We start from the raw sequence: 55,745 nt of genomic DNA, 5'->3' as shown, positions 1-55,745 counted from the left end.
AGTATACATTTGGTCTAGAAATCCCTGCAAAAGAACAGATAACAGTAGTTTATTTAAAGGATTTTGGTGCTCATTTTCTCTGGGAAGCCTAGTGATTAGTCATTAAGGCAAAAAAACTTAAAAGATTTTTTTTACAGAATTGGTTGCTCAAATTTTGAAATTAGAGAAAAATAGTTATCTCTATAATATTTGCAGGACCATCTGACTAGTGCTTATTCAACATTAAAGGAAAAAAATACAAGGAACAGGAAAAGCAATAAATTAGACATGTAGATACACAACTCCTGATAAAAACATTTCACAGAGTCAATAACAAACACCAGAAATCTTAAATCAGGGGAGCTGTTATAGGTACCATTGAATATGACCTTAAAAAGGTTCAGAAAGGTTCTTTGATGATATGTAATAATAATAATTTATTTTTCTTATCAGAATGAGATGTTTTTGAGGGAGGATAGTGGCACTATGCAAAAAATGTTATGAGATTTTTAGGGGGAACAAAATGAATTCTGCACTCCACAGTCTATATATAAACATTATTTTGAATGTCTTCTCATTGCATAACTTCCAAGTGGCCACATGCGAAGTAATGCAAATATTAATAAATAGAACCCTAACTGTATTATAAAACCTTTTGTTTTGTAATTTATGTCTGGCATTCCCCAATGTAGTTATTTCTGTTTCATATTTCATTGAATTAACGTCTTCCTTTAATTAATTAGGTTCTCTAAGATTGTTAAGTCCAACCAATGATTGAAAACCAACTTGTCAACTAGACTGAGGCACTAAGTGCCATGTTACTCTTTCCTCTAACATTTCCAGGGATGATGTCTCCACCACGTTCCTTAGCAGCCCATTCCAATCCCTAATCAGCCTTCCTAATGTCCAACCTAAACCTGCCCTGGCACAGCTTTAGACTGTGTCTTCTTGTCCTATTGCATGTTGCCTAGTAAGTGAATGTACTTTTTGATGGGCTCATGGAATCATTGAGTTTGTCAGTGACCTCTAGAAGTCTCTAGTCGCACCTTGTTTCCTCAGTACCAGGTGAACTCGAGCAGGTTTGTCCAGGACTATGCCTAGTTAGGCTTGAACTATCTCCAAGGGCAGAGACTCCACAACTTCTCCAGGTAACTTGTTCCAGTGTTGGATCACCTTCAGAAGACAAATATTTTTCATCTTGTTGAAATGGGACTTTTTATGTTTTTCAGTCTGTTGCCCACTGATTCTTGGCATGTTCTCTTGTGCTCTCCTTATATGTCAGATGCTCCAAGCCCTTAATCAATTTCACTATATTTGTTCCATTATGTCCATGTCTTCCTTGTACTAGGGAAGCTGAAACTGAATCCACAGCTGGGAAGATGAGAATGATTGATTGACTCCCCTTACCTGCTGGTGATGCTTTTCCTAACAGAGGCTATTGGTCTTCCAAATTACTTAATGTGTGCTTAGGTAGTAAATGTATGCCCTGGCACTGAAATTCATGGGACTAATTAAAATGGGCACATGGTGGCTGGCATTGTCAGTGCTTTGACCCTTGAACAAGAAATTGGCAAAGCAACAGTAATATGTACTGAGGGGAAGGAAATTTTTAGTGAGTCTCCTGTGGCAGTGCTGCTGGATATTCCTATTGTTTTGGGGCACCCTGCTTCCACTTGTGGCTGACGTTTCAGGTGAGTTACCACGGTTTGGTCAGCAGAGATGTTTAGATGGAAAGGCATGGCTGCTTCCAGCAAGGCCAGGTTTTGCTACTGTGAAGGGCAATGCAGCTGGGGAACCTGGCAGGACAAGAGGGCTTAGGCAAAGCAGCATGTGTAAGGCGGCTGAGCTGATAAGGCCACACTGCACACGGTGGGGCCCTCATGGGCTGGGCACACATGGCTGTGCTGGGAGGGCTGAGAGGGTAAGATGTGTGTCATGACCAGATTTACCTGGGTTTACCCGTATATGCTGGTGGAGTTTAGGTGAGAGCTTAGCTGGTTGTTAGGAACGAGGCTAACAGGAAGATTCAGGGCCAGGGCGCTGGCCCTGTGAGAGGGAGGGACCCCGGGGAGAGAGAAGGCGGCCAAGCCGGGTCCTTCAGGTTTAAGGGATGGGGCGAGCTAGACTGGGGGCTGGCTGCGGCCGGAGGGGGACTGCGCAACTCGTCGCTTCTCTCCAGCGGCAGCCGAAAGTGGCGGGGGCGCCTAGGGTGCGGCCGGGGCGGGGAGAGGGGGAGAGAGCGCGGAGGGGCGACTCCTCCCCCGCCACACCCGGTGCGGCAGGAAGAGGAACAGCCGCGCCCAGCTCTCGCTAGCCTCGGCCCGGCGCAGCGCCATGGCGGCGGAGGACGTGGACGGGCTGGCCGTGTCTCGGCCCCACTATGGCTGTGAGTACCGGGACCCCGGGGGTCTGGGAATCCGCGTGGTCGCCAAGCGACGCCCAGCCCGAGCTGTCCGTGCCTTCCAGCGTCCAGCGCTGGGAGGGGAGGCTGGGTCACCGCAGGCATGGGGGGAGCCGCGGGGTCCGGGCTCGGGACTGCCCCGCGGGCGCGGTGCGCCCCGCCGGCTCTCCTCGCGGGCCCCGGCGAGCTGCGCCTCCCGCGAGATGAGCGCCGTGCCGCGCCGGAGCTCGTCGAAGCTCGACGGTCCTCCTGCGTGCTGGAGAGAAGGCAGTGGATGAGCAGCGACGGGTCGTCCCACGGCTGTGCCGCCGTCGTCTGCCGCGGGCGAGCCCTGCGCCTCGCCCAAGATGTCCGCCGCGGGCGGGGCGGGGGCGGCCCTGCCTTCCGCCTTCCCGCCGATTTCGGCGACCACACCCGATTTACCGGGCGGAGCGCCGCTCCCATCGGACACCTTCACTGCCTTGTCGTGGGCTTGCTGTGGAGAGGGAGGATCTTGGCGTCCGACAGGCGCTCTCGCCTGTGCTATGATACCGCGTCAAAAATGATCAACGGCGGAGGAAAACGTAGTGCTGTGGAGGGGCGATGTTGCAAGCGGCAGTCGGTCCGACCTGGTCTTTTAACACTTCCAGGGATGGGGTTGCCAGAGCTTCTCTGAGCAGCCCGTGCCAGTGCCTCACTATCTTCTTGATTCAAGAATTTCTCCCTATCATCTGGTCTAAATATCTCCACTTCTAGTTTAAAACTGTTCCCCCTTGTCCCATCAGTATCACCCTCTTCCTTTTATAAGCCCCCTTTTAAGTGCTGAAAGGCCACGGTGAAGTATCCCTGGAGCCTTCTCTTCTCCAGGCTGAACAACCCCTGCTGTCTCAGCCTGCCGTTGTGGGAGAGGTGTTCCAGCCAACGGAGCATCTTTGTTGCCCTCCTCTGGACGTGCTCTAGCACGTTTTGTGCTGAGGACGCCAGACCTGGATGCAGTGCTCCTGCTGGGGTCTCAAAACGGCACTGTAGATTGTTGTTGAAGTTGTTTTAGGTATAAGCTAACCTTTGCTTAATAACAGTATGAGACGTGTCCTATTTGTCAAATTGGTTCATAAAACCTAAAAAAGCTGCGGGTTTTTCTTCTTTTTTTGACATGAGATGTAAGTATGGGAAGAGACGACTTTTTCACTGAGTCTTCGAACACACAAAATCTAGACAATTTAGGCATATTACCACATTGTAGGTCTTCCACGTGATCTGAAAATGGCATGCAGGTTGGGAATCTGAATTATTCCCTTCCATATAGGGAGTGTGAGTAGCATTTCCACCTTGTTTTAGAGGTGGACTATAAAGATATAGAAGGGATTATATGATGTGAATATGTATTTGTGTCCTTCCTTAATCTTTTGCTAGAGGACAAAAATTGGAGGACAGGTGAGGGGACAAGTGGTCACTGATGTGCTTTTGAGGAAGACAAAGGCAAAGCTAGAAGAAAATAAGAAAATAAAGTGTTGTTTCTAAGAAATTGTAAGAGGGATGCAGTCAATTTGAGAAATCAGGAAGAAGGAATCTGGCAAATTTATGTGACAAGGATAAGGAAATGGAGAATTTTCTCTTGCTAGTAAAGAAAAGTCATCCTTAGTTTTCTGAATTAAAAAAAAAAAACAAAAAACTGTGATGAGTTTCTGTGGCAGAGGTTGGATCTGATTTTTGATGTGCATATTCCATTACATTCAATCTTCAACCATCTGAGGGCTGTTTTGCTTCTTTTCAGCTGTCTTGGATAATGAGAGGTTAACAGCGGAGGAAATGGATGAAAGGCGACGCCAGAATGTAGCCTATGAATACCTTTGTCATCTGGAGGAAGCAAAGAGGTGAGAATAATTAATTTTGAAACTGCTGGTGCTTTAAAAGGAGATGTGACCTTTGGTACAGGGAATAATTTGGATGCATCTTACCTCTTTTCTCTGTTTCTTAGTGGCTATATAGCTTCATTAGAAAAAAAACAACCAATCAATAAAATCAAAGAAACTCCCTTCCTCCCTGAAAAAAAACAGCTGACCTCTGATATGTGTTTCTAAGGTTCTCAAAGACTTCATGGCAAGGACTCTGTAGCTGTTTGTTCTGTTATTCCTAGCACTGGATGGGTTCATGGGTTCTCCTGATGCTATGATGATTTTTTCCCTTTTCTTTTTATATACCACTTATATATTCTCAATACCCTTAACATGCATACTTGTAATTCTTTAAGTCTAATATCTTAGCATGGTCCTGGTATTCTATTAAGCCAGAAGACCAAACATCCTGAAGGCCTTGCACTTGGAGGCTAAAAAACTTTATGGTATCTTGAAAAACCAAGACCCCGTCTAAAACACGTCCTGTAAACTAAAATTAAGTCCATCTGGGGGAAAATACTTGAAGATAAGAAAATGTCACACTGTTCATTTAAACCTCTCAGTGGAACATCATTTTTAAATATACTAATTTACAAAGTCCATAAAATTGTATACGTGATCTACTGTGTCTGTACATTTTGGCGTATACCACTTTGGTGAATTATTGCACCGTAAAAATCCTTATTAGATATCGAGATAAAAAGCCCTTTATCCCTTAACCCCGTCTTAATTCTAAACCCAGGGAAAGGCATCACTTCCCGTTGTCTAACTTCTATATGTCTGGTGCAATATTGCCTCCCAGCTTAGCAGCGCACATGAAAAACACGTCCCTTCCTCTTAACTGAAACCTTTTACAAATTAAAATTGTAGCAGTGTATATTCCTTGCACACTGAGAACTCAATTCTTGCGTATTTCTCCGTGCATCCATCTATTTAATAGATCTGTACTACTTTTCCCTGGGTTTCTCGGACTACTTTCTGGGCACTCAGTGTCTTTCTGGAAGTACACTGCCAAAAGAGAGAAAACTTTTCCAACAGGGCCTTAGTGGGCATGCTTAGAAAGAGCACAATGATTATTTTGTATTCTGCAACAGATTTGATAGTATCATACATTATTGCATGGTATCTGCTTTTTCATGATGTTCTGCTATAGTAGAGTTTTGCTGAGTTGTGACCTTGAAGTTGTGCTGCTGACATTTTTTTTCTCATCTTTTATTTATATAGTCTGTTGTGTTTTCCCGAGTGTTACCCTTCACTCAATCCTGCTGAATTAGATTTTTCCTGCTTTTTGTTTAAAATATTGAAATAACTTTTATCTTATTCTTGTCTTCTAGCATGTGTGTAATCTCCACATTTAATAAGCATACAAACATACTGTGTATCTTCATTCAGACAATTTATTCAAAGTATGATCAGAACACAGTATATGCTGTGAAGGAAAAAGGACTGGTGTTAAAAATGAATGCATGAAGTCCTATTTTGCTATTTTAAAAATACTTTGCAACCATTAAATCCTATATGCTGTATGTGAAGAAGAGGAATGCAACATACATAAACACATGTTCGACATAGCTGAGAGCGTCATGGCTCAATGAACACTTAAGTCTCCCTTTGTCCTTCAAAAGATGATGTGGGTTAAGGGCCAGAAAATTTTCCCTGGCTGGGTGATGAATTTTGTATAAATCTGTGTCATTCTTCCTGAGCAAGGCAGCCATATTCAGCTGTAGTGACTTTACTGAGGAGGAAGTACTGAGTTTGTACAAGTTCACTGTTGGCAGAATATAAAGGATTTAATTCCAGGACTTTAATCTTATCAAGAATTTATGGTATATTTTTGAAGGGACGGGGAGCACACAGTTTATGCTGGTAGTCCTTTAGGTGCTTGATGAGAGTTATCACTACTGTAAGTTCACAGAGACTGCTTAGTTACTAGTAGATAATAATTTTCCTTCCATACAGACTTGAATGAAGTTTGAAGTAGTAAGTAAGATCTGACTGTTTCAAAATAACTCCTTCCCTTTGAATCCAAAGTCTAGCAGCAAATGCGGGGCAAACAGGGAGAGATGAGTTGCACTGTAGAAGCTGTCCAAGCCTGAAGGAGGCCCGGATCCTTCACTTGTGTGCTCTGTAAAAAAAAGACCAAAAACCAGCCTCAGGCAAAATACATTTTACAGTAACAGCTTTAATATTTTCATCTAGGTCTTGCTTAATCATAGGTACTTACTCTTTAAATAGATCAGCTTTGACTCTGAGCTTCTTAGTGATCTTGTCTCTGCTTCTGAGCGTTGTCTTGTTGTTGATGAGGTTGAGCAGCTGGGCATTTGATTTTTGCCACATCTTGTCAGAAAAAAGAAGTTTTCACTCTTGTCTTAGGGTGAGCATTGAGATGTTTCAAATAATGCCTAGTGGTAGCCAGTACGTTTTGTAAAGAATGAAGAAACATCTGTGCTGCTCAAAATGCAGGTGGTGGTGTACAGCTTTCCTTGTATCTACCTTGGCAGTTGGATCACTTGTTTTTCAAGTGGAAGGTCTACTTGGAGAGCCTCAACCTATTCAACCCATAACCCATGTTTGCTTAGTGGCATACAGGCTATTCATGTATATGTGAGTGGGAGTTCCTGATTCGTATAGAGAAGGCTGTATCACTTAACATAAGAGTTAAAGATTAAATCACTTAACATAAGAGTTAAAGATAAATCTGCTCCAGGGGGGGAGCAGACTTCTGAGTTTAATAATTAAGACGTACAAGGGAGAGCAAAGGCTTGAGTTCACTGTCTGTTTCCAGGATTTTTTTCCTTCCTGAGAAGTTATTTTGTAAATTGCCCTTCGAGTTTTATTTATTGCTACTAGTACAGTCTAAAAGAGGGCTCTTGGCTGCTTCATTGCTAAGGAGTTTATTTAGCAGAAGCAATTAAACAAGAACTATAAGAGATCAGTGTGTTTGAAATTAATGCCCTTGATCTGAGATGTTCTATATTTGACTTCTTTGCCAGTAGTGTAACTGAGGCGTAGCATCTGAATTAGTTATACTGTGGCCTTTTTCTTGTACTGTTGATTACAGTCCCTCTGAGCTGTGAGAGGGCTAATAATCTTTCTTCATGGTGAGAGAATGTCAGATTGGAAGTTATATCTCTAAGGAGGGGGACCTAAGAGCAGAGGAAGGTAGCTGGTGTACTCTGTGTCACACTCAGGAGCTGAAAAGGTGAACGTTGTAGAGGTGACGGTAGCCAAGGCAGGGTGGGAGGCAGCTGAAGAACAGCAGCTGGTGATTCCTTTCCTCTTCCCCGTAATCGTGTTATATTATTACAGTATAGTATTGCATTCAAACACTGTAGTTTGTATTTATTTTTTCTTCTACAACATAAAGACAGCTAAAATCATGTGATTAACAACATGCTGATTAGCATTGCATTAGCATTGTTAGAGGCTTCCTAGCCCTTTAACCGAGCAACGGTACGGAATCTACACGCAAAGTGGGGTTTTTTAAAATGTTAGAAGAAGGTAGGATGATAATTGGCTAGCACCTAATTTCGTACTGAAATAAAAAATTTAGAAAAGTTTGAATTTCTGATCTGTCTGATGTGGTGGCCCATGTGCAGTGTAACTTTGGGTACTTCTGTACTCTGTTTATGGCAATTTATTGCTGTTTGCAAGACCTGTCTGCTAATGAGCATACATCAGAAGCATTATTAGCGGAATAATTTGTACTTATTTAATGGTATTCCAGCATGTTGTTTGATTGGTCTTTTTTGACTGTCACTGTTTTTCTATTGTTATTTAGTAGTTTTTTATTTCAGTTAATAATGAAATAATTCAGTTAATAATGAAATAATGCAGTTAATAATGAAATAATAAGGCAACAGTCTTGTGAAACAGGAATGAATTCTTTCTAGTTGGAGAAAGGGAAGCAGAGTGTAACTAAGTTGCTCAAGATTGTGAAAGACTGAAATGAAATTTGGAGTTAAAATGAAGATTGTGAATAGAGGGATTCCTCTACTCTGTGTGAGTCAGATGCCTCATTCTTGAAGAAAAATGGCTTTATTAATAAGTGTTGTTTAATACTTTCATGTTCTCTTGTTTGTTTGTTTGGATTGCTTTACTTTTTTTTTTTTTTTCCCCTGTCTCCAAATCACAGTAATCTGATAGAAAAGCTGTGGAAGTGCAGATAAAACTGTAAAAATATACTCTGTTGCCTTCATTACAAAAGGGTAAGGGTATATTTGTCTCGAATAGAAGCAGCCCAAGACCTGATTTTTGTGATCCATATCTAGAAGTCAGGGTGTTTTACTATAATATCCTTCATCAATATTTCCACTTGCAGATTTGGTCAGATATTGGTTTTTCATATGTGTTGTTTTGTGGTGGGGTTTTTTGTTTGTTTTCTGCTTCTCTCAGACACAATGCAAGTGCTGTGTTAGATTGTAATCCAGGAGTATTCTTAGACAATATTTTATTATCACTGGCTGTAGTTGAAGTAACTTCTACTTAGCTCTTACTGCTTTATTTGGGCTTTTATCAGCTCCTGTTTGGACTTGCGATATTTCTCTACAGATCCTGTTCTGTTTTGTGTGACCTCATGCAGTTGCAGGGAGTGGCTGTCTGGACTGGAAGTGGCTTGGAATGCACATTCAGGACTATATTTTTCTGAGAAGTGGGTGGAGAGAGGTACAGAAAGGACAGTGGTGGAGTACCACCATCTTTGCCTCACTTCAGATGCTTCTTTTATGACTCACTGGAAATGGTAATGAGAGGCAGGCCATGAGGGAAGAAACTACTCTTTGTTCAGAGACCAGGATTTTTCTTTTTGGATGTTGCTTTCTGAAGGAGTACTGTGTATAATGTAAGGAGAGAGCAGCCCAAAATAACCGAAGCAAACAGATGTTACTAACAGTTCTTGGCTATCAAGTACAGTGGAGTGCTTCTTAATAACCCTTATTTACAAGAAGTCAAGTTGGTCTTGAGGAGTGATAACTTCAGTGATGTTGTAGCTTCCAAGCATTTAGGCCTATTTAGTTTCTAATGCTAAGTGATCAAGGCAATTATCTTGAAAAAGATTTCTGTGTGTTTGATAATTATGTTCCTCTTGATTGTGGGCTTGGTACTCATCTGAAAGCTCTGCAGGACAAATGACCAATCTTTTTTGGCAGACATGGCAAGTGCAGTAGTATCCTCATCAGCAAGAGCAACTAAGGGAATTTTTACAGGTTGATGGCACTGTTTGCAAGGGAGCAAAGAGGAACCTCATATTTACTTTTAAGGAGGTGGGGAGTGGTAGAGGGAAAGATTTTAATGACAGAGTATCAGTATTTTCTTTGGTTCAGCTGCATGTTGCCAGGAAGAGTACATCAATCACTGGGAAAAATCTGACATATGTTACTCATTAATTTCCTGCACTCTTGTATCTTTGAACTGAAAATGCCTGTGTGGATAATGAGAATATTCTTTTAGCTGTGGGTAGTACTTGTTTTCCTAGCTCTCCGTCTGTACAAACCTTACCGAAAGGCATGTAAATATCCACCTACTTTTCTGGAGGAGAGCACTCCTGATGTGATAAATTTATTTTACTTTGCCGTTGTTAACTCTCTGAGAGATCTTTCATCTTTTGAAGTGATTCCTTGATTTGTTTGAAGTTGGTAGAATGAGTTATTTTGAGGAGAAGTTTTTGTTGGGGTTTTTTCCATGGCTGTCTAATGCCCTTGTTCAGGTGAACTGGATGAAGAGCTGAGACTGTCTTCCAAGTTTTCTCTTCTTAACCATCTGTGAGAATGCCTTCCAAGTCTACATTTGTAACTGCACTACAAATATTTGAGATCGCCTCTACATGTGAATGGTCTGCTGGAGTATGGGAATCCTCATCTTTCAATAAAATGAATAGTATGGCTAGTCAAAAAAATGCCATACCTGTGGTGTTGCAGTAGTGAGCAGTGAAAAAGTTTTTAAGCCATAGTTTTGTACATTCTTTCGGGTAGTTTATGCAGATACTGTTGGGGAAAAAAAAAAAGGGGTGCTGCCCTTTTGCTCTCATCGCTTTTTCCTCTGTTGTGGTGCTGCAGCAGCCATGCATCTTTTCCTTGATACATTTCTAAGGAATTGCATTAGAAGAAGGGCTAACTGATCACAAACAGGAGCATCTAGATGTGAAGGCACCGTGTGCAACAGTTGGAATGATTTGTCTTTAACAATGCCTGGATTAGCTGCTAGTCATCCAGATCCCAGCATGTTTGCGTTTGGTTTCACTAGACCCCCTTTGGAGGCAGAGCATAGTGAACAAATGCTGGTGAATCATGGAGATGATACTGGACAGAGATAGTCATTGCTGTTTACTATCAAAGGGTATGGAAAGGTTTATCCTTATCTGTAACCTGTAAATTCTGCATCTAGTTGCCAGCTGAGAAAGTGTGAGGAGAACTAGATGACTGGTCAGCCTCCATGTCAGGACAACAGGTCCTGGACCTCCTGATCCTTGTTGGTCCAGGTGTGATGGCCCCCTCCTGGGTGGATAGCTTGAACATCCTTTTCCTGCTTGAGCAAGAGCTTTTTCTTTTCTGGGGCAAGTGACAAAGATTTAAATTTCTATTTTGGCTTGTTAGATTTTTCACAGCTATTTGAGTTGAAAGTGAAATTAAAAATGATGCTTTTGGTATAGAAATAGAAGGTTAGAAATAGACCAGCAGTTGCATGTGTTTTAGTAAACACATCTTGCTCAACAGAATAATTCAAATTACAATCCTGATAGTTTTATGGTAATTACTGGTGTAATTTTAATGGTTGTAAAGGTACCTGACAATGTGTCATACTGATATGAGCGAAGTCCTCTGAGTTAAGTGTGATTTCATATTTACCTGCTTAGGAAGACTTTAAGGGACTGATCTTGAACATTGTATCTCTTGATGATGATCTTGTTTCCCAGGATGTTGATTGTTGCACCACTGTGAAAGCCTTCCTGTGCTCCTCTTCCCCCACCCTTCCCTGGGACGTGATTATGATCTTTGAAGAGTGGAATTCTAAATAAGTATTGTTGGTACCTTCCTTTAGATAGGACACCTGCTGTCTGGAACGTGCTGGTGTCCCTTAGTCTCCTTTTGTGAGCCTTGTTTCTGTAGGATGAGTTCTCTGGCAAAAGATGATAACGCTTTAAATGGTGTCAGTGCTGGGTGCTAATTTATGTGTCATGCAAATATGGACCCTGAGGGTGAGCAAATCCATTGAGGAGTTAGGGAAAGTGAGACAGTTTTTCTTTATTGAGGTTTTGTTGTTCTGAGTGGAATGCTTAGTATTCTGTAAGTCATTGCGTGACATAATTTGTCATTTTTGTCATAGGAATTATATGGCAGGCTTGCATTATTCACTGTCTCATTTCTACCTTCTGACTGATGGTTATACTGTGATCACTGAAACTCCATTTGTCAGAGAGTTCTGACCTATTGTGTGTTTTCTACCATCTTTAAGATTCTTGCCAAATTCTCCTGTTACAGCAGTCACATGAATAAGATGCTATCACAAACTATTACTTAAGGAGGTTTATATTATTTACTGTATGTCAGAAATCCTGTGAAACAAGCTACTTTCCACACAAATAAATGTAGTTTTCAACACAGGGACAGGTTGATCATGTTATAGGTCCTTCATTCTCAAAATGTAGCTGTCCTGGAATTGTGAAACTAGCTAATTAACTACTGAAAACTGAAGTATGTGATTGTATTTGGGTTTTTACTGCTGCAGGTTTTCATACCAACTTTGGCAGATCAAGAATAAATTTTTCATTTATTTTCTTGTGAGCAAAACTGTTATTATATGTTTTGTGCTTTTTTTTTTTTTTTTAGCCCAGACTAGACAACTTTAGGAACTTTTGCATCAGCACTGTGATATTTGGCAGAGTTATACCACAAAGGTATCCAGTGTTGATTTTATTGATGCTCCAGGCACTTCAAAAGTGCACAAAAATGACCTGATTTCAAGAACTGTACTCACAGTCTGAGCACGTGCATGGAAATCACGTGTTGAAAATGTCTTTGAAGAATGTGATTTTGGGCAAACAGCCTGCCTGTTTCATGGTTGTAAGGAGATGTTTAAGGCAGTCTGACTATGTTGGTAAAGCACAGGTTTAGGTAGGCTTGTATTTTCCTAATTAAAATACATTGGTACGGTATACAGACAGTGTTACGAAGATTGGAGACTAACAGTCATATACACACCTGGAAAGAGGGTTAAGCTCTGTGCCTCTCCAGTCTACCTCTGTTTCCTCATTGCGGGGGAAATGCAGCATACACTAAGACAACGACCTTCTGAAACGTAGTTGGTACGGGAACACTGGCAGCAAAGAAGTGCTGCTGTGGCACTGACATGCTTACAAAGAGAAGACTCACATGATTCTGACCTGTGATCAGGAACTCTGTGGCCAGTGCTCTCAAACTAGTGGCTCAGAAGTTTACACGGAGGTTCTGTTTGCAGTTTTCCTGCTAATGAAACTGTTGAGGTATTCAGTAAGCAGAATGTGATGTGGAACTGAGCTTCAACCAACAGTGTTGGTACGAGACCCGCATACAAATTGTACCAGTTATTCTTCAGCGTGATGTGTCAAGCTTATGTACCTTATCTTCTTAGAGTTCTTATTTGCTAGAATTATTATAATGTCACTCTTGAGGTCTGCACAGTGGGACTGACCACCAGGTGCAGACTTAGATGGTGTGTTGGGCTGCTGTGTCATCTCAGAGTTGAAAAACGTCCCTGGCTAGATCTGTGTAAAAAAGGAAAGTCCATTATTTTGGAATGGTAGGACAATTGAAGGTTAGAAAATGTTATTTATATTTCTGGCCCCTTGAAATAATTAGTTTTACTTGGGAATTATTGCTACTTAATGATGACCAAGAAGTGAGCTTTCCTCATGGGTGGATAAAATCACTTTTTTCCAACTATTGATGCCTTCTGTTTTGTATGCCGTGCTCTGTTTTCTTTTTTTACTGGAACATACTGCATGGTAGTCCTGTCATGAAATGAGCAGCCTTCCTTAGAGGCTTTATCCATTTTTTAAATTTTCTGCTCTAGTATTTTTGTTTATTCAATTTGCAACAGTTTCTGGAGAGATGGTTTACTAGTTCTGGTTCCTCAGGCTTGTCTGTATTCTGAGAGGAAAAGAGTGGCTTTTAATTTATTTTCCACACTATTTCAATTGTCTCAGGTTTAGCCAGACTCAACATCTTCACAGGTGAAAGAGCAAAAGGTATGCCATATGATCAGTGTTAAGTTTTTGCTGTGTCTGAACTCCAGTTCTTGTTGAAATACACCTATGATACTTTTCAAACATAAGGACACATTCATGTAAATTTGTCATAACTCTCAATAATGCCATATTGTGGGAAAATAAAAAAGTTGTTAGTTGAGATGATGATGTTATTTTTTTCCAGTCCTTGGTATAGAGCAATGTTTGCTTTAAAAGCTTGATGACAATGTTACTTGAGAGACTGGCTGCCCAACAATACCTGATGTTACCTTTTTATTGTCATGTCTTGTCAGGAAAGCCTGGTGCTAAATTGCAGTTGATGGTAGTAGCTGCATGTAGGTTTTGTAGAATCTTTTTCTAGAAGAGGAGTTTTGTAACAGCATGACTAACTGATTGGAAAGGTGCACTTACTACTTTAATTAGAGCTAGCTTCAGTAAAATTGTAAGTCCAATGTTATCTATGCAGTCATGTGATGGAACTTGATTGAAAAAATAATTCTGGGTTAAACATTGTTTTCTGTACTGGTGAGAGGAAGGGAGCATAGTGGAAACAAGTAACAGAAGTAGCAGCAAATAATTGAAAGTTGCTGCAAAAAGCTTATTGATGGCATAGTGTTCTAATGCCTAATGTCAAAAAGGAGTAGAGGTTGTTGCCCATCAGCCAGGTTCCCTGCTCATTGAGAAATGTATTTGTCTCGTTCTTCTGGAAATTCCACATGTATTTCTGCATTTTAAGGATGACAGGTGTTAATTTTAATACAAATATGTGAGCTTTTAAATATAAAAGGTACTGAATGATATTTTCTGAAAACATAGCTTCGTCCTCTGGCTTAGCAAATGGTTAAGCAATGCCACACCAAGCAATAACGCCCACTTAGGAACCTGTTGAAACAGGTGTGAGTACATTGAGATAGCTTATGTTCTAATTATGGGCCATTTGTCTTTCGTTATGGAGACAGACAAAACTCACTGCCTCTGCGTCCTTCCATAAGGTACTAATTAAATTGTTTGGTCACATGTCCTTTCTACTTACTTTAGGTCTTCTAGTCTGAAGGAAGTGGATGTTTTTTGGTGGTTTTTTTGTGTTCTCGTAAGGTAGTTGGGAAGGTATTGTGAAAACTGTTGCTATGATTTGGACTCTTCCAGCATCTAAGTAGCTCTTTGTCCTCTCAGGAATCCTTGGTTCTAATGGTCTGTGGCATGCAAGTTATCTTTTTGATAATGGTCCAGAATTTTTAAGCTTATGTCATGTTTATCACATATTCAGTTAGTATGTGCATTTTTCTAGAACTTAATATTCAAGAGTGACTAAGTTTTGAGAGGAAAGCAGCAAAACCTGGAAAAACAGTAGTTTTAAGAAGAACTGAGTTTCTTTTTGTAGCTTATGTGTAGATATTAGCCAGGTGTTCACAGAAACCTTTTCTTCCTGGTAAACATTACTTTCCAGGTCCTGCTTTGGGTTGCAAGCCCCACCCTTTTCCTGGGCTCAGGCTGCAGTCCACAGTGCAATGGTGTCTCATTTGGGATTTAAAGTGCACTGGGTTGAAGCAGGATCATCTACTGCTTGTGTTTCAGATCAGTGCCAGTAATGTGGGCTTATCATCCCTGTAAACTCAATTATTAAGTTTTTTACATTATACTGTCAGCTCTGTTGTGTAGTATAGACTGTTGCTATTTTGGACCCCTGTTGTCTTGAAAGTCACCCTTCTGTGATCTTAATTGGTCCAAGTCCTGTAAGAGCCGTAGAGTTCAGCTGAAAGTGAGGCATGATTTGAGTAAGACACTTTAGAAAGTGGCCTGTGGTTGTGCAGGTCCCTTTTTTAGAGACCAGAGCAGTCAGGTAGCAAGTCATCTTTAGGTGAAACTGTAGCTGAGCTTGCAGTTTACAGCCTCCAGTAGCTTGTACAGAAAAAATATCAAGGTGCACCTCCGTTTTGAGAACAGTGATTTTTTTCAAAATGTTTTACTATAGTCTTTTATTTTTGTCATGAGATTCTGATACCATTAAATGAGATGGAAGGCAACAATATAAGGGAAAATGAGTTATGAGGAGAGGAATGCCTGTTCCATGTTTTTTCCCCGTTCTTGAGACATAATAGTGGGGTGGGAGAAGATATATAGGAAGATAGACTTGAGAACATCATCACTGAACTGAAAGAGGATAGGTTCAGATTCGATATAAAGGAAAAATGCTTTACTGTGTGGGTGTTGAGGCACCTGGAGCAGCTTGCCTAGAGAAATTGTGGCTTGCCCTATCCCTGTAAGTGTTCAGGACCAGTCTTGGATGGAGTTCTGAGCAACTTTGTCTATTGGAAGGTGTCCCTGCTTATACCAGAGGGTTGGAATGGAATAGGCCTTGAGGGGTCCTTTCTGACTCAAACTGTTCTATGATTCTGTGAACATTGTAGGGCCTCTCTGTGAGATCATTTAAAAGAGCTTGAGTAAGTGGCACAAAGTCCTGAAAGAACTAGCAAATATTAATAAGAGTAAAGAAATGCTTGTGAGATAAACCTGTACAAGGGGAAGGTTTAAGTTAGTTAAAAGGATAGGATGGCCACGCTATGTGTAGACCTGTACAAACTTAAGTCGTGGGCTGAAGGAGAAACATGAAGATGAGATGGTGTCTTAATTACTTTGGAAACTGTGGCTGATGAACTCTGAACTCTTCTCCTTAATATTTTCTCTGAAGTGTTACTGACTAGCATTTTAATGATGCAGACTCTGTTAGTGTTATATAGTGTTTTCAGCCCCAAGTGCTAAGTGAATAGTATGCTTGAGTATGACAGCAGCAGCAGCACGAGACTTGTTTGGCATGGGATTGTGTTCACAAATTAGAAATGTACTCATGTGACCAGCTTTGTTGTTTTTGCACTTCCAGATGGATGGAGGCCTGTTTGAATGAAGAGCTTCCTGCCACAACCGAGCTGGAAGAAGGATTGAGAAATGGAGTCTACCTGGCAAAACTTGGAAACTTTTTCTCCCCTAAAGTGGTTTCTGTGAAGAAAATCTATGACAGGGAACAGACTAGGTATAAGGTGAGTGCTGTTGACCATGGATACTTCTTTAGGTAGACATCTAAAAGGGAAATATGTACGCTTGGAGATACTGTGAGAAAATAAACGTAAAGTTAATTTGTATTAGTCTTACCTGAGAAACTGCCTTCACTCTAGAACAATGGTTAGATGAGGGGGCGGGTGGACTCTTAGCTTTATATGTAAGCTTGCACTTAGGTGAAATAATTTGTCGTAAACGGTCAATATAAGTGTTTATAGAAGACTTCAGGCTTTTTCCCTGCAAAAGTGCTGTTTTCACTATCTGTGTTAATGAAATTCACTGCTGTTCTTAACAACTGTGATATTTTGTTTCTTAGTGCTCTCCCTCTTGTTTCTGCTGATTTTTATTTCAGGCAACTGGTCTCCACTTCCGACACACAGATAATGTGATCCAGTGGCTGAATGCCATGTCTGAGATTGGTCTCCCCAAGGTAACTTCTGTCTTGTACATCCAAATAAATAAATAATCTCAGAAAAGCTTTGCATTCTGTGGAAGCATTTGCTGTTATAAAAAAAATCAGCACACTTACTCTAATTCTTAAATTTCTAGATTTGTGTCCCTGTAGAAACTCTCTCCTAAAACTTGCTCAAAGATTTCATTCTGCTACATGTGTGAGAATGACTAGGAACAAAATAATTTATCCCTGTGTACCATATCCCTGATATTACTTATCTTGCATAATATCTGCAATATGTTGTTCTTGCCATGCATTCTTTCAGGCAGTATCCAGGCTACAGTTTGATTGTGAAAGTTTTTTTAGAAATTAATGCTAAACATAGCAGCACAACAGAAAATACTATGTTCTCTGTTTCTTCAGACTTTCCTATTAAATTTTCACGTCAAGTTGAAATGTTTCTGGTGTGGCTTAATCAAATACAAATTATTGACTTGACTAGAGAAATGGCCAGATAAACTTCTTGGAGCTAATAAACACAGTTGCCCTGAAAATACATGGAACTGTGGTAGCATTGGGCTGATAGTCAAGTTTTTTTGTAGCCATGTTATGCATAGTCTCACCAAAACTGGCATTGTGTAGTTTAATCTGATGCATGTTTTCTTTGCATATGTACTTTGAAATTGAACATTTTGGTTTTGGCAAAGATTTTTAAATAACTTGTTGTGATTTACTAGCTGAGCTTTCCTGGGATCTATGATGATCTTACAGAAACACATTTGTTATTAGGAAATACTAAAATAAGCTGTTAGGGTGGTTAGGTGAAAAGAAGTGAGGGATTTAGACAGAGAGACATTAAGTGCCAGGTACGAGGTAAGATTTTCAGATGCAAGTAGACTTTAGGTGGAAGTAAATGTTTGAGAAGATGTTGAAGAAACTAGGCTGGGGTTTAGAGATACTGGTGCTTTAAGTATTTTACCATGCGGGACAGCCAGGGAACTGCTGCTGTGGAATTAAGGGTCATTCAGTTGCTCTTGCCTTTACAGAAAGAGTAATGCTATTTTGTGCTCGCAGGCAACAGCAAGGAACCTTCAAATAGCTGTAAAATAACATACTTTATTATATTACAATAAATCAGGACTTCTGAAATAGTTGAAACGTCATTTGTTAAACTTTGAAGGGCTTTGTGTTTGAAAGCTTTTGGGTCCAGCTAACTGAAAATACAGTATGCAGAGCACCTCAGTGCTGGTTGGGGTTTCCGGAAAATTCTGGAAAACTGAGTGCTGGTCTGGGTTTCCAGTTTCCCTTTGAAACTGTCTCTCCTCTTGTTTCTCAACCACATTTAATCCAAACAAAATTCTGTTTTCTCTCTTCTTCTCTAAGTCTTTTTTTTCATCCTTTGTCTTTCACCGAAGTCCTTGTTAATACCTCATGACCCAGTCAGTATCTTGGTGTACACACAAAAGAAAGGTTTTGCCCATTCACATATGTAGAACTTGGCAGGAAAAGGGGAGCTCTGATTTGGGTATTGGAAACAAAAGGAAGCATTGACGCTTCATTAGGAGAAACATTGGTCCAGGGCAGAGAAGCTTGAAGAGTTTTGTTCTGTGAGCTGTTTCTCTAGTGTAATGTGGAAGAATTGAGCTGATGTGATTTGGCTGTATAGAGTGAACATAATTCAGACTGCTACTTTTGTTTTATCTTTAGATATTCTACCCAGAAACAACAGATATCTATGATCGCAAGAACATGCCACGCTGTATCTATTGTATTCACGCACTCAGGTAAGGAATACTAGACAGAAATCTGATTGCTTCTGAAATCTTTCTGCAAAGCTGAAAGGTGACAGGAGAGAGAGCTGAACTGAAGGCTGGATGAGGGCAAATCTTCTAGCAGAACAATCTCATCAGCTCAGCAAAGATCCATTAAGCCAATATTTTGCCTTGGGCAATGGCCAAATTAGATTCTGAAGGAAAAAAGCCAGGCAAGTATGTTGAGATTACTACCTTTTCATTGTGGTTCCCACCCTCTCTGCTGTCTGAGGCAGAGCTAGGCATTCTTTAACCAAGAAGATAGTAAGGCACTGGCACAGATTACCCAGAGAAGCTTTGGCTGTCCCATCCCTGGAAGTGTTCAAGGCCAGGTTGGATGGGACTTGGAGCAATCTGGGAGTAGTGGAAGGTGTCCCTGCCTGTGGAAGCAGGGTGAGTTGAAAGTAGATGATCTTTAAGGTCCCTTCAACCCAAGCCTTTCTGTGATTCTGTGATCTTGTTAAGCTAGCAAGACAGGCAAAAAGTAGGAGCTGTTTTTCTTTTCCCAGACCCATCTTTCTGCAGCGGTATGGGTTCATCCCTCCTTTGTAGCGATTCCATTTCTCGTCAGGCTGTGGGTGAATACATTAACCCCATTTTAGTAAGCCAAATCAGCCTAGTGAATAGTTCACTATTGGAGATGCCACACCTGCAGTCCTGTGTCAAGTTCTGGGCTCTCCAGCATTAGAAAGACACAAACAAGCTGGAGAGAGTTGAAGGAAGGGTCACTAAGATGCTTAATGGACTAGCGGATCTTGCCTATCGTGACAGGCTGAGACAGTTGGGACTATTCAGCCTATATAACACATAGTGCCAGGGGAATCTCGACAATGTGTGCAGCTGTCTGAAGGGAGGATGCAAAGGTGATAAAGATGTGAAGCCAGGCTCTTCTTAGTGATGTCCCATAGTGAGACAAGAGGCAAGTGGCATAATCTGAACCACAGGAGAGTCCCTCTTAACATCAGGAAATGCTTCATTTGTCTGTGAGAGTGACCAAAGAGTGGCACAGGTTGCTCTGAAATGTGGGGTCTCCACTGTTTCAATCTTCAAAAGCCATCTGAAATGATCCTGGGGAACTTGATCCTATGTGACCTGGTTTGAAAAGGGAGCTTGAACAAGACAAACTTGAGAGTGTCCTTCTAGCTTCAACCATTCTGTAATTCTGTGAAGACTTCATAGTGGTGGGCCAGTTACATTCTGCTGAGGGCGGAAGAGAAGATTCAGTTCACTCTCTTGGTGATTATCAGCTGTTATATTGGCTTACCTCTCCTTGAATCTGTATCTCCTAAAACTGTATCATTGTCAGAACCACAAGGAAAAATGACTAGTTCTAATTATTTGCTTCTTTTCTTTTCTAGCCTGTACCTTTTTAAACTGGGTCTTGCCCCCCAGATTCAGGATTTGTATGGCAAGGTAGACTTCACAGGTAAAAAAACCCAGCACTTATGTATGCTGCCTTTATCCCATACCCTTCTAGATCAGTTATGTTTAGGTCAATTAAAGGGTTGTTGCTGTTGATATCCTTAATGTAAATAAAATTATAAATTAATGGCTGTGAGGAGTTTTAGTAATTTAAGAAAAAGAGACTTCATTTGCCAGCTTCTGAGCCAGGCAGTTAGACAGTCATCGGTTCTGTGATCATTTATTTCACAGATAACAATGTCTTAACTCTTTTGTCTCTGTTGTAAGATGCTTAAGCCTTGCATCTATCTCCTTAGGAGAGTTTTCAGTTTGGAACTTAGTACATGGTTCTGACCTCCTGTGACAGTTTAGAGTCTGAAGAAGTGTTTGACAGCTGATCTGCTGCAGGAGATGCCAGAACAAAGTTGTGTGCCCACACACCTCCTCAAAGTTTCACTTCCTTAATTTTGTGAAAGTGTCACATTCTGTTTTGCATTAGTGAGGTTCTTGTCCAAGGGCATGCATCTGGTTTAAAAGGTGTATAAACTTTATTTCCCTGCAAATTGGTTGTTGATTATACTTATAAAATGCTGAACTATTAACTATCTTTTGGAGTTGTATGGTATTTAGCAACCACACGTGTTGACACACTGCATTTGCTTCTCTCAGTGTAGCCTGTTTGTGGGGAAAAAGAAAATCTTAAACTACTGCTTGTATGTTTTCCTGACCTTTAGCAACCACAGCTGCGGTACCTCAGAATGGAGTCGGTTTCCAGCTCCTCATGAGAGTTCTTGCATTGTTTTCTAATGAGAAAAACTACAGAATACTCCTGTATGAGTTTCTGGGAGAAATGTAGATTTTAGGAAAGTGTGCAAAATATCTTAGCATTTTCATTTATTTTGTTTCACTTACCGAGTTACATTCAAAATATTATTTAAACAGTCATCTATCATAGCTGTCCTTTTTTTTTTTTTTTTAGCAGCAGTTAGTGCAACAGTGGTAATGCATTGCTAATGCTAATGCCATGTAACACTATTTTAATGTATGTTTCAGAGGAGGAAATCAGTAATATGAGGCTTGAACTGGAGAAGTATGGTATTCAGATGCCTGCCTTCAGCAAGATTGGAGGAATTCTTGCAAATGAACTTTCTGTGGATGAAGCTGCATGTAAGGAAAAATGGCAGTTTGTTTGCTTATTCAAATCAGCAGATCAGTTAAGTGTTGGTTTTAATGCTGCAGGTTTTAAGCCTAGTACAGTCTTTCTGATAGGCCTTTTCGAAAACTGGGAAGATGTTTTTATTATTTCCCATGTGTGTTTTTCTTTTTTCTGGAGGATGATGATTTGACTACTTAAAATATTGTAAATAGAAAGTAGGCTGCTGTTTTTTTCAACAACACGAAGCCATGATGAAATGAGAGATACTTTGATAATTCTTTTTGCTTTCCAGTTAATTTTCAGATGATTTTTCTGCTCTTTTCAAATAAGGGGTTATGGATTTCTTGATTTTTCACAGTGCTGTTTTGTTTGGGAGTAACTGGCAGACTGTGGCTTGTTTTTCAGTGCATGCTGCTGTAATTGCCATTAATGAAGCAATTGACCGTCAGGTTCCAGCTGACACTCTTACAGCAATGAAGAACCCTAATGCCATGCTAATAAATCTGGATGATCAACTGGAATCCACTTACCAAGCCACACTCTACAGAGCAAAGCAAGACAAGATGGAGAATGCTAAAAATAGGGTAGTTCAGTTCTTCTTTCAAACCATTTGCATGCATGTTGTATTGCAGTGTAAACTGTGGGGAATTTGCCGAATGTGTGTTAAGGTCATGTGTGTGTGGTCTTAGGTGGATTTACTCCTCGTGGCATTCTATTACATTCCCCAGTAACCTATCTTCTTGCAGAAAACAGGCAATAGTTAGCTGTGTTAGTCTGTTTAACTGTCTGAAATGTGGACCACATAGATACAGAATTCCTGTCAGCGTTTTTATGTTGGGAATGCATCCTTCTGTTTTCACAGATATGTTTTCCTAACAATGAAACTGACTGATGGTGGAAGTGGTCCATGTTGCTTTAGAACACTGTATAATACATGCCTAACTCTGGGTACTGCTTTCTATGTTCTGGAGCTCTACTGTGTGTTCAGTAGAGCCATTAGATTGAAATAAGATGTTTCTAAGCTGTCTGTATCAGAGTTTGACTATAGTTACTCCAAACGTATTTATATGTAGGACTTCTTTTTGCATGTGTAGAGGTAGTGTATGTATGGCCTATCACAGCTCTGTATGGGTCAACATTTACCCTTCCTGACCTTTTCAGTTAGGAGGTCTGTAAGGGAGAAAGAAGCTGTAGAAACCCTGATTAGTTTTTATTTCATCTTCAGATTGCCTCAGAAAGTTCAGATAGAGAGAGAGATGTGTATGAAGAACTTCTGACTCAAGCTGAAATTCAGGGAAACATCAATAAAGTGAACAGTAAGTGTAATGTTATACTAATAGTCTTAATTAAGAGTACTTCAAAATGATACCTGTGCTCCTCTTTTTCTGTAATGCTGACAAAATTTCAGGGCAGCTCCCCTGTTTTTGTGGGTTGTTTTAGTGGTGGGGTGTTTTGGTTTTCTTCAGTTGTGTGGTTTTGTTGTTGTTAGTTGGTTTTGGTCTTGTTTTGTTTTTTGAGTCATTATTAGTACATAATTGTAAGCCTAATTCACTACGACTTCTGTTACCCTTCCTTTTGGAAATGTATTGTCCATGTTACTGGGCCCTTCAATTTTTCATCCTGGATAGTGCATGTCATTTCCAACCATTAGCCTGTTTTTCAGGCTAATAATTCATAATTGACTTCATAATTGATTCTGGAAGTGTTCCTTTTGGATTACATACCTAGCTTGCTATCTATCAGGTCTAAGAGTATTTCTTTCTGAGCAGTAGGCTGTGTAAACCATGGGACTTTCTCAAGATTCTGTTTTACTGTTGCTAGCACACGCAGCCATATCAAAGATTGACCTGGCTTTGGAACGAGGAGATGCATTAGCACTGTATGAAGCTTTGGCAACACCATCCCTGGGACTTCGAGGATTGCTACGAGAAAATTGCGACTGGTATTTCAAGCAGTTCTTGAGTGATAGACAACAGAAACAGGAGGTATGGAAAAGTGTAGATTACCCTGATTTGTGAGGTTTTTCCCCTGCTTCTGCCTTCCACCATACAACTGTGTACTAAGCACTTGGTATATACCTGCATTACAGTTTAGTGTTGTCTAGAAAATGTCAGTGTTAAGAGATGGAAGCATTCAGTAAGCCTATTATTTAGGGTTTATCTCTGCATGTGAAAGGCCACTATGTTTGTGTGTAGGTGTACATACAATAGACCAAACCTTAAACTACCCACTTATGTGTATATAGAACTATTAAAATTAAGGTGTGTTTTGCTATTTTGCTATTGTCAGTGGCCAAATAATGTGAATATGTGTGTTTTATAAACACCAATCAGATGAGCCTGAACTACTTTCACTGTGGAGAATACTGTCATAGACCGCTTGAAGGCACGGTGCTTAGAGACATGATTTAGTGGTGGATTTGGCAGTATTAGGTGTATGGGTGAACTCAAAGATCCTGAGTGTCTTTTTCAGCTTCAGTGATTCTGTGATACTACCCAGGTTATTAAAGTCCTCCTAACCCCCTAGTTACTCAGTCTTCTTTTCTATTTGTATTTGTATAGTATCATAATAGTCCAAGGGCGTGTATGTGTAAGCCAAAGTTGCATGTTGTCCATTTTGATGTTCTGCTAACTCTACAGTTGCTCAGAAGTAAAACGCAATGTTACTTAATAGATTTTTCATGCCAAACTGCACAGTTGGTACTCTCACTGCAGCACGCAGCTCATGTACAGGGAGCCTTTTCCCTCGAAGTTGTGCCTTTTGTCTTAAATATGTTATCACTTTGGTGTCAGTCTTGCCTTTTATTGCTATGTCCGTGGGACTGCAGTTATGATATAAAAAAGGTCAGGTTGTACACATGCAACCTTTCAGCATCTGAAATGAGAATCTGGTGAGTAATTTCTGATTTTCTTATGTATATTCTTTCTGGTTTAAGTTCAAGTGCAGTATTTTCATTGAGGTAATTGAAATTAACTTGGCATTGCTTCACCCTTACAGTTTCTGGTTTTTCTTTAGGCTGGCCTTGCAGGTCCTCTGCAGAAGGAAGAGTTGCAGTTGGGAGTGGATGCTGCTAACAGGGCAGCGCAACAGTACCAGCAAAGTAAGGATCAGCAGAAATTATTGTAGCCAAGTTACTGCGGGTGTGATCAAGAACATGAGGCAGCACAGAATTTGGGTCTGTTATGAATGGTCATTGTGAATGTTCTTTAAGTACTTCACAGCTGCTAAGAACATGAGAGTTGGTTGCCCTAATTATTTGCAGTGTCTTTTGTCCAGCTCTTTCAACATGGCTGGAGATAACAGCATAAAAACATTAATTTGAATTAAGAAACATAGAATTTTTGCATCCATCTTAAATAACCTCTTTTATAGAATACTTTTATGAATTTTTATACTGTGGATCTGAGAAGGAAATCTGGGTTGCTCCAAGAGATGTGAAAGATAGATTTATCTGCTGATCATTCACACTGAGCTATAGAACTATTACTGTTTCTGAGTATCAGGTAGCAAATAAAATGCAGATCATTTGCTGATTGGTTTTTGATAGATGCTTCTGAGACCACACAGAGCTCTCTTACTGTCCATGAGCAATTCACTTTGTGATAGATAGAAAGGAGAGTAACAGAGATTGGAGGAGAGAGGATTTAGAATAAAAGAGGAAAATAGCGAATGCCAAATTAAGTAGGCAGCTACCTTCAAAGTACCTTACTTGTTAGGCATGGAAGTCCACATTTGTTTATCCTCTTGCAGTGTTTTAAGTTAGCCAGCATGTACCCACTATGGAGTGCCTGTGTTACTGCCTTGAGCAGGATAGAGGTAGAAAGGAAGAGAAAATCTGTATGATTCACCCATCCAAAAATTTGCAATTAGGCTTCTTACTATCAGAATACTGAAATGGTAAAACAGTCCCTTGATAACCAGACAAAAAGTTGAACTAGTATTAAATATGAGCATTGTGTGTTTTAATGGTCTTCAGTAACGGAAGACTAGCTAACTAGTGTAGGGGGTGTATGGGTCTGAGAGTTTGGCTCTTTCCCTGCAGTTTGGGTAATATTCTTTCTCCAGTTAAGTAAAATTAAAAATTTACTCTTGAGTAAAATGAAAGTGCTGTTATTATGAGAGTCTCAACTGTCTGCTTTCCTTATTTTTTATGCTCTTTGAATTTCTAGAACTGGCAGCAGTAGTCAAAATTAATTCAGCAATTCGAATGGGTGATGCTGAGAATACTGTGGCAGAAATTATGAATCCAGAGGCCCAGTTACCAGAGGTTTATACATTTGCTGCAGATCTTTACCAAAGGGAGCTGGCCACCTTACAGCAACAGAGCCCTGAAGTAAGTATCACCTTCTCTGTTATTTCTGAAAGTTGTCATGGGTCACTGGGTCTACCTTGCCTGTTTTCCTAAATGCGTTCTCTGGAACAAACCCATGTTGAGTCTTCACAGAACTGCTTTCGTGTTCAGTCTGTTCTGATGTGGTTTAATCCTTTAATCTTGATCTGATCGGCCTTGTAAGACTTTACCTCAGTCTCTCACTTGGTGCTCTAGCTTTGTTTATGATACTCACCTTTCTATTTTGTTGTCTTAAAGGATGTCCCTTCTTGTTACATGTCTGTTCTGACAGCTACTCAGTTTTTTCTATGTGCAGCAATAGTTTGTATAGAGTGAATATAATTAATTTCTTATTGTCTTTGTATGCAGGGTCACCTCACCCATCCAGAACTATCTGTTGCTGTAGAGATGCTGTCTTCTGTGGCCCTGATTAACAGGGCTTTGGATTCAGGGGATATGAATACAGTGTGGAAACAATTGAGCAGTCCTGTCACAGGCCTTACAAACATTGAGGATGAGAACTCACAGAGGTAAGTAATTCAAGGAATTGTAGCTATCCTTGATGTTGCTTCATGAATTTTCTGTTCCTTCTCTTAAATTTTACATTATTTCTCCATTATTTGTTACAGTATGGATTTAATCTCTGCTATCTCTTGCATCTTGTTTTTGCAATTACTGTTTCTTACTGGTCTGACTCCTGTGCTGTCTTTCAGTGCTTTCTCATGGATTTCACATCAAAACCATGCTGTAATACCATTAGGTTGTCACTAGTACTTATGCCAGCTCACCCATTTTCTTTGCCCTGGACTCTTATTCAGCGTTGCAGTGTTTTTTTCTGTTTGGCAATTTTGTCTTTGAACCTACTTCACATTTGTGCTGATATCCTTCACACACACAAGCATTTCTCTTTCTCCCCATTTTCAGTTTCAACCCTCATGTTACCTCTGCCACTTTGTGTGCAGTTCTCAGTGCTGGGTTGTGTGCTCCCTAAGCAGCTTGTTGCAATGTCATATTTGCTGGGTTTGGGTTTTGTTTTCTGACAGATACATTGATGATTTGGTGAAGCTGAAAGCTGAAAGAAGTGCAGAAGGAAATGAATTTATCACATGGAATGATATCCAGTCATGTGTTGATCATGTGAATAAAGTTGTGCATGAAGAGCATGAAAGTAAGTTTTTCTGTTCAATTCATGGTAGACTGATTGTAGCTTACAAGGAGTGCTAAAATTAGATGCATGTCAATCCAAAAAGTTGTTGACTGACTTGTAGTTGTGTTATACATTAGAAAAATAGGAAGATCTTAGTTGTGAACAAGACTTGGTGTTCTATAATATGAAAGTCTTGATTGCAGGACTTTTTGTTGATGGAGAGATCAGGCAGTCTGTTGTGTTTGTGGTATTGACATCAGTATTTCAGAGCTGTTTGTTAATACTGCCAGTGTAAATTTCAACCTTTTTCGGATTGGAAATGCATTGTCTGGTGTCAGTGTCTAGGATTAGTCTAGAATCTTCTCATTTTGCTTCAATCCCCCAAATTTAAGGTAGTATTTCCAAAATCTCTCACTTAGTTGTAGCCTTGTCTTGGAGTGCTCCATTCTTCCTAATTTGCTGTGTTCAGTAGAGGATATTTTTCTTGAAGTCTTATCCTTTTATTTGATGGCTACTTTTTCCTTTTTCCCTGTTCAGGTTTTCCTCTTCTTCCTTTTATTCCGGTTTGTGTTGGGTTTTTTTTTTTTTTTTTTTTAATCTACAACGCTCTTTTTACCTTCCCGGTATTTCATTCCCTGGTTTTCCCTGGTTTAGTTGCCAGTAATTTAGCTCCGTAATCAGAAGATGTGCAAAAACTCTCTGAAGTTACAAGTGTCTAACACAGATCACTGGTGAGACTCCAGCTCCCTGGGTGCGGGGACGCTGATGTTTGAGCTCTCACCGTGACCATGCTTCTGAAATTAGTCCTTCAGCTGTACTATGTGTCTTGTGCCCTGCTCAGCCAATCGCACTGCTCAGTGTTTCTCTAGATGGCTTATTGACCTGGAGCATGGAAGGCTGTTTCTTCGCATTCATATAAAAGGTGTGATTGAGGAATCACCACTAATGCATTGCACTCACTTACAGGCATTTGGTCAGTAGTCCTATACTGAAGAGAACAGGAAGAGGTGTATATACATACATATACAGTGCAAGGTTCAGCAGGGCTTGGAGCAGCCTGGTCTGTAGTCTTGGCCTAGTGAAAGGTGTGCCTTGCCCGTGGCAGGGGGGCTTGGAGCTAGGTGATCTTTAGTGTCCCTTCCAACCCAAACCACTCTATGCAGCAAGTGTGAGTACTGAAAATTATATACTCATGAAGGAAAAAAAATACTGCTGCAAGCTGAAAATGGTGGATGAGTGTTAATGTAATTCCTATGCTCCTAGCCCTGCAAGTTTTTTACTTTGTATTTCTCTCAGTAGTATTTATGTTAATAATGGTCTTTTAGCAGTGACAAAAGACTGGGTCTGAGTATAATTATGAAAACTTCATCAGAAAAGAATACTGAAGTAATTCTTCTTGTGCTAAGACAGTATTAGGTATGTAAAATCAAAAGTGGAGATAGAGGAGTCATTGAAAACAAACTTATTCTTCAGTAGACCTTTGTGATGTTCTGTTTCATGTGGTTTAATTTTGGGGTTTTTTTTCTTGTTTTCATTAAGGGTTCTTCATTTTTGTTTATGACCAATACTGAAAACCTCCTTGGTTTGACACTAACTTTGAAGCCATCTTTGTAATATTTATAATTTTATAATATTTAATATCTCAGCAAGGCTTGGAGCTTTGCATCATAAAGCAAGCATAAAGCAGGAGAGATTTGTCACAAATGTGGAGGTGATGATAAAGTTTATGTTGTACACTGAGACAAGCAGGTGTCTTCTGCCACTCCTTCTTCTGTACTTGGCGTGTTGTGTTTCGCTTGCAAAACTTATACTCTACAGATCGTTAACTTTTAAATTAAAAGCTTGCTGTCTTGGTTAACTTGTTTCCTGCATCTCCAAATAGACACTGTGTTTCCTATTTGGGTTACATGAGTGGATTTGTTGAAACCACACAAACAGGGCGCCACACTGGGGGTGCACACACGGTATAGTATAGTATCTTTTATAGTATCTTTTCTGTGTAAGAGGTTACAGTGGAATTCTAAAAGTGTGTGTAGTCCCAACATCCTGTTTCTTTTAATGCTTCTTGTCCTGCAAGAAAAGCTGCAGAAAGTCCTGTAATGATGTAAATTGTTCACCTGGGGAATTTCCTAATTCTTTGGTCTGCTTCGTATATGCTCTTATGCAAAGATACGCTTTATCTTCCCTCTATGAATAACTTTATTTAAGTCAGAGAAGTTCCTCAAGCTTTGTGGCTATATATATATATACACACACACACACACATATATATATATGTGTGTGTGTGTGTGTATGTGTGTATTTTTTTTCTGTGTGCTTTCTTAAGTTATCATAGCTGGTTTTTGATAGAAACCATGCCATTGTTTTAGTGATGCAGTTCTTGCAGTGTCCTCAGCATATATTTTTCCCTGATCTCTACTCCATCCAAATGTAATCTCTTCCCCAAGGTGTTCTACTTTTTGTATGAACTTCTGTTTTGTGAGTCTTGTGTTGAAGAGTCGCAATCTTTGAATACAACAACCAAAGTTGGAGATTCCCACATTGATCTCCTTTCTTTTAGATAAAAGACTTCTTTGTTCTGCACTGAACAAACCATGGTTGGATCCCTCTTTAAGTAGAGAATTGAATCAGATGAACTATGGGATTCATCTTGACCTGAGTTACTTCATGATTTTCAGGATCAGTTGCTATAGATGTAGATTCTGTTTGTATTTACCTAACTGTAAGGTCTTTATTTTGCTGAACAGTAAATTTTACTGTACTTGAATAGCATCCACTTTTCTGATAATACAGATGATACTATGTATGTCCTTATTTTCTAAAATACGAGGTTACTGTATTTTTAAATGGTATTCCATGCAGGTCCTTAATTTCATGTGAAGATTTCTTTCTGGAGAAGCCAGAACCTTGGAATATTGTGAACTCTGGCCTTTTGGGCTTTCTAGAAGCTCTGAGCTGGGTGTCTGAGGATTCAGTTTTGTCCCTGCATGTGGTCTGCTTGAGGTGTTTTTTGTTTTTTTTTTTTGTCCCTTTGAAAATTTATTTTTTTGATTGCAGCGCTCAAGAATTACGACTGCTTTGGGGGGGAGAAATAGCTTTGGTTTCTTTGCTAGTAAATAATGTTTTCTTTTAAAAATATTGTGGTTCTGAGCTGTTACTTGGTTTAGGAAGGACTAACCACACTTTTCATCTGAAGCAATGCTTGTGATTATTGTTAACCAAGAATGGAACTTTGTCTTTCTCCTCCCCCTTTGCATTTCTCCCTAGGGATTTTGGCAATTGGTCTTATTAATGAAGCTCTGGATGAAGGGGACACGAAGAAGACTCTTCAAGCCTTACAGACTCCTGCAGCAAAATTGGAGGGTGTGACTCCAAAGGTGGCACAGCATTACCAGGATACGCTGCTTCGAGCCAAGAGAGAGAAAGCGCAGGTGAGTGCAGTTAAATGCACCTCTTGAAAGACCTTTGCATTAGTTACTGGTTTCCTACTGGTCTTGAAAGTCAGGAATCAAAATTGGCAATGGAGAGGTGGGCATTCTGCATACCTTCAACCAATCTTAACCAATCAGAAAGAGATTTCAGCTAGCAGTGTGAATCCATGAACTGTGGAGATGGGTATAGGATATTAAGTGCACATGTTGGCTTGCTATAGCTAAACTCGGGTCCCAAGTGAGAGACGTATTTTTTTTTTGTGAAAAAATAATATTAATTATCTGGTTTTGTGAGGAGACCAGGTTCATTCCAGGAGTAGTGAACTTCTCATTGCAAGTTTTCTTTCTTTCTGCAAGCTTAAGTATTTTATTCTAATGTTCTGTGTTAAATGTACTCTTAGGTATAGTTATATATATGGCAAATAAGAAAGTTTCTGGAAGCGGATCTGTAAAGTGATAAATTAGAAAAAGGATGTGAAACAACATACATGCTACCAGCAAAATATTTGCTGTTGTTCACCTGATGACAATTCCATAGCTTATGACTTTTTTGAGCAGAAGTTGTCATTAGTCAAGGACTTCTACCTACTTGTTGCAGTTTTCACTAACTGAAAGGTGAAGATGAAGAGAGGAAGAGCAAGTTTCATGTTACAGGTATAAGAAAGGATGACGAGTGCACATGTGTGTATGCAAATGATTTTTGGGTAGTAGGGATAAGACACTATTTTTTTTTTTTTCCCTTATGTATTTACAGAGACGTAGCAGATGTCTGCTTTCAGTGGCTTGAGAGTGTTTTGTTTTCTTTTTTCTGCTGTGGAGCTCATTGCTCTAGTAGCAATGCACAATTTTGTATAGAGGCTAAAGTCTAGATTGTATTGAACAGTTTGTTTTTGACTAAAGGTAAACCAGGGTGATGACAATAGCTAAAAACTGTACGCAGTTCTGATGAAAATAATTAAGCAGCTTTCCCAAGGGTCTTGACAGGGTTAATGTTCCTCAGGATCCATTTTGTGCTGAAGCATTTCCTCTCGCTGAGTCAGAATGAAACAATGAAATCTTTTTATCTTGTACTTAAACTTGTGCCAGACTGTGCTGGTAACTTCTGAGTTGGTATGAAATTACCTTATTTAGGCATAAGATAAATAAAGGGCTTCTCTCAGCAGCATGGGAATAATTCCAGAAATAGGAAGATTATACTGTACAGTAACAGTGTGGGGAAAATAAGCACAAACTTAAGTCAACTGTTATGAACTAGTGATTTCTGTATCTTGGGGCTGAGGAGAATTATTGTGCACCTGAAGACGTTGTTTGGTTGCTTACTTGACTGGGGAGTGCTGTATCATGCATGTTTCTGATGTGATGAGGTGAGAGAGAAAAAAACAGACTCTGTAGTATGTTACAGTGTGTGTATCTTGCAGAAAGCCTTGCAGCAGTAAAACTGTAGAGAAGCCTGACGTGGTTTGGGTAGTCTTCAGGTTGACTTTTGTGGCTAGATAGTACAATAGAGTTACAATGATGATTATCCCCCACATCCTGGACAGGAATTTTGCTGTTGCTGATACTCTTGTGGGACTGTCTGGATTTCAGATGAAGTCTGCCTGTGAAGGTCATGTTAAGCTCTTGAATGAAGTATCATTTAGCCAGTTAGTTTCAGATCTGCCACTGCCAACAGTGGTTAAAATATGGAAAGCACATAAGGAAATGTTAATTTTAAGTCTGGCCTTAAAGCTCTTGGATGTTGTAAATAGTGGTTCTTTTGTGCATTGTGATTACTATTCCCTCCCAGAACTAAAGGTTTCCCGTGTTCTCTTTGTATGAGGAAAGTTGTCAGAGGGATGGTAGTTGCATCTTAGCATTTCTTTTGGTAGTTACCTACAGGAAGCACCAGTGGGTGGGGAGAAGCTTATACTTGGCAACTGCTGGGTCATTGTTCTTTATGTATATTTTGGGACTTGCAAAACACTTGTCCTTTTCCTCCTCTCAAATTTCTGCATGTAACATTAACTCATTTGGCTAGATTTCCCAGCCAAAATACAGGATACGGTGTGATCACTGCTCCTTGACAGGCAATCTGTTAAAATAAAGATTTAAAACATGGCTTTGACTGCTGTGTGTGTACACCCATCCACAACACATACGATGCTTTTTGCTTTGTTAGTTTGTATAGGTTTGTGAAGTTTTGTGTTCATAGAAATGAACAACCTGATGTGACGTTAGTTACCCAAAGTTTTGTTAGCTTCTGCATACAGATGTGCATCAGCAGCTCTTTGTAGTCCTCTTCTGTTGAAGGACTACCTTCCTGGGAAATCATATCCTCTTCGCTAGTATGGCTTTAGGACTAGCTGGTACTAAGTCCCTGGCCTTGTGTTCACTCAGTTTATTAGAGTGATTCTTATTGATAGAATTTCTTGTTTGTTCTGTTTCCTGAGAATTTTTTTTTGTCTGGGAGAAAGTATTTAGTTTGGTAATGCCATAGTAGTCTCTGACAGTCACAAATCCACATGATGTCCTTGTGCTGGAGTTAGTTAGGAAGACTGAAATACTTCTTTTTCCCCCTGTTATGGAAAACTACTCTATTGGCTGTTTCTGAATATAGGTTATCTTACCTGGCAAAAATAGTGATACTTTTCTCCTGATATTGCATATTTTTCTTGTTGCATTCTCTTCAGGACACACGGGATGAAACAGCTGTACTTTGGTTAGATGAAATTCAGGATGGGATTCATAAGGCTAACAGGGACACAGAGGAGTCCCAGAGATGTAAGTATTACCACACAGTATTGCAATTAATCCTTACTACCAGCCAAATACCAGTTATTTAAGGAAGAGTTGGGGACTAGAAATGTCATGTACATGTGGCAGAGAAAACCAAAAGAGCCTACAGGCTTCTGGTGCAGGTGTAGTTTTTTCAGGAGTGAATGTCATATTCTTCAAATACTAAATTTCTTCTGTTGTGGGGGGGATATGCATTTTGTTCTGGTTTTGCATGTGACCATTAGACCACGTTACCTTGTTGGACAAATCTCTATCCAGTTGTTTGTTGTTGGCGACTAATTGTGCGTGTCAGTGGGTGGTTGGTTAGAAGTGAGAGTGTTCACATGCACTATTGAAATGGTGTTTTCTGGTGAGCATTACCTTTTATTTGCATGAGGTACTGTTGTCTTGACTTGGTTCTCTTAGGTATTACGAGACAAACACTCACATGTTTTTTTGGATACTGAGAGTACTACACATCAGTGATACTCACCTTTGCTCCTTAACGCAGTTTGCTGGTGGACTGGTCCACCCATTGTTGCATGCCAGTCTTTGTAACAATATTGTTTCTGTCTGCAGAAACAATTAAGTAATTACTGCTCTGGTTGTTGAAAAGACCTCTTTTGATTTGCGACTGGCTCTGGCAGAAGAAACTGTGTTAACTGAAACAGACATCAGAGGAGAGCTGTAACTGTGTGTGTTGAAAAGTTCTGGTGGTAAATCAGCACCATACCGGGACTTTGGGCACACACATTACATGCTGTCAGGCGCAGTTCCACACATGGTTGGATACTCTGTACTGAAGAGGCCTCTATACTGCAAGTTGCCTAGTTGGTTTTTTATTTATATTTCATGTTTATGTGCACTTAAAATTTGTGTATCTTACATACAACCCAGCTCTAAGAGTGTGTTCATTTTGCCTTGCTCTGTTCTGCCATTTTGTGCTTGCTGTGAGCTACTGAACCCCTGAACTAACTTGCTTTCTGGTGTTATCCAAGTCTCCTTAGGAATTCTGGCCATTAATGAAGCAGTAGATCATGGTGACGTTAGCCAGACCCTGAGTGCCTTGCGTTCACCTGATGTTGGGCTATACGGAGTCACTCCAGAATGTGCTGAGACGTATCAGCAAGAATTGTCAGAAGTTAAGAAAAGGGCAGCAGGTACACCTTAAGTAGCTAACTATTAGTGAATTAAATGCAAGATACTTCATTGTACATGGAATTGGAACTAGAGGTAAAAAAGCCCCTGGGAAAAAAATCTTGTGTTCTAGATAGCGGCTGTGGATGCTTTGTGAAATAAGGTTGTTTTTTTTTTTTTTTTTTTTTTTAAGAGTATGAATAGTATAATGTTCTTCACTTACAGAATGTGTTGTGTTTAGGTAGCTCTCATGTGAAGTCATTAGGGACTCAGAAACATTCCTTTCCTTGCTTGGAGGAAGAAGAATCTGTAAAGTAAATTTCCTGGTTGTAACATTTGTATGTGTGAAAGGTAATACACTTGTCAGAGTTTCAGACTTCTAATTGCAGTTTCTGCTCTTAGGAGGCAATGGCAGTGAGTGGGTGAAACACTGGGTGAGAGGAGGCTATCATTATTATCATAACCTGCGGACCAAAGAGGGAGGATGGGATGAACCAGCAGAATTTGTGCAAAATGACACTCAGCTGTCACGGGAAGAGATACAGGTAGAGTAATAGATTAACACATGCTCCTTCTCTCAAAAGTTGATGTTCTCACCATTCCCTCCCTTAATGCAGCTCTAAGATAGAATTCTTCAATGCCATAGTCATGTTAACACACTTAGTAACTAATTTGATTTGCTAGGCATTATCAGATTGTATGTGTCACAACTCCTTGTCCTATTTCATAAAAATTTATCCTGTCACTAAAAGAGTATGGGACCGTGATGTCACTGTTTTTTGAAAGACAACTTTGGAGTTTCTTGTAAGCACAGTGTGGAAAGCTGATGCAACATCCTTTTTCTTGTATTTCCATTTTCTTTTTCTGGCTTCTCTTCCTATCATAACATTAAATCAGAGCACCATATCTGGAGTCACTGCAGCATACAACCGAGAACAGTTGTGGCTTGCAAATGAGAACCTGATTATGAAACTTCAGGCTTGCTGTCGAGGGTATCTTGTTCGGCAGGAATTCAACTCAAGAATGAATTTTTTGAAGAAGCAAGTCCCAGCAATCACTTGCATTCAGGTAGTGATACCCTTTAATTCTGTTTGGAACTTTACTCTGCAGTTGTTTTCTGTACACAAGCTTATTAACAGTTTTTGTTCAATTCAGGTAGTTACAGCACACAATTGTCTTTGCCTCGTATTGTAACTTATCTAAAAACATTTCCTTCTCCAGTGAGTTTTGGTATATTATTCACTTTTAGGTGTCATATATAATCAATCCAATAATCACACAGAATTGGAGAAAGAAAAAGTTATTTGAGGAGGCTTTAACAAATAGTTACTTTGCATCCTATTACCGTTTTATTATTTTAGCAGTATATGTCCATTTGTTTCTGCCTAAGTAGCACATACTCTGCCTGTATATTTAACAAAACCTCCACACCCACTCCCAGCTCATTAAAATAGCACACTCTCCCTTTAAGTGTAGCGCAACCCCTTGCCTGACTTCTCTTCCCAAGTGTGGAGGGCTGTGGGTCTGCTGGGAAGGCTTAAAATGTTACACCATTATTCTCAGGAGCAGCAGCTGCTAACACATGATCCTCATGTAGAACAGTTTCTGTCAACTTGACTGTTTCACTGTATCCTTCCCTAACTGTGCTTCAGAAGGCCCAGGCTCTTCATGGGGTAACATCAAGTCTCTCACGATTACATTTGCTAAATAGTTAATGCTTCACACAGTGTATCTCTTGAAAGGACAAGTGTTTCTCCTTGATGTTTCATTTAGCCAAAAGGGCAGTTGGAAACTGAGGAACACAAAGAAGCTCAGATTTGTACTTACTTCTGTTCAATTAGAAAGGTAAAGTCAGTGTGCCTGTTTTGTTTTCAGTCTCAATGGCGTGGCTACAAGCAAAGGAAGGCATATCAAATCCGTTTGGATTACCTACGCGCACAAAAGGACCAAGTAGTAAAGGTAGTGCAGGTTCTCTGCTGACTGTTTTGGTAAGCCTTTGGGGTAGTGAACTTCGTAGATAAGGTTTCTATCTGAGTGTTTTGGTTACCCTTCAATAGATTCAGTCAATGACCAGGATGTATCAAGCCAGAAGACGTTACAGAGATCGTCTGCAGTATTTCAGAAACCATGTAAGAGGCTATCTTGTTAAATGTATTCTGTACCTGACTTCGGTACTCTTTCCAGAATGATGTCAAGTGCATTTTTGTTTCTTAAATCCTAGATAAATGATGTTGTAAAAATTCAAGCCTTTATTCGAGCAAACAAAGCCCGAGAAGACTACAAAACCCTCAGTAAGTATTGCCAAGAGGAGAAAACTGATGTGCCTCGAATCTCTGTTTGTGAGGGATTATAGATTCATAGAAGAGATTCCCCAACTCTCTCTGCCTGTCTCCATAGGAGAGATCCTCCAGCCCCTGATCATCTTTCTAGCCTTCTTCTGGACTCGGTCCTGCAGCTCCACATCCTTCATACTATGTTGGGGGCCCCAGAGCTGAACACAGTACTCCAGGTGGGGTCTCATTAGAATAGAGTAGAGGAGGGAAATCACCTGCCTTGACCTCCTATCGCACTGGTTTTGATTCAGCCCAGGATGCAGTTGGCTTTCTGTGCTGCAAGTGCACATTGCTGGGTCATGTCAAGCTTCTTGTCAACCAGTATGATATTGGCTGTGTGATCTATAACATCAAGATAGTTTTGAGGAGCAGTTGGGATAAAGTTGATAGGGCAGTGCAGGGAGTAGGTAGTTCTTGAGGCTGAAGGAGAAGTTGATTCTAGCTACCTTTTTTTTTTTTTTTTCTGAAAAATAGAACTGTAGCTTTGCAGTTAGCTCTGACAGTGTGGACTACCCTATGCTAATACTGACTTTGTTCTTGATTTAGTTCTCTTACAACTTTCTCAAAACAGGAGAATCAAAATGTCTGAAGCTGTTTAGACAAGATGGTACTAATTTGACTCTGGGTGGTCCTTGATGTGCCGTTTAAACGTAGATAAGGCATATATTTACTTCTGTTTGCCATACCCTAGTGTTACCTATTTTCTTGCCTGTTTTTAGTTAATGCTGAAAATCCACCTATGGCTGTGGTTCGGAAATTTGTCCACTTGCTGGATCAGAGTGACCAAGATTTTCAGGAGGAGCTTGAGCTAATGAAACTGCGTGAAGAAGTTGTAACCTTGATCCGATCCAATCAGCAACTGGAGAATGACCTCAATCTCATGGACATCAAAATTGGTTTGCTAGTGAAAAACAAAATTACATTGCAGGTAAGAAATGTGTTGTTGGGAGACCAGCTACACATAGAATTGAGCCCAGTGGTGGTTACCATGGAGAGCTTCTGGCCTCAGATGTTGGTTGCTCAGGCCCAGTGGAAAACATTTCCCCTGACCTAGTTTTTACTCCCAGTATGTTCTTAGTTCATGCCACTAATTTAGTATGTATCCCTAGAAAGAAAACTGTAGGAAGAGAAGAAACAAGTCCTGAAGCTAAAAAGGGCAGCAAGACTACCTTGATCTAACAAATGCAACAGGTTTTGTAATGAAAGGCTTTGAGACTCTTTTTTTACTCCTTTGTGGTTAAACTAGTCACATGCCACAAGTTTTCAGCCAGGGGGTGATTTTGGAGGCAGGAGACATGCTTGTGTGGCTGGGTTGATTGTTGGTAAAGGAAGCGCCCTCTATCTAAGCTTGGCTGGTGTGATTAATTTCCCCTCTGCAAAAAAAAAAAAAAAAAAAAAAAAAGCTCTTGCTGATACAGCATTGTCTTTTCTTCAAGCTGAAGTACTGGTCAGCTTTTCATGTGGTCCTGGATTCATTACACTTAGGCTTCTCTGAGTGCAAAATCTCAATTGATGTAGTGTAATTTATCTCAGAAGGAAGCTGCAGTGGTTGGGCTGATGATTGCAGTGAAAAGTGCCATTGCTGTCAGAGTATATGGAGGTAGTGAGCTAGCTGGATATGGAACAGTATTTGTAAACTGTAAGCCCAGTTTAAAAAAGGAAAACATTTCCAAGTGTCTTCAGAATGCTACCAGTTCTGATTGTAATTGCTACCAAGAGTGAGTAACCCTTCTAGGGTTTCAGACAAATTCACAAACTCAGGAACAAAGCAGAACAAATACTTGCAGTTGGAGAAAATGCTGCCATAGCAAACAATCCTTCACTTTAATAGCCCCAGACATTCCTTGACCCTGCATTTCCACATCCAAGAGAAGTAGCTCTCAGATGCAGCTGTTTTCCAGTATTTCTTGTTTGAAACTTCTCAGAGTGAAATCTGTACCTGTTCTTTCTTTCCAGGATGTTGTTTCTCATAGCAAAAAACTTACCAAGAAGAACAAGGAACAGCTCTCTGACATGATGATGCTGAACAAACAAAGGGGAGGTTTGAAAGCATTGAGCAAAGAAAAGAGAGAAAAGTTAGAAGCCTATCAGCATTTGTTCTACCTACTTCAGGTAAGCAATTTCTTACACCACTTGGTAACCTTTTGTTATAGAAGATTATATGTCTTAGCACAGTCTTTGCTTGTGCACTGTTATAACATTGTTATAGAAGCAGTAAGGTTGGAAAAGACCTTTAAAATCAAGTCCAGCCAGCAACTGTTTTGAGCCACCTTAGTTTTTAGCAACACCAGCGGGGACTTGCACGCTAAGTAATTTTTCTTGTTGTTGTAGACTAACCCAACCTACTTGGCCAAGCTGATTTTTCAGATGCCTCAAAATAAATCCACAAAATTCATGGATTCTGTCATCTTCACGCTGTATAACTATGCATCCAATCAAAGAGAGGAATACCTGTTGTTGCGACTTTTCCAAACAGCACTGCAGGAAGAGATCAAGTATGTGGTAGCATACAAAACATTTTTGCTGTTGAATCAGTTTTGGCAGTTCCTGAAAATGAGGCACATTTTCATGTGAAGTCATGTGAAGCTTATATGTAGATAATGCTAATCTGTCCCTTCACTGTCCTTTTTCCCATTGCATATCTATTAATGTAGTCTATCAAAGAAGAATCAAGTATGCCTATAGAAGATGAAGGCTTTTCACTTCAGTCAAGATTTTACTGCTCAACATGGCAGCTACTTCTAATCTGATGCAAGTCATGCTAAAATTCAGTCTAATCTCAATTCTCCAGTGTCTGATTATAAATATGTCCAACAAACTGCCAACTCAGGCTTTAGGAGCCAGGAAGAGCGCTAAATCTAAGCTGTCTGGATTTCCAAAAGCTTATGAGGAGTCTGAAATCTCTGTTGTTCAGCATCTCTACTTCCTGTCAGTGTTAGAAGCTCTGGCTGTCCTCAGACATGTTTTGTTGGATTGGTTGGGCCTTAGGAGCTCAGTGTAACAAGACTTAGATGACTATAACTCAAAGTGTCAGTTTGAGGTACATAACTTTACAATACAGAGTGGCACAACTTGCTGTGAGGAAGAATATGCTATGAACTTTTTGAGGAACTACCCTCAAGTATTTTTGGGAATGCTTTTTAAGCATGAAGATGATATATACCCTGAAACAAATAACAACTTGTAAAAAATTTGTGTGTCTCCCCCTGCCACCCCACCCCCGAAGTTATGCTTGGAACAGTAGTCCAGGGAAGTCTAGGCAGTGACAGAGTTATGCATACCTCTAATTTCTAATAGATTCTTTCTTCTTCAGATCAAAAGTAGACCAGATACATGAAATTGTGACCGGGAATCCTACTGTTATTAAAATGGTGGTAAGTTTCAATCGTGGTGCCCGTGGTCAGAATGCCCTGAGGCAGATCCTTGCACCAGTTGTGAAGGAAATCATCGATGACAAGTCACTTAATATCAAAACTGATCCTGTGGATATTTACAAGTCTTGGGTTAACCAGATGGAATCTCAAACTGGAGAGGCTAGGTATGGGACCTGTTAATACTGTATTTTTCTAAACATTGCTTAGCTGCTTTGCATTGCTCAGTTAGTCATTCAAAACCATCCTTGGCTCCGCTGCATGCATCTGTCCAACTGACTTTCTCGTCAAGACAACTTTCATCTGAGAGTTCTAAAGTTCTTACTCTGGTTATGGTGCTGAGAGTACTGAACAGGAATGTCATTAAATGATGGAAAAATAAATGCTCTTTGGTGTTTTCCTATGTTAACTTGATAGGTAGCTATGAGATGCCCTCTAACCTAAAAGAATGTATTGTAAGAAAATGTATTTGGGAATTGTTTCCATGTCAGTCCCTGTTCATGTCACGCTTGGCCTGTGCAAACAGGTACTGGTCTCAAGCACACAAAGCCGCGCTTGCTGGCAAAAAGCGTCACATTGCGTTTAATTAATTGGTCCTAACATCTTTCTAATTAATATCAGCTATTGATGGCAGTTGTATTGAGCTGTGTGATTTTGTGTCATTCTGGTCTCTTTTTCTTCAGTGGTTGTGATTTGCTAGAACTTGAGGATTCTGTTGTGTTATTGGGGTTTTTTAACGTATTTAAAAAAAAAAAAAAGCAAAAGCCGTACAGATTAATGACTTCCTCCATATCTAAAGCAGTCATATACCTTTGCACACTTTATGCAAAATTCTGGGCATGGTAAAAATGGAAGTGATGATGTGTATTCAGATTCTTCTCTATACATGAGATTTAGGATACACCTTTATGAATTACCAGCTTCATTTGTCTGTGTTCACTGGAATACTATGCAATAGTTTCAGCTGATTGAAAAAAGGATAACTATTCCTTCAGCAGTATGAGTTTATGGATGCTGCTCTTCTTGTGTCCAAGTTTTCATCATTTTAATACTCAAATGCATAGCTTTCATTTTCACCAATTCACAGTCTGAAGTACCACTATGTGTTATGGATGGTACTTTTTTTGCCTAGTGTGCATGCTGTAAAAAAGATTAAATTTTGAGTTAGCTGGGTCTTTCTTTCAGTGGCCAGTGCAAGGGGAAGTAAAGGAAGTAAAAGCAAAAGAATTTCAGTTCTGATGGTGTCAAACAGGTTAATTAAAGGCAGTGCATAGTTTTAGGCAGCGAAGTGAATATAAGCATGTTTCTGTGTCAGGCTATACATTTTTGAAGTGTACTAGCCTGAGTAATACTCTCCTTTATATGTCTGACTTTTTCAAATAGCAAACTGCCATATGATGTTACTCCTGAGCAAGCCCTAAGTCATGAAGAGGTGAGGACGCGTCTGGATGCCTCAATCAGAAACATGAGGACAGTGACAGACAAGTTCTTGTCTGCCATTATTAGTTCAGTGGACAAAATCCCGTGAGTCTGATGCACAGGTGTTATCCCTGAGAAGTTGCTGGTGTCTTCATGCTTGCAGCAGTCTTATTTGACCTTTTCTTTGTCTCAGGTATGGAATGCGTTTCATTGCCAAGGTCCTAAAAGACTCCCTGCATGAGAAGTTTCCTGATGCTGGTGAGGATGAGCTTCTGAAGGTGAGGATCTATACACTTTTGTGAATGATTGTCAGCCGTATTGGCTGTGGCGAACACGTCTTATTCTTCTCTCTTGTTAGGTGTATGTGTGGAGCTGAGCACATGTAAACCCATTCATTTACCTCTACAGATGGAAAATATTTCACATCAGCCTATTGACGTTAGCTTCATACACATTGCTTGAGATGTAATACATTGTTTAGAAGGAAGTATCCTGATGCATCTGTTTTGTTTTGAGTATCTTGGGCATTTGGACCTTTAGATTTCTTGACCTGGAGTTTACTGTTGCTCCTAGAAAGTAAACCTTGGGTTAACTAGTGTGGTCACTGCCTACTGCTCCTTCCTTAAAGAGAGAAGTTAAAAAGTCTGTATGCCAAATTCTGATATTCCTAATGCCCCATCCATAACACACTGGGATATTTTGATGGCAGTATTCAGAATTCGCTTCCCATGATGCCTGGTCAGTTTTGTATTTCACATTTCAGTTGGTTTGGAGAACTAAAAGGATCCTAATATTAGTTGCTCTTAGATGGCTACAGTGTTGGCTTCTGGTAAATTCTGAATTTATGCCCATGAACGCTTTACTTTTTAATACAATATAGTTTGGTTATTAGAATACTTGACAACGTCTCTTTAAGCTTCTCTGCCTCTGCTTCATTACAAAATAATTACCAATCTGAATGCTGTTTTCTTCTCTTTTCTAGTTCTGTGCTTTCCCATTCTGAGACATCGGTTCTTTCTATGCAGGTGAATTAATTTTTTCCATCTGTAAATTTAGGTGGAAAACTGCAGGTTTTATTAATCCTCATGGAAACAATGCAACTGTCCACATGAAAGTCAAAACTGCAGTTGCATGCAATATCTACCTGTAGATTTTTTTTAGCAGCCGAAGATACTCATATAATACACTGTTCTTTTTGCCCCGCAAGTTCAATTGTCATTATTTCCATTTCTTTCATGGATGTTGTTTTCTTTTTACTGTCAGTAAACAGTTAGACTGTTAATGGTCAGCAGACTGTTAACATCCCATGGCATAATTTGTGAGAGGCTTGCATAAAACACTTGTCCAAACATGGCCTCACTGGAACCAGTTATTAATTTCTGGAACTTAGCAATGGCTTGGTTTTTTCTCTGTGTGTTCAACTGTTTGTTCAGACCCCAATCTCTTCCATGCATTTTAGTCACATGAAAAGCAGGTGAAGCCAAGGTTCAGTGACCTGGCCTTCTGCAAATGAGCATGTGGTGAGAGAGCTTTTGCTTTAAATCAGCATGGTGAGTTAATACCTTTCCTTGCTAGAATTACTTTTGGCAAAATATCCAATACAGGGTAGAAGAGTATTGTGAGCATGTGGATAATGTGATAATCTCTATTTGTAGTTCTTTGAAATGTACTGCTGCTCACATTTGACTAGGTAAATTGGATATTTGAATCATCCAATGCCATTTGTTTTCTGTACTTCTGATTTTCTTACTTCTGGATTAAATGGTTTCTCACTAACTAGGGGTCTGTGCCTGAATGTCTTGCTGGCTTATAGAAGAATGCTTTTATTCTGAAAGAGAGAAGGGCTTTGGACAAGAAATGGAAAAGGATTTCCTCAATTTAACTTCTTGGTGTGCCATTCTTCCTCCCTATTTTTGCTTTGTCAGAGATGGCAGCCAGTGCTTTATGCTTCTTTAAAAATTGGATTCCTCTATACTGTGGTCATTCTGCCCTCTGTTAGGCTAACTCAGTTGCATTTAATTCTCCTGACACTGTCTCATGCTCATATCAGTAGTTCATTGGTAACTTATAGTATCTCCTATCCGTACATTTTTGTAAGTTGGAGTTCTAAATCTTTATGCATAGGAATATCTCCTGCTGTATTATCCTGTGACTAATAGTGCTCAGGTTTTCCTCTGTGTTGACTGCCCTATTGCATCTTTATGATATTGGGGGTTTTTTTAACACTGTAGATCTTTGGGGATGGTATGTGCTTCTATACAGCAGAACCTTTATGTTGGAAACAGGCTTACAAGGAAATAATTTATCGAAACACAGAGTAGTTTCAATAAAATTTGGTTAGGTCCTGTGCTTTTGTTTATTGATGCATTTCTTCTCTCTTTCCCAGATTGTTGGCAACTTACTCTATTATCGCTACATGAATCCAGCCATTGTCGCACCAGATGCATTTGACATCATTGACCTTTCAGCTGGAGGTCAGCTGACGACAGATCAACGCAGAAACCTCGGTTCCATTGCAAAGATGTTACAGCATGCTGCATCTAATAAGATGTTCATGGGAGACAATGCTCATCTAAGCATCATTAATGAATACCTATTGCAGTCATACCAGAAATTCAGGTAGAAGACCATAGCTAATTAAGTTGGGAAGTTTGTCAGAGGGTAACATTAAAAGTAAAAAGAGAAAACAGTAAATCTAGAATATGGAAAATTCTGTCTCTGTCAAATATGCAGTCTATTTAAAATAAAAGGATTTCAGGCCAGACTGCCACAAGCATCAGTGACAATGGCAGATAAAATGTGTACCTGGAATTTATGAGCAACGGATTTGTATGTTCATGAGATTGCAAAGTCAGGAGTTTCAAGTATCCAGAATAAAGGTTGCTTTTGCACATACTTATTGCAGTACTTTGGATGTGGACAACTAGAATAGACATACATTCTTCTGTCCTATGTGAACCCTGGTTGCACATGAAAATCTAGTGGTGATCAGGAATAAAGCAGGTTGGCATTTAGCTATTCATATAGTTGAACTAAGCTTTTGTTCAAAAATTGTCATATCTCCTGTGTTTTGGAAAAAGGGTTAACCAGAGGTAGTTGGGGGCAAAGGATGATAATGCAGTGGGGGCAGGAGAACGAGGCCACTGAAAGCAGTTCTGTCAGTTCTGAAAATGAGCAAATGTCAACATGGCCAGTATCAGTGATTGAATTTATTAGGTTGCTTCTGGTGTGTTAAACTAAAGCTGCAAACTAGTGTGTCATAGTGTACCACAGTTTAAAGAGGAGGGTCTATGCTTGACATTGTCATGGGGAGGAAATACTCTTGACATATCACATGACTTTTGGAGTCATACTGAGTGTTCTCTCCTTCTTTGTTCTGAAGACGTTTTTTTCAGGCTGCCTGTGAGGTTCCCGAATTGCAGGATAAATTTAATATTGATGAATATTCAGACTTGGTGACTCTCACTAAACCAGTAATTTATATTTCTATTGGTGAAATCATCAATACACACACTGTAAGTATACATTAGTTACAGTTGCTCCTTATAAGCAGTGTTTGTGAAGAAAATGCTGCTGCTGTCTGAAGCACAAATGTACCAAATACAAGGCTGAAAGTTGTCATGATTGTAGTTTGTGAGAGCTTGTTGGCTTATAGAATCAAGTAATTTAGGTATGGCTTCAGTAAGTTTCTTTGGGAAGCATTTGAGTATGTGATATTGATGCAGATCTGAATATTGACATTGCTGCTTTGGAGTTCAGTGATTTTTTTCTAAAAGATACCAGCCTAAAGTAATGAAATTCTACTGTCTAGAAAGGGATGTATTGTTAAAACATAATTGGTTTTTTTTTCTATTCATCTAGTTGCTCTTAGACCATCAAGATGCAATTGCTCCTGAGCACAATGATCCAATTCACGAGCTGCTGGATGATCTCGGAGAGGTTCCTACAATTGAGTCCTTAATAGGTAGTCTAGTTTATTCTGCTAATGTAATGTGTGATATTAACTGAAATGACTTAAAGTGCAGTAAGGAAACAGTAAGAAATCATCAGAGGTCCTTCGGGAGGACATGCTCTAAAAAGCAGCAGATTTGCTGCAGTGTGTTTTCTCTGCATAATGTACTGCCCTGAAAAAAAAAATAGGGGTTCTTTCTCTTGTCCCTACCTCTCTCACCTCATCCCATTCTAGAAGTTTCTAGAAAACAGATGGATATTGACATATTTTCTTTGTTCCATTACACTGGAGCCATTCCTCTGTGCTTGTGTCCCTGTTCCAGCTTGTTTGCAAGGATCCGTCCTTACTGGAGATCTGTAGGTTCTGTGATCTGTAGATCTGTGTTCCTTTCAGAGTGCAGTAATAAATGTATTAAATAGCATGTGTTCCTTTAAGAGTCTTTGGCATGTGGACAGGTAACATTTTTCCCCTCCTTTAGAGTTACCTTCCATAAGGAAAATAGAATTTTATCCTCTTCTGGTTGGGGGAAGAAGGAACTAACACTACTAATCTGTGAAACTGTTCTGGAAACCTGAGACACAGTTTACTGCATCAGGGTGTAACACATACTGGAAAGATGCAAAAGTTTTTCTCCTTCATTGGTTTCTGTGTTGCAGTTATTTGAAGTTTCTAGTCTAGCAGAGGGGAGGGAGGCAAACCAGGCACAGTTTTTGGAGAGGATGCTCTGACAGCAAACACTTACCTTGAAGTTGCTTGATCAGAAAGATTAGAACCTTCTAAAGGAGTGACTGCAAGCACATTTTCTTCCAAGCACTGGCAAAGAACTGTAAGAGGCATTATCTGAACAAGCACAGACCATGGGTTTAGCTAGAACTTGCCCTCCTTCCCCATTTCATTTCTCCTGTGTGCATTGTTGCACTGTGGCTAATATGTCAGATCTTTCTGCAGCCCTTTAAAAAATGGGGGGAAAGGTACCAGCTATTGTTCTGGTCAAAGTTCATATGCAGTTAGAGCAAGAAAATTTCTTTTTGATGGGATAGCTTACTTTGTTCAAGAGACAATGACAAGCTCAGTTGCTAACACGCTCTTTGCTCTTAGCTTGAAACATGCATTTTGATGAGGACATGGACATATGGGCATCATCACATTTTTGTTTTCTACTTTTGGCAGTTCAGCCACTCTTCTCAGTGAGATACTGAGATACAGTGTGGAATGCATGTAAATCTTTAAGGGATACAAAGTGGTGATTTTGTGGTGCTTTTCTGGCCAGTGCATTCTCTTAGATTTGTTATGAAAAAGTCTGATATTCAAGATATAGTCTGATATATTCAAGATGATGTCTTTAAATGTTGGTTTGGGTTTTGAAGTGTCCTTTGGACAGTACAGGAAACAGTCTGGTTTTTCTGTGTCTGTTATGTAGGGAAAAATTACAATGTCCTAAATGTCAAGAAGGTAAAGAATGTGATTTAAACTATAAACTCTCTCTGCTTGGCAGGGGAAGGTTTTGGCAATGTTAATGACCCCAACAGGGAAATGCTAGCAAAGACTGAGGTTTCTCTCACACTCACTAATAAATTTGACGTTCCTGGTGATGAGAATGCAGAGATGGATGCAAGGACAATTCTGTTGAAGTAAGTAGGGGGTAACTACCTGGTATGTTACTCAAAAGAAGGAGCAACTGGAAGTTTACCAGTTAATCAGCATGTGAAAATGAGAGAACTGAGGCATAATTTAAGGAAATGTGGGGGGACTGTTACTCCAAATACACTGAGATTGTAGCCATGTCCTTTTCCATGCTGTGGCATGACTTTTAATTGATGAAGACTAATAGTCTTTTTGAGAAGTATAGGTCTTATAACCTAATGGAAAGAGAGCAATGGACTGTCAGGGATTTTATTATTGCCAGAATCTTTATTCTGGAACACTTTTAACTGACAGTGACTCTTGGCTAGTTTTAAGCAAATTCCTGTTGCTGAGATGTACAGAGCAGTGACCTGACATTCAAATGCATGTTTACCTCCTCTGATGCATTCCTGCTGAGATGCTAGATAGTTTAATTGAAAAATCTTGGGTCAGTATGTACTTGGCATAGGCAGACAAGCTTTATCTTTCACCTTGAATGCAATTTCTGTGGTCCATGTGACAGTGCTGAGGCTACCTTCTAATATATGTGGTAGCCTCCTTGTTGTTTGAAGGAGTTTTGGGGAGCAAATTGTGCATATTATAGAGAGGAACCTTTCGAGGAACCCGTTTCCAATAATGCACTGTCCAAAAAGTGAAGTGCTTCTCAGGGTTCTGGTCTGGTTTAGCCTGTGACTACCTGAGTGCTCATCTAGTAATAATCTGACTTTAAATAAATCAGTACATTGGTATTGTTGCAGAACAGAAAAGTATTAAAGGTCTTTCTGTTTAAAATTTTTTCTCCTATTCTCCTTGATCTCTTTGCAGCACAAAACGTTTAATTGTTGATGTAATCCGCTTCCAGCCAGGGGAGACGCTGACTGAAATTTTGGAAACTTCAGCTACCTCAGAGCAAGTATGATGCTGTTTGTCTGTGCTGGTTTTAGACTTGGAAATCGTCATCTCTCAAGATATATGTGGGACTCTCTGTTTAGGTATTGCAGTGAGGCTGTCTCCACTCATGGAGCAGGGTGTTATGATAATCAGGAGGGTGTACAGTGGGAGTAAATTTTATTTGTGAATCTTACTCCTGCAGCAGTCGCTAGAAACTGTTTATGTAGAAGACCACTTTAGATGATAGGTAGGCTTCTCCTGGTTCCAACGTGTAGAATGTGTTCATCAAAATGTGTTCATTTGAGTCAGTATATGGGAATCGCCAAGTGTCATGGTTTGAACCGGAAGTAAGGTTTTGGGAAGTTATGGTCAGCAAAACTCTTTATCCTGTGCTATGCCAGAGATCAGACAATCTGTTTCTGCTTCTTTTTGTCTCCTTGCAATTGATCTGCTTATGAACTTGCAGGTTTTTTTTTTCTTCTAGGAAGCAGAGCATCATAGAGCTATGCAGAAACGGGCCATTCGTGATGCTAAAACTCCTGATAAGATGAAAAAATCTATCTCTGTAAAGGAAGATGGCAACTTGAATCTCGAAGAAAAAAAAGAAAAAATCAAGGCAGGCCTGAAGAAGTTGACAGAACTGGGGCCAGTGAATGCCAAAAATAAATACCAGGAACTAATCAATGACATTGCGAAGGTATACCATTTGATGGTTTCCTAGTAATCATAGTGGAGTTTTGCAGCTTTGTGAAACTGGCATGAGTTTTCAAAAGGAGAGTAAGGTTTTTAATAGCTAATTTATAGAGAAAAATCATGCCTTTTGTTGCAGCATTTCCACCTCTTGGCATGTGGAAAGTCCTTTACTTTTATATGTTTCTGTTCTCTTAAATGATTGTGTTGCCAGGTTCTCAGGTACTTTAAGAAAAAACTTAATAGCCTGGAAGGGAGGTCCTGATGTGTGATATGTTCTTCTGCTCCATTTCACTAATTCAAGTATTGCCTCTGCAAGCTTATTCACACAGAGAAGTTTTGCTCATAACTCTTAAGACATCCTGATTGTTATTTTGATTTAAATGTGTCCATTAAAGAATCCCTAAATGGTAAGGCAGGTGGCTATGAAAAACTTACAAAAGAGATCCGGTACTGTTGTGTATTGCTACAGTGACAATATATTTTATATCACATTGTTTACTGAAAAACTATTTGGGAAATGCTAAGTAAGTAAACCAACTAAATAATCACCTTGAAGGATTTGATAAGAATTAATTGTACTATAGATAATATGTGTCACAAATTAAAGCAGCAGTCAATGAAGGTAGTGTTTTCTTGTTGAGATAATAAGGCAAGTGATGCTTAAAGCCTAACAAAGAAAAATAATGAAGTCTGTGTGCGGCTATTGCAAAAAATAGTTGTTGCACTCAATTTGTAAGATACTTTCCAATGCTGGCAAAATTGCTGCTTTTATATTATGGGCTTTCAGTGCACAATCTAGTCACCTCATCTAGAACAGAACTGAAGTTTAAGAAAGCCACAGAAGGTGCAACTTGTAGAGTTGGTTAGTTCCACAAATAGTCATCACAGAGAAAAAGTTGTGACACTTCAACTGGGGCAAGTGCAAATGAGTGCTCAAGCCTTGCATGAAGCAAGACTAAGCAAAATTTAATGGTGTGTTTCAAGTACTCTGTGGCTCTCAGACTGACACTGGAGAGCTCAAATGACCATTAATTCTCTGCCTGTCTTTCTCTGTGCTGTAGGATATCAGAAATCAGCGTAGATACCGTCAGAGAAGAAAGGCAGAGCTAGTGAAGCTGCAGCAGACATACAGTGCCTTGAACTCCAAAGCTACTTTTTATGGAGAACAAGTAGATTATTACAAAAGTTACATAAAGACGTGCTTGGATAACTTGGCCAGCAAGGGCAAGTAAGTATCTTGGAACCATAGAACCGTGGAATGGTTTGGTTTTGAGGGGACTTTTAAAGACCATCTGGTTCCCACCACCCTGCCATGGGTGCCTTGCACTAGACCGGGTTGCTCCAAGCCCCATCCAGCCTGGGCTGGAACGGTTCTGGGATGGGGTAGCCACAGCTTCGCATGGCAACTTGTCCCAGGGCCTTACCATCCTCACAGGAAGCTGTTGACTGCAATTCTTTGAGTGCGACCATCCGGTTGATCCTTATCCATCAAGTGGTCCATCTATCAAATCCCTGTTTCTTCAGTTTAGACACAAGGATGTTGTGTGGAACATTGTTGAATGCTTTTCCGCAAATACAGATAGATGATTGTCAGTCAGAAATGCAGAAGTTAGAAACCTCATCCAGAAATGGTGTATTAACCCTGTTGTAGCAGATCACCAAATCGGCCAGGCACCTGAGTGAAGGTATATTGGCTGTCACCAGTTACCTCCCTATTTTCCATGTATCTTAGCTTAGTTTCCAGGAGGACCTTGCCAGTCACAGAGGTGAGACAGATTGCGTCTACCTTATTTTCCTTCTCCAGTTGGTAGGAGCTTGACTGGACTGCCGCATTTTCTCATACATGATGACCAGTGGCTTGGCCACTTCCTCCACTGGTTCCCTGAGGACCCGTCTCATTAGACACATCTCATCAGGGTCCATGGACTTCCACACCTTCAGGTTCCTTAGATGGTCTTGAACCTCATGACCTGCAGCAGGTGGTTCCATGGCCCTAGAGGTGCTTCTTACAAGAAAGCATGTGTTGCTAAGAAGAACCATAATGCTATCTGCTCAAAGCTCTTTGTCCAAGCTCTTTCCCACAGCAGTAGTTTTAGCAAAAGGGTCTCAGCAGCAGTAAGAAAATACAGGGTGAGGTCCTTGCCATGAACGGTGTCAAAAAGACAATCTTGAAAGACTTTTTGGTCCCTTTGGGAGAAGAGAGTGCAGAGAGTCCAGTGGTACAAAGGTTGCTGTCCACATAGGCACTTGCTGCTCAGTCAGTCTGTCCTGTCATCCTTCTTAGGAACAGAGAATGAAAATAACATAGTTACCTACAAGGAAATGCTTGGTTGCAAATTGTCCCTGTTTCTACGCCAAATGAAGTCAGCTGTTATAGTGCTAGAAAAATCAGATTTTCTGGAGGAAAAAAAGGATGTTGTCTTCTCCGGTCAGGTGTGAGAATGTGAACCCTTTTCGTTTGCAGAATGAAAATACAAGCAAGTGTCTGAGTAGTCTCAGCTTTTCTCCATGTCAGTTGTCATTAGACCCCATTTTGCCTAATGGGAGATTGTTTTTTATGAAGTACCTTATGCTTATGTTTTGGGTGGGATTTTTTTTGTTTTTTGGTTGTTTTTTTGTTTACTTTCGTTGTTTATTATTATTATTATTGTTGTCATCATCATCATCATCCTGCATAAATGTTATTGGTAAATAGTAGAAAATTAAGGATCTGATCTGGGCTACAAGTGCTTTATAGGTAAACTGACTAGTAGAAGTGCATAATTATCTATCATTAGTCATAGTTCTTTAGCTATACTGATTCTATTCCCTCTTTCAAATAGGACTGAAAATTTACTGCTCAAAATGTCTTTACTTGTGACCTTCTAATTTGTTTGGTTTGTCTTTTTTCCCCAGAGTCTCCAAGAAACCTCGAGAGATGAAAGGCAAAAACAGTAAAAAGATTTCTCTGAAATACACAGCAGCTCGACTTCATGAGAAGGGAGTGCTTTTAGAGATTGAGGACCTGCAAGGTAACCAGTGAGTATCAATTATTTAAAACTCTGTAGAGCTAAATAACCTTCATGAAGGAAAAGGAAAATAGGTATGCTGAATTCTTGCCTTTTTCTTAGAACTAGTCTAGGTGCGGATAGTTGAGGACCAGAAATTTTGAGATCTGTTTGAGGCTGTGTCACATTGTCTTGCAATTTTGTTACTGGAATTTTAGTGTTGTTGTTAGACTTAGTTATTAAAGCTGAAAAAGTTGCTTTGATGACCTAGGCTGGCATCCCTAGTGCTAAGACACCTTGCATAGTGATCGCTCTTCAATTCTCTTTTTCTGGTTGGAGCAAAGCAATTACTTGATTGAGAAGTGTAGTGTGATTTAAACATGACATCCTCTTTCCCCTAACCCCTTCTCTGTCACCCCCACAGTTATGGAAGGGTACCTCCTTGGGTGAATTATTACTATGGTTAATAGCTTCCATTGTTGAAAAATCAGCTTTATGCTAGCTTGAGTTTTTCCAGCTGTAGTTTGCTAGCCTTGAGAAGCTGGCACATCTTGTGTGGAATATAGAGGAGCTGGCTGTTACTAGAATTTTTTCAACTCTGAGTCATACTTTGTACTTGGTGCATTAAATGAGGCATGAATGTGCAGCACTAAAGTAGACTGCTTAGATTGTGCAAACTGTATTAAATGACCCTGTTTCCTGCTATGCATGTGTGAAGATATGATTTACTGGACATAGAATCTGTTAGACTTATGTTCATTGTTGTATTGAGTCTGATTGGCTTGTATGGGCTCATTTCAAATGGGGATAATAGAATAAAGAGTTAAAAAGAGAATTCTTAGAAATTTATCTTCAGGTTTCATCTCATGTATTCCCTCCCTGTGATTTCATTTCTCAATTTCATAGGTTTAAAAACGTGATTTTTGAAATCAGTCCCACAGAAGAAGTAGGAGATTTTGAGGTTAAAGCAAAATTCATGGGTGTACAGATGGAAACCTTTATGTTACATTATCAGGTAAGAACTGTCCTATTTAATAGTGTCATGTAAGTTCCCCTACCAGTCTCTTCATCAAAATAGCAATGACACGTTTTTTTGCCTAAACGGTCTGAATAATGCTCTCAAAAATAACCCATTTGTTGCAGGTGAAACAAATGCAACACGTACAGGGGATCCAAACTGCTTTTTGTTTCTTTGCTAATGAAAGCCTGATGTCGGTCTGTGTTCTTAATTATGTGTACACATATGCACACAAAACAAACACTTGAGTTTTCACCAACTTCCTGCTACAGCAGAGAGCTTGGGAATCTGTGGCAGCAGTCACCTTGGCTTGTGTGTGATGGCTTCAGCCAGTCATTGTGTATTGGTATTCTTTCTGCTCCCCTATACTTACCTGTTTGTTTCCAGTTCTTAGGTGTCCTCCTTAGGTGTCAGCCTTTACTTAGGCCACCAAACAGGCATGCTGACCTTTTCCCAAACGGTTCCTTGTTCTTTTTCTCATGCCAGTATTTTCACATCTGGTGTCTCTGTCCCTGTCTTTCCCCACCTCCTGTCCATCTTGGTCTTCATTAGGTTTGTTAGTTGTGGACGCCTCAGGCCTCTCGAAACAGATTGTGCACAGTAGCACCTTGCATTGCAGTTAGTCTATGCTGGCTTGGCTGCTGGGATGGACAGCTGCCTCACACCTTTCGTTTGCTTCGAGGACTCCCCTAGTATGCTGAGGTCCTAATCTGTCAGAGCTGGTCACGAACTTGTCGGTTCGTGGGGCTACCCAAGGTCACTCGCTTCTCAGGCACACGGTTTACTATACCACTATGCCTTTGTAGCAGTGCTTTGCAGATAAAGCAGATGTTGTCAGAGGACAGCAACAAGGGATACAACATCACACACATCCACCCACATGCCCACACCTACCCACCATGTTACCTGCAGGAGTGGGATTGCGGGAAGAATTTAATCCGTGAGATAAAATCAGTGCAGGTGGATTGCTGACAAAGCAAAGTATAACTAGAAATACTGCCTACAGAAACACCTGAGAGACTGACTCGACATCATATGCATACTGACTGAGATGCCATTTCTTTTTGTGCCATAGATTGAAGTGCTGTAATCCACTTCCCTGAGATCTGTGGCAACTAAAGCTTTCAGAAAGGGACGCTGGAATGTTGTGATGTTTCATGGGTACATGATAGAATTAGGCACACAGGAAACCTAAATGTTCTAAATGTTACAGCAACTTTATGGCTACTGTGCAAATGACAAGGCTGGAGATGGCTGGATCTGAAATTTGGGTTACTTAGAATGGTCTTCTGTTTCTGTTCTCTTTTGTAATTTTTTTAACCCACTGCTTAAAATATTTAAGACCTTAAATGCCTTAGAATGACTATTTTTTACGCAGTAAAAGTGGCTCTTTAATAAGTCTCTCGCTTTTCTATCTTACGCCGTATATTTTTTTGTTGATATTCCTTAAGATCTACTGTACTACAGGGTCTTTTATATTCTCTGTCAGGTCTTGAGGATTCCTCACTCATTAAGAACGTTCTCTTCGGCAGGATCTCTTGCAGCTGCAGTATGAAGGTGTTGCTGTCATGAAGTTGTTTGACAGAGCAAAAGTGAACGTCAATCTTCTGATCTTTCTTCTGAATAAGAAATTTTATGGGAAGTAACCGACCTCTGCCAGCAAGTCTGTGAAAGGGGAGATGGATAGAAACCTGCACATACAACTTATAATAATGTAGTGACGTATCAGTATATTCCCACTGTGTACTAATTGTATCAAATGTATCATGAAGGAGGACTAAGAACCTCTTGGGAATTGACAACCCTGATTGAGTCTGCAGGGAGTTGGTTTCTTGTTTATTTATAATCTTCAACTTTGAAGATCCCCTTTAAAGAGGTTATTTTAGAATGTATTTTTACATGGGTTTGGGAATGAAACTAATATTAGAGTATACTTAGGCCAGCTGAATGCTTAATTTACCTAACCTTGTGCTTTATGAGGCTTGAGTTCTTGTTGCCTATGCAAAGAGAAAGCTGGCACTATATAGAGGTCTGTTAGCCTCTTCCTGAGAACTAAAAAAGGGTTGCAGGTGGTAGTTGGACTCCAGTTATTCTCAAGCAATGATGACCAATAGAAAACCTGGTCAAAGTCCAGGTTACCTGTTTGTTTGCAAGCTTGCATTGGTAGAGGTGGCAGCGGCCAGTTTGCCAAGATTAGAACTACTGCGGTCAGGGTAATCAGTAAGCATCATAAAAAGTTACTGAGCTATTTGTGATTATGTACTACAGCCACATATAGCAGCTTTAGTGTTTCATTTTTCTTGATTTGCTTCTGTTTATCACACTGTAGTAATTTACAGGTGCCCCCTTCAATGGAGGGACCGTGGAATGTATTTACTAGGGCTTATAGATATAAAGATTTTTGTGGAAGAGGAGGGTAGCTGAAACAATGTCTTGTGACACGTTAACTTTTAATGTTGCTTGCAAAGCATTTGAAATGTAAAATTCACTTTTTTTTTTCCCAGTTTAGAGCAATGTTCTATATATCTGTGTCTGATGTAATAAATATTAGTTTTCTTCCTTGGACAAGTCTGTAGGTAGAGCCTATCTCAAATAGATTAGCTTTTAAAAAGTTAATTTTTTCTAGCTACACTCAAGTTCCTGTATCTTTTATTATTTCATGGGGGTTTTGTCTGTGCTTTTTCACAGTGGTGGTGGTGCTGGCTGTTCTGCTATAACCAATAAAAATGCAGAGACTCTTACAAAATATAATTGACCTTTAAATTCATTTGCTTCAGCTGTTCCCCCAGTTTTTTCCTTCACTTTTTTTTTAACAGACATATCTCCTGCAAATTTCAAGTTGGCCTGCTTGTTCAGGTTCTTGTACAGTGTTTAAATGAATTTTTTGATCTACATCGAGGCAAGTTCTTTCAGCTTATATCTTTTTTTCTCATGAAAGACACTCCTAGTATTTGGAATGTCTGTGTCACTGAGTATAACTTTTCTGCAGTTCTCTTGGAAGGAAATACGTAAACTTGCTGGTGTTTAGACTGTATTTAAATATACTCTGGTGTTGGTATATGTGTTGTCCAACCTGATAACAAAAACTGCTTACCAAGCCCAAGAAACATGGAGCACATCAGCCATTTAGCTTTCACTTTATGTTTTATCAGGGAGTTTATGGCCCTGGCAAGAGACAGATGGTAACTAATGAGTCCCAGTCCGAGCCGCGACAGTAAGCAGTTCTGTTCATGGTTTATTGAAACATTCATCAGCCACACTCTTTAATAAGTCTTGGGGTTTGTTCCTGTTTTTCGTTCAGCCTTACATCCAACTTTCTACCCCTTCTCTCCACCCAGTGTATCTTTTGTGTTCCTTTCTTGTCCTGTG

General features: G+C 39.9%; 1 protein-coding gene across 1 annotated transcript; it reads left to right on the top strand.

Annotated features, from left to right (window-relative positions):
• Window positions 1-2,247: 2,247 nt before the first annotated feature.
• IQGAP1 (IQ motif containing GTPase activating protein 1) lies at window positions 2,248-55,127 on the top strand. Its single transcript, XM_041465010.1, has 38 exons — window positions 2,248-2,365; window positions 4,134-4,233; window positions 16,353-16,509; window positions 16,881-16,958; window positions 18,630-18,706; window positions 20,092-20,159; window positions 21,188-21,301; window positions 21,696-21,874; window positions 22,516-22,606; window positions 23,112-23,275; window positions 24,306-24,390; window positions 25,460-25,623; window positions 25,990-26,150; window positions 26,664-26,788; window positions 30,035-30,198; window positions 32,868-32,958; window positions 33,951-34,112; window positions 34,492-34,634; window positions 34,987-35,157; window positions 35,965-36,048; window positions 36,147-36,218; window positions 36,311-36,380; window positions 37,142-37,350; window positions 38,379-38,534; window positions 38,754-38,917; window positions 39,736-39,960; window positions 41,177-41,317; window positions 41,406-41,490; window positions 43,599-43,831; window positions 44,595-44,727; window positions 45,074-45,176; window positions 46,660-46,795; window positions 47,613-47,700; window positions 48,163-48,375; window positions 49,433-49,599; window positions 51,267-51,389; window positions 52,265-52,373; window positions 53,909-55,127. Exons 1-38 carry the CDS (start codon window positions 2,314-2,316, stop codon window positions 54,020-54,022), a joined length of 4,971 nt encoding a protein of 1,656 aa, XP_041320944.1. The 5' UTR covers window positions 2,248-2,313; the 3' UTR covers window positions 54,023-55,127.
• Window positions 55,128-55,745: the final 618 nt, after the last annotated feature.

The sequence above is a fragment of the Pyrgilauda ruficollis genome, unplaced genomic scaffold (assembly GCF_017590135.1).
Source record: "Pyrgilauda ruficollis isolate IOZ18807 unplaced genomic scaffold, ASM1759013v1 scaffold186, whole genome shotgun sequence".
In the NCBI taxonomy this organism is placed as follows: Eukaryota; Metazoa; Chordata; class Aves; order Passeriformes; family Passeridae; genus Pyrgilauda; species Pyrgilauda ruficollis.
Note: the sequence above shows the minus strand (reverse complement) of the source record. Positions and strands in the feature narration are given on the sequence as shown.

Bases quoted from the DNA above. Each gene is read 5' to 3' on its own strand.
- IQGAP1 (XM_041465010.1), top strand. From the start codon at position 2,314: ATGGCGGCGGAGGACGTGGACGGGCTGGCCGTGTCTCGGCCCCACTAT. The intron at 23,276-24,305 runs GTATGGAAAAGT...GTTTTTCTTTAG, and splicing joins ATAGACAACAGAAACAGGAG to GCTGGCCTTGCAGGTCCTCT. The intron at 34,635-34,986 runs GTAGAGTAATAG...ACATTAAATCAG, and splicing joins TGTCACGGGAAGAGATACAG to AGCACCATATCTGGAGTCAC.